Below are 72,089 nucleotides of genomic sequence, written 5' to 3' on the forward strand. Positions count from 1 at the left end.
TCGCACCGTAGGTGGAGATTTCAACTGTGTTCTCGAGCGCACAGACCAATACCCCTATTTCACCACATGTCCGGAACTTCGCTTCCTCGTCCACCGCTTTCGTCTCCTCGACACTTGAAGAGTCGTACATGGCGACCGCCCGGGGCATATACACATCACGAGCCACTCTGCCAGCCGACTTGATAGAATATACATCACTGACGCTCTAAAATCCGCTCTCCTAGAGGCGGAGCGTTGGCCGTCTGCCTTCTCGGATCATGACATCTACATCTGTACCATGAACTTACGTAGGCAATCTACATGGCGCAGTGCAGGACCTTGAAAACTCAACGTCATGTTACTGCGGGAGCCTGAATGTCGACAACAGGTCACCGACACGTGGCACACTTGTGTTCAACGCATCATGCGTTACGAGACCACACTGTAATGGTGGTTACTGTGCTCCAAACCGGCCCTCCGACGCACCTTGGCACACTATGGCAGAGCCAAAGCCAGGTGGAATCACCATACAACTGATTTCTACTATAGCGCTCTACGTGACCTCATGGATCCTCCTCCATCCCCGGATCGTCTAAAAGAAGCTCAACGCATCAAGGCAAAGATTTTAACCTTGACCAGATGCCGTCTAGAGGGACCCATTGTACGAACACGCAGTCAAGGTAGGATTAACGGTGAAGAACCTTCTATGCATCATATTGTTCAAAATGTTCGTCGACGTCGACAGGCCTTAATGACAACTTTAGACCTACCTGATGGATGACGGCGGACTTCGCAAGCTACTATTGCGGGTGCCTTCACAACGCGCTATAGACTTTTCTATCAAGAAGTACCTGCCGGTGCAGATGCCATTGCTGAAGTTGGCCAGGAGATACTTTCAACAACGCAGCTGCAATCATCCTGACTGCGGAAGTGACCACCGACGACGTCCATGGCGCTGTGGCCAAAGGACCACTGAATCGGTCTCCCGGCTCGGATGGTTTACCTCTCGAATTTTACAGTACCTTCCAAGATTTGATGTTGCCACGATGGAGAGACAGTACTGGGAGCTTTTGTCCGGCGCGGTGATCTCGCCACCAATGTTCACGGAAGGCTTACTCGTTCCAGTCCCGAAACCTTCAGGAGGAACACGACTCAACAGTTATCGGCCGATCACGTTACTCAGTTCTGACTTCAAGATTTTCACGTAACTTGTAGCAGTGCGACTCAAATCTGTCTTATGAGACATTGTTTCCCACGAACAAACATCCTTCGGCGGCGATCGTAATATACAGACAGCCCTCAGTGAATATCGAGATGTGACCGCTGTGGCAACACACTCGAGATTGCCAATCGCTTTAATCTCCATCACTTCAACAAACGTTTGACCGCATCAATCATGCATTCCTCAACGCAGTGATGGACCGAATGGCGATTCCCCCGACGTTCACGCAAGTGATTATGCGGCTCCTTCGAGGGGCAACGTCCAGGCTTCTCGTCAACGGCAGACTTGAACACCCAGTACGGCAGGGTTGCCCATTGTCGACGGTGCTTTATGCCATTGCGATGGAACCAGTTATCTGCGGATTACAGTAACGTTTGACAGGTATTCCACTCCGGGATCATATGTTCCGCTGCCGAGCTTACGCGGACGACTTGGCCCTCGTACTTTCAGCGGCCGACGTACAAGCTGCGATGCAGTGGATTACCCGTTACAGTGCAGGGCCAGTTAGCGCTATGAGCGTCGCAAAATCATGCGCCATGAAGATCGGCCGCGGCCTTCCCGCAGACAAAGTAGTCCCCTTTCAAGTGGTGGACACCCTTCGCTGTCTCGGGTTGGTGTACACGCGAGACATTCGCCGCACCTCGGCGATGAATTTTCGGGCGCTACTGCTACGCATCCGAGGCCAACATACAAAATCACATACTGCGGCCGTTGAATATGTGCCAGAGATTCGTCAATACACATCTGGCAGCCCGGATATCCCATATCGCGCAGATTCTGCCCATCACTGCGACAATGGCAGCCTGATAACAGGTGGCTTTCGGGTAATTAGTATGTACTGGACACATCTTCAGAATCCAGTATGAAGCTCTCATGTTACCGAAGCGGGTTGGTCGCCTCGATGTGGTTAATGTAAGAGGCCGGACTACGGCACTTTACACCAATACTATGCTCCGGTCGTGGAAAAGCCAAAATGCTCGTTTTACTGGGATGTTGACCACCGAGTTCGCACCTGTTTCGAGACGCCCACCGACTTCTTTGGCACACATCCCACCTCCGATGTCACATATCAGCCGTTTCTTTTTGGAGTACAGCTACATATGCACCGAGCTCCACAGGACCAGGAAGACGACCACCCACGACATCTAACGTCTTCTCCGAAGGTCCCCACCACGAAACCCCGTCGAAACACGCCACCCCCAGGTTTCATGGCCTACAGTTTGGAAAAAGATCCACCAACCATATCACGCCACTGACACCACCGCGACGTGGTACCTTCTCGTCAACGGCAAGTATACTACAAGACAATCTGCATCGCGTCGCGCTGGTGGACTCATCCCTGTGCCTCAAGTCCAATGTCAAAGATACAGATTTACATCGTTTTGAGTGTGGGCCAGCAGCAGATGTCTGGAACCTCGTACAGAAGATTGTGGCTTTCTACTTCCGAGTACCACCACATCACGTTTCTCCTACCATGATGATACATCCCCTATGGAAAAGGAGAATGAATGGCCATGGATAATTCTGTGGACGGACGTAGCCCATTTACATCTCCAAGGACGTGTCAGTACGTAGAATTGCAGAATACGTGCAACATAAAATCCGCACGCATATTAACCTGTACCATTTCATTCTGCAAAGTTGTCTGTGTCGTGCATGTTGACGGTGTCTTTTGTCGCAGGGTCAAAATTGTTTTCAAAATGAGTCCAGCGGGTCCTTTTAACTGTCTCGTCGCAGGTAAAGGCCATCAGAGTATTTTGCGCACCAACATCATTCCAACCCTTCGACAGCGTGGATGTGTGAGTAGGATCATTTTTGTGGAAGAGGGCGCTCTTTCGCACATTGCACAGCCAGTGAGGTGACTGCTGCAGAGGCTTTTCGGAAATGCCGTCTTTTTCCTACAGCCTTGCTGTATGGATCAACTGATCTTAATCCGTGTGACTTTTGACTTTGGGGTTATCTGAAAGATGTGATCAGTATTCCAGTAACGAACGTAGTCGAATTGAAGGCACGCATTGAACAAGGCGTTCTTAACGTGACCCCAAATGCACTCCGATGTGTTGTGCAAAACGCTGTTTCTTGATTTCATTTTGTGGCAGAAAATAGTAGACAGCATGTTGAACATGTCTTGCACCAGTCACGCGACAGATGGGAACCGATTTCATTTCGCATTTTATGCGGTTTTTGGCCCCAGGACAATTAAAAACCGACGTTATTTTGCTTGTTTTGCTATTTTTGACCCCAGGACAATTTAGAACCGATTTTTCCCATCCGATGTGGTACGACCTTGCAGTGACAGGTGGGTTTACGTAAGTAACAGTGCCACAATTGTTGACTGCCGAACTTGTGCGGTCATGCACTCTGAATAGTATGTGCAGCTCCAACCTTAGACGTCGTGTTGCGATTCATCTGTCATTGGTAGCCGATCCCATTTACGTTAAGACGCTTACGCACCGTCTATTGGTAAAATTTACGTTAAATTCTTTTTTTTTTTCGTTATGTTTCCACCTCTGTCAATAACAAGTTGTTTAAATTTGACGTCGTTCTGAGCAGTGATTTTCTTTCTAATGCGTTTTGAAACTTGAACTTCAGTCATGGACACCACGTACAAGATGGGAATTATACGGGGAACATTCGCGGGACCGTGTCTAGTAGAACAATGTGGTATCACAATTAAACCTGCGCTTGAGGACAGACATACTTTTCAGTTATGAATATAATTTTAATTCGGAATAATGTATTCCACTTACAAATTCTCAGTTGCAAAGGCCATCTAAGAAGTGCAGTAGCTCAAAAGAAAAACGTCATTTGCATGCTACAAATTAAGTTTTTTTGTTTAAATTGTGCAACCTGACACGTTCACCGTAGTTACAAGGCATCTTCAGTGTGTGTCCAGGCATATTAAAGGATTTTTTTATTTGCACATATAGGCTATAGTTTTCACATATAGGTGATAGATTTAAAACACTTCTTTGAAGTTTTTATAATGAAATGAGAAAGTACTTACAGATCAGCTTCTAGTTAAATAGAGAAGATATGTTTACAGTCGCTTAGATGAACAACTGCTCATAGCTCCTCAGGTAAGCGTTTTAGAGTCCATATTTACTGGACAGTCCTTGTTTTAATAAAAAAATGGTTCAAATGGCTCTAAGCACTATGGGACTTAACACTTGAGGTCATCAGTCCCCTAGAACTTAGAACAACTTAAACCTAACTAACCTAAGGACATCACACACAGGCCCGAGGCAGGATTCGAACCTGCGACCGTAGCGGTCGTGCGGTTCGAGACTGAAGCGCCTAGAACCGCTCGGTCACTGCTGCCGGCCTTGTTTTAATCCACACTCTCACCTCTGAAAGTTACTCACCCTACAATATTACTAACAACAGTAACAGTAAGTATATTCTACTGTCAGGCGTATCAGAACGATTTTCGCTTATAACTTTCAACTCGTTCGTTCACGTTACAGGGACCCTTACCTCAAAGTGATACATTTATCCTTCTCCATCACCCTACAGGGTGGTCCATTGATAGTGACCGGGCCAAATATTTCAAGAAATAAGCATAAAACGAAAACACTACAAAGAACGAAACTCATCTAGTTTGAAGGGGGAAACCAGATGGCGTTATGGTTGGCCCTCTAGATGGCGGTGCCATAGGTCAAACGGATGTCAACTGCATTTTTTAAAATAGGAATCCCCATTTTTATTACATATTCGTGTAGTACGTGAACAAATATGAATGTTTTAGTTGGAGCACTTTTTTCGCTTTGTGATAGATGGCGCTGTAATAGTCACAAACGTATAAGTACGTGGTATCACGTAACATTCCGCCAGTGCAGACGGTATTTGCTTCGTGATACATAACCCGTGTTAAAATGGACCGTTTACCAATCACGGAAAAGGTCGATATCGTGTTGATGTATGGCTATTGTGATCAAAATGCCCGACAGGCGTGCGCTACGTATGCTGCTCGGTATCCTGGACGACGTCATCCAAGTGTCCGGACCGTTCGCCGGATAGTTACGTTATTTAAGGGAACAGGAAGTGTTCAGCCACATGTGAAACGTCAACCTTGACCTGCAACAAATGATGATGCTCAGGCAGGTATTTTAGCTGCTGTCGCGCCTAATCCGCACATCAGTAGCAGATAAATTGGGCGAGAATCGGGAATCTGAAAAACGGCGGTGTTGAGAATGCTATATCAACATCGATTGCACCCGTACCATATTTCTATGCACCAGGAATTGCATGGCGACGACTTTGAACGTCATGTGCAGTTTTGCCATTGGACACAAGAGAAATTACGGGACGATGACAGATTTTTTGCACGCGTTCTGTTTAGCGACGAAGTGTCATTCACCAACAGCGGTAACGTAAACAGGCATAATATGCACTATTGGGCAACGGGAAATCCACGATGGCTGCGACAAGTGGAACATCAGCGACCTTGGCGGGTTAATGTATGGTGCGGCGTTATGGGAGGAAGGATAATTGGCCCCCATTTTATCGATGGCAATCTAAATGGTGCAATGTGTGCTGATTTCCTACGTAATGTTCTACCGACGTTACTACAAGATGTTTCACTGCATGACAGAATGGCGATGTACACTCCTGGAAATTGAAATAAGAACACCGTAAATTCATTGTCCCAGGAAGGGGAAACTTTATTGACACATTCCTGGGGTCAGATACATCACATGATCACACTGACAGAACCACAGGCACATAGACACAGGCAACAGAGCATGCACAATGTCGGCACTAGTACAGTGTATATCCACCTTTCGCAGCAATGCAGGCTGCTATTCTCCCATGGAAACGATCGTAGAGATGCTGGATGTAATCCTGTGGAACGGCTTGCCATGCCATTTCCACCTGGCGCTTCAGTTGGACCAGCGTTCGTGCTGGACGTGCAGACCGCGAGAGACGACGCTTCATCCAGTCCCAAACATGCTCAATGGGGGACAGATCCGGAGATCTTGGTGGCCAGGGTAGTTGACTTACACCTTCTAGAGCACGTTGGGTGGCACGGGATACATGCGGACGTGCATTGTCCTGTTGGAACAGCAAGTTCCCTTGCCGGTCTAGGAATGGTAGAACGATGGGTTCGATGACGGTTTGGACGTACCGTGCACTATTCAGTGTCCCCTCGACGATCACCAGAGGTGTACGGCCAGTGTAGAAGATCGCTCCCCACACCATGATGCCGGGTGTTGGCCCTGTGTGCCTCGGTCGTATGCAGTCCTGATTGTGGCGCTCACCTGCACGGCGCCAAACACGCATACGACCATCATTGGCACCAAGGCAGAAGCGACTCTCATCGCTGAAGACGACACGTCTCCATTCGTCCCTCCATTCACGCCTGTCGCGACACCACTGGAGGCGGGCTGCACGATGTTGGGGCGTGAGCGGAAGACGGCCTAACGGTGTGCGGGACCGTAGCCCAGCTTCATGGAGACGGTTGCGAATGGTCCTCGTCGATAGCCCAGGAGCAACAGTGTCCCTAATTTGCTGGGAAGTGGCGGTGCGGTCCCCTACGGCACTGCGTAGGATCCTACGGTCTTGGCGTGCATCCGTGCGTCGCTGCGGTCCGGTCCCAGGTCGACGGGCACGTGCACCTTCCGCCGACCACTGGCGACAACATCGATGTACTGTGGAGACCTCACGCCCCACGTGTTGAGCAATTCGGCGGTACGTCCACCCGGCCTCCCGCATGCCCACTATACGCCCTCGCTCAAAGTCCGTCAACTGCACATACGGTTCACGTCCACGCTGTCGCGGCATGCTACCAGTGTTAAAGCCTGCGATGGAGCTCCGTATGCCACGGCAAACTGGCTGACACAGACGGCGGCGGTGCACAAATGCTGCGCAGCTAGCGCCATTCGACGGCCAACACCGCGGTTCCTGGTGTGTCCGCTGTGCCGTGCGTGTGATCATTGCTTGTACAGCCCTCTCGCAGTGTCCGGAGCAAGTATGGTGGGTCTGACACACCGGTGTCAATGTGTTCTTTTTTCCATTTCCAGGAGTGTATTTCCAACATGATGGATGCCCGGCACATGGCTCGCGTGCGGTTGAAGCGGTATTGAATAGCATATTTGATGACAGGTCAATTGGTCGTCGAATCACCATATCATGGCCCGCACATTCACCGGATCTGACGTCCCCGGATTTCTTTCTGTGAGGAAAGTTGACGGATATTTGCTATCGTGATCCACCGACAACGGCTGAAAACATGAGTCAGCGCATTGTCAATGCATGTGCGAACATTACGGAAGGCGAAATACTCGCTGTTCATAGGAATGTCGTTACACCTATTGCCAAATTCATTGAGAGTGACGGACATAATTTTGAGCACTTATTGTATTAATGTGGTATTTACAGGTAATCACGCTGTAACAGCATGAGTTCTCAGAAATGATAAGTTCAGGGAGGTAAATGAATCACATTGGAACAACCGAAATAAAATTTTCAAACGCACCTACGTTCTGGAATTTAATTTAAAAAACCTACCTGTTACCATATGTTCGTCTAAAATTGTGAGCCATATGTTTGTAATTATTACAGCTCCATCTATCAAAAAGCGAGAAAGTGGTCCAGCTAAAACATTCATATTTCTTTACGTACTACACGAATATGTAATAAAACATGAGTGTTCCTATTTTAAAAACCGCAATTGATATCCGTTTGACCTATGGCAGCGCCATCTAGTGGGCCAACCATAGCGCCATCTGGTTTCCCCCTTCAAGCTAGACAAGTTTCGTTCTTTCTAGTTTTTTCGTTTGATCCTTATTTCGTGAGGTGTTTGGCGCGATCACGATCAATGGACCACCCTGTATGCAGTTTGTAACATCATCACGGAATTACTCTGTACATATAAAGAGTACATTTAAAGGCGCCGGCCTGTACATATAAAGAGTACATTTAAAGGCGCCGGCACCTATAACTGACGCTCTGCAGCGTCGTTGGATGACGTTGCCGGACATGGGTCCTTATGTAAAACTTGAGCTATTAAGTCCCCTCTACAATATCTAGAAGTGTGAGAGACACTCTGTATATACAGCTGCTCCGAAAATGACCAAGACCAGAAACTTGTTGAATGGAACAGTGTTTGAGACAGTTATTGTCGCTTCATTTCACAGCGAATGCTAAGTCGAAATAAATATTTATTTTGTTTCTGTAGAATAAATAGTACAGAAAATGGAAAATGGATTTGAGAAATAATATACAACAAGGAAAAGCCAGCTCTAAGGTTAATGGTGTTTTTCGAGTCGCCCTTTGCCAATATCGGTGCTTTCTCCTGGACAGTGACAGTTACCAGTGACTCCTACACGCGTCGAATTTGCAACGAATGAAAGTCCGAAAAGTGGAAGCTGATTTCCCTTAATTCATGCAAATTTCGTGTGTGACCATGTAAGCAAAATCCCTCCTACACTAAATTGGTTTCTAGGAGAAAGCACGCGTCACTCCACTGGTTCACCGCATCGTAGGAAGCGAAAGCGGGCACGCTCTGTTATGTTAATGGATATCTGCGTCGGCAGGGCGCCAGCGCCACCTTTCTCTCTGAGGAGAAGAGGAGAAAAGGGAAGGCATGTCGCCGACTCGCTGTTCACGACTTCCATTACGAGTCTTATAATTTGCCGGCCCGTTACCACGGGTCTTAATTAAACGTTGCGGCCGCGGCGTGGAGAGCAGGTTACGCAAAACGTAACGCCGCCTGCCGTTAGCTGGCGGCCCACGCCGCGGCCGGAGCGCCGTTTCCGTAGGGACAAAGCTACGTCCGTATTGTGGCCGGGGTCTAGATGCGTATCTGCGCTGCTAGCCTTGGAGAACTCTTGCGCAGTCCTACTTCCGTAAAGCTGCTGCCGTGGAACAATGGAGTTCCGAGTGGCTCGCCGGCACCAATCACGATAACCGGAGCCAATCCAGTTCCACAAGCTCCGCGGCATTCCCGGGAGGTGTTCCACTGTAAACTCTCACATTTTGCACATAAATGCACCTTACACCGAAATAAACTTGAAACATGAGGTCGCGTGCATATTATCGAAGCTAATAATAAATTTAACAACCTTCAACATCGCAGCGCGTCAGCAATCGTTGGTTAATATATTAAAAAACTAAAAACCTACCTCGATTGCGAAAAACCTCACTCGGTGTTTTTTTCGCAATCGAGGCGGGTTTCTAGTTTTTTAATATACTAATAATACATCTTTAAAAACGTAGCGACTGCCTGTCTTCGAACACGCTAGCTTCTAAAAGTACTTTACGAATTACCATGGGGTTTTCTCAGGTAAATTGAGCGACTTTTGTGGCACAGTACAACCTTTAGATCAAAATCGGATCACGGAAAAAAGACATTGCGACTTAAACTTTTAATAAAACCTTCTTGTCTGTTATGTGAACACACGTAAACTTTTTTTTTTTATTTTTACTTTATTAAGTTTCGATTTCCCCCAAAGGGGGCGGGCTGGTAGCATCTTAGTACGCCACTCTTCATCCTATAGAATTTGTTTTAAATACACTCCTGGAAATGGAAAAAAGAACACATTGACACCGGTGTGTCAGACCCACCATACTTGCTCCGGACACTGCGAGAGGGCTGTACAAGCAATGATCACACTCACGGCACAGCGGACACACCAGGAACCGCGGTGTTGGCCGTCGAATGGCGCTAGTTGCGCAGCATTTGTGCACCGCCGCCGTCAGTGTCAGCCAGTTTGCCGTGGCATACGGAGCTGAGCTCCATCGCAGTCTTTAACACTGGTAGCATGCCGCGACAGCGTGGACGTGAACCGTATGTGCAGTTGACGGACATAGAGTTGAGGAAGACAGAGGAGGGGAATGCACAAGGACTTGGGCGGGGGGGAGAAGGGAGGCAGGGAGAGGTTAAGTGGGGAAAAAAACAGGATGAAAGTGGGGGAAGAGGGAGCCTGGGGAAAGGACAGAGGAAAGGAGGGGGAGATGAGGATCAGAGTTGAGAGGAGGAATAAATTGAGGGAGAGGAGGCATCACCCAGGAGGGGGAGGTGACGGAAGCCACCTTGTGAAAGGAGATGAAGGGTGTAGAGATGGAGGGTACTGGCGACACAACAGAGAAGGCATGGCAGAGAGTGGGGGTTGAGAGGAGCAACTAGGGGATGAGGGGGATCAAGGGGGCAGGAGGTGTAGAGTATGCAGATATGTTCGAGGAATAGGAGCAGATGGGGGAAAGGAATCAGTTCGTTGAGGATCCGCGTGGGGAACGGGAGGCATATACGAAGGAGAGGCGGAGTGCATGACGTTCGAGGATCTGGAAGGACTTATAGAATTTGGAGGGGCGGGGGGGGGGGGGGGGGGGGCGGATATCCAGGCGGGTCTGGCGTAACAGAGGATGGGACAGATGAAAGATTTGTACACACGCAAATTCCATGTGACACCATATAAGCAAAATCTCCCCCTACACGAAGTTGGTTTCTAGGAGAAAGCAAGCGTCATTCGACTGGTTCACTGTATCCGAAAGAACAGACACTATACAGGTACATTCGTATAATCTGACGGGCCTAGTTGGGCAATGATAGCTGGGCAATGAATCCACCTTCTTCAGTTCGAATGGACAAACACGTCCGATCTCCTGTGGGAATCTCTGAAGAGTGAATATCGAGGAAATGGACAGGGGATGCGGATATGTGGCGCTCGGTGGGAGTGTGGATCGACCGTAAGCTGAGCGGAGATAGCCCCTTCAGTTGCGATTACACAGTGTCACGAATGGCGCATGGTTACACCTCCTGCCTAATAAGCAGGATATCCCGTGGTTATACCTCCTGCCTAATAAGCAGGAGATCCCGGGCTGCAATCACGGTCCAGTACACATTTTCACTCGTCGTCGCCGATTCCGCGTAATGCCCAAATGTAGCTGACAGCAGTGATCCCTCCCGTTCCCTTTCTTTTCTTCCCCTCCCCACCTTCAATTTACATGTAATTTCTTGTCTGTCGGACTGTCTGTCCATCTGCAGGAACACTTTAATCTCGAAATGTACTAGATGGATTTTTATAAGTTATCCACAGGTAACTTCAGCGTAGCTAGTAGCATCATACAGGCTATTTTTCATTGAAATCGGATGACAAAAAATATTCATACATATTTATTGTCGGACACCGTATAATATTCATGCTTCAGCCCCTATAATTTCATGAAGTTCCGATAAGTGGTGGCGCTATCGGTAGCCTTCAAACTGGCGTCTATAGTGGAGGTGCGTTCCAGGCAGAGAGCTGTCATTAAGTTTGTTTTCGTGGAAAATCAGAGCATCACATATTTTCACAGGCATTTGTAACAAATCTACGGAGACGCGGTAGTGAAAAAAATTTGGTGAGTCGTTGGGAGAGGTGCCTGTCATCATCGGAAAGACGTCGCGCAGACCTGTCCTGTCTCCCGCGTGCAGGCCGGCCGCACACAGCTGTGACTCCTGCAGGGTTGAAACGTGCGAACACTCTCACTAGAGGTGATTGACGGATCACTGTCAAACACTTCGCTGCACAACAGGACATCTCTGTTGGTAGTGCTGACACACACATCCACCAGCTCGAATACTCAAAAGGTATGCACAGTGGGTTTCTCCACACCAACAGAAGACGAGGAAGAGTGACGAAGGACCATCTGTGCGGAATTGCTTGCGTGTTACGATGCTCACCGAGACAACTTTTTGTTGAATATCGTCATAGGCGACGAACAATCGGTTTATAACTTCAAATTGTAAACAAAACGGCACTTCATAGAATGGCACCACACCCCCTCTCCTCTGAAGAAAGTTGAAAGCCACACCCTCAGCCGGTAACGTCATGGCGACCGTCTTCTGGGATTCTGGAGGGGTTATTCTGTTTGATGTCTTCCCTCATGGTGCAACGATCAGCGCAGACATTTGTTGTGCTACCCTAAGAAAATTGAGGAAACAACTTCAGTGGGCCACAAAAGCACAAATGACCTCCTTGTCCATGGCAACTCAAGGCCTCACACAAGTCTACACACCTAAGAGGCGATCATAAAACTTCATTGGACTGTTCCATCCACCACCCGGATCTCCCACCTTCCAAATTCCATCTTTTTGGCACAATGAAAGATCCATTCAGCGAAAAGCAGTACATCGATGATAGGGAGTTTATTGACGCAGGAAGACGTTGCCTATGACGTCAACCAGTAAAGAGGTACCATGCAGGCATACAGGCCTTCTCAGTAAGCAAGGATAAGGCCCTCGTAATGATTTTAGATTATATTGAAAAGTAGATTTTTATAGCCAAAACTGTGGGAATTAATGTACTCTATTGAAACCTCGAATAAATCCAATTTGATTTCAGAAAAAAAATGTAGTATCACTTAACTGATGCCCCTCGTATTTATATTCCACATCTCGTGCAAAACCTTTGGACCGATTTAAACACAGCATTCCGCAATTCCTTCACAGAAGTAGACGAAGTAAATATTCTAGAATTCGAATCAAGAACAGCTGCCAACATCAGTAACTTACAAGTACATATCCTCGGAGCAGGGAAGCAACTTAAATCACTTAATAAAAGCAAGTCTTCCGATCCAGACTGTGTACTAATGCTGATGAAATAGCTCGATACTTAATCATATACAACCGCTCGCTCGACGAAAGATCCATAAACAAATATTGGAAAGATGCGCAGGTCACACCCATATTCAACAAAGGTGGCAGGAGTAATCCACTTTTACAGGTCCATATCATTTACGTCGATATGCAGCAGGAGTTTGGAACATATATTGTGTTCGAATATTATGAATTAGCTCGAAGAGAACTGTCTATTAACACACAGTCAACATGAATTTAGAAAATAATGTTCTTGTGAAACGCGACTAGCTTTTTACGCACACGAAGTGTTGAGTGCTACTGACAAGGAGTTTCAAATTGATTCCGCGTTTTTAGATTTCCAGAAGGCTTTTGACACTGTGCCGCACAAACGGATTGTAGTGAAATTGCGTGTTTATCGTCTCAGTTATGTGAGACTCCTGTCAGAGAGGTCACAATTCGTAGTAATTGACGGAAAGTCGTCGAGTAAGACAGAAGTGATTTCTGCCGTTCCCTTAGGTAGTGCTGTAGGCCCTCTGCTATTTCTTATCTACATAAACGAGACAATCTGAGCGGCCGTTTTAGCTTGTATGTAGATAATGCTGTTTATCGTCTAGTAAAGTCATCAGAAGTTCAACATAAATTTCAAAAGATATATGTATGGTGCGAAAATTAGCAATTGACCCTAAATAATGAAAAGTGTGAGGTCATCTTCATGAGTGCTAAAAGAAACTTCCATCAAATCTAGAGGCCGTAAATTCAACGAAGTACCTAGGAATTACAATTACGAACAACTTAAGTTCGAAAGAACATACAGAAAATATTGTGGGAAAGGCAAAGCAAACACTGCGTTTTATTGGCAGAACATTTAGATAATGTAACTGAACTACTAAAGACACTGCATACGCTAGGCTTGTGCGTCCTCTGTTGGACTAATGCTGCGCGGTGTGGGATCCTTCCTCTTGCCGGAGGTTCGAGTCCTCCCTCGGACATGGATGTGTGTGTTGTTCTTAGCATATGTTAGTTTAAATAGTGCGTAAATCTAGGGACCGATGACCTTAGCAGTTTGGTCCCTTAGAAATTCACACACACACGCACACACACACACACACACACACACACTCACACATATGTGGGATCCTTACTAGACAGGATTAATGGAGGACGTCGAGAAAGTTCCAAGAAGGGCAACATGTTTTGTATTATCGCGACATAGGGGACAGCATATCCCCGACATGATACAGGATTTGAAGTGGACATCATTAAAACAAAAGCGTTTTCCGTTACTGCGGAATCTTCTCACGAAATATCAGTCACCAACTTTGTCCTCCGAATACGAAAATATTTGGTTGACGCCGACCTAAACGAGGAGAAACGATCATCGTAACAAAATAAGATTTACCACGGAAATATATAGGGGTTCGTTTTTTTCCGCGCGTTGTTCGAGACTGGAATAATAGAGAATCATTGTGAACATGATTCGATAAACCCTCTGCCAGACACTTAAGTGTGATTTGCGGAGTATCCGTGTGTAAGTAGATGTAGATGCCAAACTTAGTACACACATCACTTACAGTTAGAAAAAATCGCTGTGGCAATAAGTACCACCTACCTATCGTCGGAAGAAAGTGTGGAGGTGGAAAAAGAGTGTAGTTCACGACGCGCAAATACCCAGATTCTTGTCATCCCGTTTGTGGGAACCAGAGCACTAAGTGACTTGCAACAAACCTTAGAATAATTACGAAACCTTTTGCGCCAGCCCCCTGCACATAGAAAGCAGAAAGGAAAAAAAGTTTACGCTTACTACATTTTCGCTGTTCGTTCACGCATCAGGCATGATGTATCAATTTGTTACTTCTTTAATGCTAACTGAATTCGTGACATTTTTCGGACAGTGTTGACATATACCACTGAATGTACATGCAAACGTATTTGTGTGTACGACGCCTTATTCAAGATATGTGGCGTCATAAACAATGAGATTCGTGCATACAGCCGCAACACGCATGACGTTTAAATTTATTATTACTAGCACCCTAAACCGATTGCTATGAAATTTCGTGTGGGTATAGCCTGAACTCTGAGGAAGAACATAGGTTGCTTTAGGAAGTGTTTAACACAATTTACTGATTAATTTGAAGAATATTACGCGAATTGAGGAAATATATTTACTCTTTGAAAAAGCTATTTACTTTTGACTTTTGAACTTTATCATATTTGCGAAAAAGTTTTCCTTGTTAGAGATATGCTACATGATATAATTCAAAGCAATGAATACAATGCTTATATGATCTTCAATGTGTTTTTTGCGTACTTCGACACCGTTTGTTGCATATTGTACACATTACATCATATATAGCTACTGTGGGCACTATCCTGTGTTTGAGAACGAGACAACTTAGTGACTTGCAACAAACTTTACTCATAAGTTGAAATCTTGACGAACTTTTTCTCAGGCCCAACTTCCATAATATGACGAAAAGAAGAATGTTTATAACTAACTACATTTTCGCTGTTCATGCACTAAAGCCATGGCATCAGACATAACATCATGAAGTTAACATTTATTGATACTAACTCTATGCGCAACGCATTTAGCACACAGTATCCACATATGCTGCTGCATGTACCTACAAAATATTATCACTGTAAGACACTTAGTTCAGGAGATACTAGGGAAGGAAGAGATGTGCAGAGAGATGGGGAGGAGGAGATGGATAGAGAAAGGGAAGAAGAGGCGATGAACAGGGTGAGGAGGAAACCGGAGATGGAAATAGAAAGGAAAGAGGAGAAAATTGAGAGAGGAGCAGGATGAGTTGGACAGAGAGTAAGAGAGGAAGGGCTGTAGAGGAGATGGACAGAGAGATGAGTGAGAAGGAGATAGATGGGGGCAGAGGAGATGGACAGAGAGAGGGGGAGGAAGGAGATGAACTAATAGCACTGAAATAAACACACACCAAGAAATACTGGATCTGGACTTAAGTCTTTTCTAATGCTCTGTTTTATTACTTTTCCTTTTTTGATTCACTGCTTCGACTCTTCATTGTGAATCAACCTTTAAACATGGGGAGGAGTTATGTAGCAATCTATTAATTTCACAAGTGATACAATCACGAGACAAAGTAATAGTAGTTACCTTGTAAGAACACATTTGTCACTCTGAAGCACAGTAGATGAAGTGGAATTGGTACGAGGTAGCCATATAATCGTTCACTGCTGACGTAAGCTAAGGCAGTGAAATGATGTGCATGTAACAGTCTGCTGTAAGGTATCAGCGCATTACGAACAGTTGCCCGATTTGTTGGCGTATCAGCGCGGACTGTTCTACGTGTATACAATGAAAGGCATACAACTCGCAGCTATGAAAATATACGGCGTGAACGCGAAGCTGGATATAGCCGTCATAGCTGCATTTATGTAATTTAATTGTCTGTTTGACAGGAGCACTCAATATTGTATTGATTTCCTGAGGCGTTTTTCCCCTCTTTTGAAGACAAGCAGTTACTTCAGCACGCCAAGAAATTAATAAAATATTTGTAGTCTAGGCCCATGTACAGGGTAGATACGTACCCGTCCCCATGAAACCCCTGCTCAGTATCAAATGTTATTATCCAGCTTAGTAACTATATTACTTTTTATCTGTTGTTGGACTGAGTTGTTGGAATCAGTTGAATTCAGGAGCCCTTAGTAACAAGTGTGTGGGTGCACGAACGATAGCACATAGGGCAGACAATGAGAAAGATTATTGGAGCATTTCAGGAAAGCTTCTGGACTGGGAAAGAGGTGCTTTTGCTTTTGGCAGTGTCAAAGAGAGGCTGCGGAGTGGAAGAAAAAAGACAAGAAAATAAATGTGCAGGATTTTCTGCTTGCACTGAAAAACCACCTACGAAGTCGATATGTAAACATGCTTCGGAACTCGGTATACTGACGGCAACAATGCAACAGGACCTTGAGGTCAGACTTTTCGACCGACGTTCGTAAACGAGTTATCGGACAGAGACTGGAATAAGTGCGCTTTAGCATGCCGTGCTTTGTTAACTCTGTTTCCAAATGCACTGAACTTTATCACATTTATGTTTTCAGATGAATGTGCGTGTGACTAAGAACAAAGATCGGGAAATTGCATCTTCCAGGAGCCACGGGGTAAAGGGTACATCTCAAATTAATCCCTTGCGCATAATGACAGAATAGCACCCACACGACGCTCACAACTTGTTATTTCTTGGTTTTATGCCGTAAAGTTTACCAGGTGCCCATTTGGATGTGTCGATTTGATCAGGGTGGCACCTTATCACCTTATTTGCAACACAACACTTCCCCCAATACATAAAGATATCTGTATCTAAATAAAACAACTTTCGACCTCCAAAATGAGGTTAACTGAACACATAAAGACGACGGTGCATACATATCTATGTAAACAGGGTTCATGAACTGTGATGAAACCTGCGCCATATCCAGAGCCGGAAATGTTTTCTTGAAAATATGCAGTCTAGCCACACTAGTGTGACCACCGCCAATGATAGACATCAACGTGCAATAACTACTCACAGACGGCAGATAGCAGCAGTAGCCGTGAAGTGTGTATAAAGCATGTCGAGGGACGTGGAAAACAGAGCAATCGTTGTCTAAAGGAAGAGACGGAGCGATGTTTATGGCGTCCAAAACAGCGTGATCATGGGCTCGCGTGTCAAAAGTGGAAGAAATTCCACAATGGCTGAGTTTGTTAACTGTTTACATGCCGTCATGATTAAAGTTTCCTGTACACGGTAAATTGGTGCTAAACACAACAGCACCAAGGCAACTATGGTGCATCTCGTGCCATAGGTGACCGGGCTGAACGACAGCTGAACAGACGCATACGAGCGATGAACCAGATGAAGCAAACAGTGGCTCCTCAACGACCGTTCCGCGAAAATTGCTGTGTCTTGGCCTCCTTCACAGGCGCCTGGTTCGTGCATCCATTCTAACTGCTGTTCATCGGCGACAAAGGATAGAATTTTGACGCCAATACCGTAACTGGACAGGAAGCCTTTTCAAACGAATCACATTTTATGCTCCATCAGACAGATGGCCATTAGAGTGCATGGCGTGAAATGTCTGAAAGCAAACGTCCTGCAACAATCGTTGGAAAGGCCAAAGCCGGGTGACGGAGCATTGTGGTCTGGGGAATGTATTAGCGGGATTCCTGGGTAATCTCGTCATTTTGGTAGGCGCAGTGGATCAACACATCTATGCATTTACTTTTGGGGACCATGTCCACCCCTACATGACGCTTGTTTTATTCTCTGCATGATTCCATCTACTAGGAGAACAATGCAACCTGTCGCACTGCTCACAGTGTATGGATGTGGTTTGAAGAGCACCAGGACGGCTCTACCGTACTCTCCTGGCCCTTAGAGACCGCGGATTTAAACCAAATAGAGAATTTCTGGGACCAACTCCATTGGGCAGTTTGCATCATGAATCCTCAACTGAAAAATCAAACATAGCTGGCCACACACTAACCTGATCATTGCACAGACTGAAATCACCCAAAAGATCAACAACAAAATGAGATTATGAAAAAAAACCGGATATGTTGCAATTGGATTTTATAATTCAGGTTGCATGAACTGTATGCTGCACCGAGAAATTTATCAGTTAGATGGCAATGATCCATACACGGATTTTCATTGGTATTAGCTAATGGTAGCCCACAAATATAGCAGTTAACTGTCTTATCATACAATGACTGAACTTTATTCATAATAAGTAGAGGAATGTTGCTGTGATAAACCACATGAACGTTTCCTGCAAGTTCAAAGAGCTTAGTGAGCAATGTTGTTGCGTGATCTTCCTCCTCATATGATATAAAATAATTACAGCACGAGTTTCATGTATGCACAAGAAGAAATGCAGGTGCATGTGGTATGTGTTGTTCTGGAAGGGAGGTATTGTTATGCAGTTGGGACCCTCCTAGCCCGCCAAAGGAGTGAGAAGGCATTCAAAGTCACCATACACTACACTACTCGCTCCTTGTGGAGAAAATTCTTGAACTTTATGAACTTACTGTCCCAGGTAGGAATCTCTGCAAGTACTGAGTTCTATGCAGAGTAATTCATTACGGACTTTTAATTTATAGCGAGAATAAAATGGGTTCAGGTACCTCAAACAGACATGCCGTGCACCAAGGTATTGGGAGGAAATAAGGCAGGAGATGTTCTCAGTCCAGCAGTAATGGTATTTTGTAGCTTGAGAGATGAGCAGCAAATCTCCATGTTCCTCATGAGGACCAACGAACTGGGAAGAGTGAAGGGGAGCAACGACTCTATGCTCAGTCTTATTATTAGAGTTGACTTTGTCCAGGCCATATACATGAACAGATATATGTAGATTCTGCCTCTCAAATTTAGCGACATCCTGGAGTTTGACTGGCCTCTTGCAAGCCAGAGGTGACCACCCACTGCAAAAGTGTTAGGAATTTTGAACATTAATCGATTCCTTTGTATTTCCTACATCCTTTCAAAAGTGTTATGTAAAGAACCTACACATAATCATATGCATGTGAAAATGGCCATATACAGGATGCATCTAGAATTTTTTCCAGAATCTCTTTAATGGTATTCAGGTGATTGGGCCTGTATACAACATTCTACAGTTTTCTTGTACTGTTCTGCAGGTGAGTTACCCAATGATAACATAGCAGTGTCATCTCAGATATTTATGGAAGATGTGTAAATATCACAATGGGAACTGCAAACTTACAGCAATTCAATGCACTGCACTTAATGGCAGTAATAGCAGACTGTATATGATCTTGTCAGCTTTCTGTTCATAAACGGGCTTAGCTCCCACCAAGAGGTGTAAGACTGGTCAGAGTTGCATGATATATTAAGAGCAGAGACAAAATTTGTTTAACAGTATATTCTGCCTCTGAGATACAATATCTGTTTACATATAGCAGGTACAAGTAATAGAAATACCTATATAATGGCATACATATTGTGTTGTAGTGTAATACTAAACATTTATATCTATTAGGAAAATAAATCAGCTAACTAGCTTTTATAAACACTGGCATTACATTGATAGCAAATAAGAAAGAAGACATTATAAAGAGAGGGTCTATAGCTAGTTAAATACATACACTACTAACCCATTATGTCTATGTGCCATGAATGAGTCTTGTAAATTATAAGCTCCATAATGAATACCCTAGTATATGTTGCAAAACTGTTGACAATGCCCATTCTGGGAGTCTCCAACATAAGCTTATTAATACGCAAGTGCAGCTATCAAAATTGTTGTCAATGCACATTGCCAGGAGTCTGTAACATACTCTCTTAATCAAGTACAGGAAACACATAAACACAGAATTATAGTCTTAGACGTGTACTGGATATACATTGATACATACTTCACACTTATCAGTCATAAGCTGCTGTCAGTCCTAAACTACTATCACTTACAAAATAATTGCTCCTCCTCTACTTCATCATCAACATCAGAAGGTACAACAAGAAGGCTACCAAGCAAAGGAGCCTTCCCACATAATTGACTCCATCACTGATATTTGGAAATTATCATGGGAGCAAAGCACTGTGACTGTAATAAGTCACCTTCCTATTTGCAAGTACCCATCAGATATTGCGATCTGTGAAAGTGTCTCTATATATTTATAGTACTGGATTCCCAAACGGCATCATGGATCTTACTTGTGACTGATGCTGTGACTTTATGCAATGCTTCTTGAATGTAGAATTCATTGTACAGCAAATCGATGAAATGGGTAAGCAAAAGGGATATGATGCATGAGCATTCCACCCATCGATGTAGTTCAATATTTTAGGCACAATATTTTACTTACTCAATTATTAACTATAATTTGGGTGTTTAGATGATAGTAACTGTAACTTAATTGGAAGTTGAATCTCCATGTTTAAATCTATTACCTTGATATTTACTCACTAAATCTTGTTGAAAGAGCCCTGCTTTCTCCAACTCAAATTCATCATATATTGTGTCTAAAATTGCATTTACTCTGCAGTGAGACAGTATGCACAACAACTGCATAATAGATTGCATTCTTCCACAATTTCGATAAACAGTGCTGATGCATTCAATTTATATGAAAAATAAAGCGAACATTATAGATGTGAAAGGATTTTTCTAATATTATTCCAATATGGCAAGAGAATTTATATGTTTGCAGAAAGTATAGCAGTTTTAAAAAAATTATCCAGAGTTATTGACATGGATGGAATTCCAAAACTTACTTACATGTCCATAGTAATCTCGCAGTGCAAGAACCCTCTAAGAGACTTCCAATGCTTATATATCTGTAGAAAGTCTGTGTTGCGTCCATAATCGCCAGTTGCAGAAGATGGGGAGTAGAGAGATGTTATATCATGATTGGCTGGCGTGTTATATCAATAAATGGTGCCTCACTCCTCTGCACATCATTGATCTAATTATATACTTTCCTTTGTAGGTAATTTTTAGGAATGTGACAGTGGAAGGTTTGACTAATGACAGGTACTTGTGGACCACTGACTGTACGATTTATTACTGAATTTAATATTCGTTCCAAGTCAGTTGGAGCACACCCAGTTTTAGAAGCATCTCATATGCCACAACATAACATTAATAACTTTAAACTGAAACTTTAAGACTATAGGGACATGACACAAACTGTGCTGTAGTGTAACACTGATATGTTAGTGGAGCTGACCAACAACAATGGAAGACCCTAACCATCTATACACTACAACAGTGCTATGACAACTGCATGCATGAAGAAAGAACCACAATTTCCAAAAGTGCTGTTAGCGAGCAAAGATTACTCTCAAATGCTGGAGGTGTCTAACCAGCGGCAGCTGCAGTTATGTAAAAAGTACTCTGCAGTCAGGCTCAGCAACAAACTGTCACAAAATATAAGAAGTATATCAATGAGGAAGTGTACAGGATCTTCATAAATGCCCAGACCTCAAAAAATAAATTTCGACTGGAAATTTATGGTAACATGAAGTTTATTTACGACATTAACTAGAAAAGAGGATAATGTTTCTGCAAAAGCCTGGTTCATGATTTTCTTTCGTTAACGTTTGTACTTCCTTTCATATTAAGTTTGTATCAACCGGCTTCTGCAAATGTTTGTTTTCCTCATTGTTTCTTCCACTTGCTGTACTTTCGATTATAAACTGGAGCATTGTAGTTGTAAAACAGATACTACTTTGATGACAGAATTTTAATTTGTTCATTGTCTTGAACCCATGCATGCAATCAGGTTGTTGCATATCGAGTAATTCCCTGAATTCCTTTGTAAAATTACTGAACTCGCCCTGAATCTCATTACAAGTATCTGTTACTTTTAGATCCAACATTTTGTTCAAATCCATTCTCAATTTCTGATTACCTGTCTTCAAATCTGCACTCATTTTTTGGAAAAACTGCATTAACACACATTTCCTACTTTATCAGTATAATTATTGTCTTTTTCTGGCTCTTGTGATTTAATGTCAACACTCAGATTTTAATTTACATTTTCACTTGAGTGCATTTTATTTCTGCTAAATAATCGTGATTCATTAATAATATTCATGATGAAAGTATTCTGATTGATATTGTTGTCCTCATTAAGAATATCTCTACTGTCAGTTTGGCTACCCATAGTTATTCAAATATGTAAACTGTACACACAGTTTATAACGATTATAATAGTTTATCATCTGTATCTTTTTTTCCGTCTCACATTTCTTGAAAAATCGAGGCGACATTGAATATTTCACATTCAATCACTATACACTGCTGCTGGCAATTGGGATCTAGATTCGAAGATGGTTTCATAACATTTGATGTTTGTCAGTGGTGTCCATGCATAACATGACCAGCTGGTGTATCTTATCAACAGATTGTGGCTCACCTCTCTTCACCTTGAGGCTCATACTTGTTTTTCTGGTAATTTTTGGCAAGCATACAGTGAAAGGTTTGACTGATACCATTACTGGAAGATCATTCACTGTATGATTTATTACCGAATTTATGATTTTTTCCATAACAGTCTGAATTAGAGATGAGCGACCTACTCCTGAACTGATTCAAAGGGCAACATCCTTCCTAGGAGTGAGCAATCAGTGACTTGGAAAAAAGGAACAGTAGTTCGTCTAATCTGAAATGTCTCTCTGGTGATATTAGTTAGTAGAATGAAGATTATGTGGCGGACTGCTGCAGCTGCTGCAGTAGCGCCCCAAGTGACAAGCTGAAGGAAAAGCTCCCCAAAATGGAAAAGTGCTACAAACTTTATGCATATGTGGATTTACATATCTTACTAGCATACGCAGCTTTTCTCGAACACGGAAAGTGAGGAAAATGAAGATTGATCAGTTCTTTAGAACACTGCATAAATTCAGAAGACACTTTGCCATAATATACAGGATACAAACGACATCTCTTCTCTGTGTACCACATTGGTGCAGAGGAAGTCGGGACGAACCAGTTTGAATAGAACACTTGTGGTCCATGAAGTCTGGAGCCTCAAAAGCATGCACAGAAACTACAGACGGTACAGTAAATGTACACTGTGGTAGATTGTCTATATTGTCTCACTTCCTTTGTATAAACTATTAGTGCTAGAGAAAAAATGGAAAGGACCTTTCTTGAAGGATATTTAATGCAGTTTAATTTTGTGCTGGGATACATTTTAGTTAGAAGCCACATTTTCCGAGTTGTTCAAGAAAAACGTAAAAAAGTGACCTTCAATTGCACAATCGCCTCTACACTCCCCTCCACCAGTCAGGATTTCTACTGTGTTGTTCACAGCACTTCTGCCTACTGCTGTACAGAAATTTGCGACTGTATGAACTATTTCACATACTCGACCTTTTTTGGTCTTCATTGACTGGACTATTACGCTACAGTCTTAGTAATGTACTTTCAATTTGTAAAACTGATGTTTTTGTAAATTTTACCACATAGTTTTGTGAAATGTAGCAGCATCGATTTGTTTGTCTGACCTTCTTGCTATGTAACTACTGTGCTTCTGTGGGTTAAGTTTAGATCGAGGTGAAGACATAGTTTCTGCATAACGTTTTCAAACACAATAGCCAACCAGGCATGTGGTGTAATGGCCCAATCAATGAAGACAAAAAAAAATCGTGTAGACACATATTTTTGTATTGTGGTAGGAGAGAGTACCATGAACGACATACTAGGCATTCTGATTGGTGTGGGATGATCATGGGAGTAGGGGTACGTTTGAAGGTAACTTCTGTACATTTTCCTTGAAGAACTCTCACTACATAATTACTCAATACTCCTACCACACAGAAGAGTGTTTTTGGCAATTAAAACAGTAAAATGTAAATATTGTGTAATAAACGACATCTCCACCAGAAACGTATCTTACTACATTATTAAGCTGTAGTAAATTTCCAGCAAAAAAGGTTCTATTCATATTTTATTTTGGACTAATAGTATGCATGCAGAGAAGGAAAGAATAATGAAAATCTTACGTGATGTGCATGTACTGTAGCTTAGGGAGCTGGGGTAGGAAATTTTGAAGCAGTTTCTCGACTTGACAGACCACAAAGGTTTCATATCAAATTGTTTGTCTTGACATCCTCTACATTACTGTGGTTTGCTGTTGACTGATGTCGTTTACACCTAGGTCAGATATTTTTTGTAACTGATAATAGTGATATGTTGTTACACTGATTGTAAATGACGAGTGTAATACTTAAATTAACTACAGTAATGTTATAATTCTTATATTGTACTCTGTCTCTGATAAAAGTAGGAAAACATGAAAAGAACAGTCTTACTTTCAAAATTTTCCAACTTGTTAAAAATATTTCGGATTTTGTTGCAATGTTTTAAATTTATACAGCAGAAGAAACGTAGAACTTTTAAATCTCAATACTACTAGGGCTTTAAAATAAACTTATTACTTCTCTTTCTATATTATTTCAAACTACAACCAAAACAGATAAAAATATAAGCTTTCTGACCTGCAAATTCCCTTCCATTTATTTATTTTTGTGACTAAATCGTGAGGGGCGAGTGATGAAAAAGAATTAGCTTACTTCAGTAAATGTGCAATTCTGCTCCAATCTCTGAAAATAATGGTATTACTCATGTGCTCTCAGAATGATACACCAGATATATATATATATATATATATATATATATATATATATATATATATATATATATATATATATATATATATACAGTTTGCTGGAATAATTCGCGCTCATGCTGTCACAGGACTCGTTGATCTAGGGGTATGATTCCTACTTAGGGTGCAGGAGGTGCCGGGTTCAAATCCCGGACGAGCCCTAGCGTTTTGTGCAAACCGGTCGCACGTCGGTGGCTGAGTCAGCGCAAAAAGCTGCCCGTCAATGTAAAGTGAATTTCATATTTGCTCTAAGGAACTGACCCTCTGGTCAGACGTATGAAGGTGGTTACCAAGGTCTCGGTACAGATCGTAGCAAATGCTTGTCGGTATGTCTTGTTTATAGTAATGAAAAAGTGTTTCCGCCCGGGATCGAACCTGGGACCTTCTGCGTGTTAGGCAGACGTGATGACTGCTACACCACGGAAACTACTGCTTTCACACTTGCTTCACAGAGCACTTGTAACAAGGTTGCCATCGTAACTTAAAAATTCAATAAATGCGGCACTTGCATGACGAAGGTGCACGCAGCAGATCCACACATGACGTGGCGCACTGGAGTAGTATGCGACATAGGCAGGATAATACTTTACCCGCCCGGGATCGAACCGAGGACCTTCTGCGTGTGAAGCAGACGTGATAACCACTACACTATGGAAACGACGGACACGCCGAGTCCATCCTTGTACAGTCGAAGACGCCTCAGCCTTCCTCTCGTCGGCGCATGCACACACCATAGTTCTTTTCACAGCCCGAAACCCATCTCAGCCAAGAGCTCAACAAGTCTTCGGGGTGCTCGAGAGGGTGTCTGTCGTAGCATCCCGACCGAGATAGCGGCGTTTCGCGCAGTCGGTATTGCAAGTCACATTAACGAAAACAATCACGGTGAAACTAGTGCTACATTCAGTAATTTTGTGTATACTGTGGAGCAACACTAAGCATTAAACACATTAAAACGTCTCTAAATATAACAAATATAATAATGTGGGAGGTTACAGGATCCTCAAAAGACAGAGTAAATACATAACTTAATGGCAAGGAACATGAACGCTATTTTTTCTTAAAAAATCATTCATTCGTCATAGATTTTAAAGGTAAAGGTGTATTCTCAAATCCATACATAAATATATCATTTTTCTCCTTCAGTTGGTGTACAGCCAGGCAATTAAATTTTTCTAAATTTCTTACTGAGCTGTATTTGTAAATTTCTGCAATTCAGAATGCTTTTTTCACATGCTTTCACATAAATAATCATTTTTTACAGGGTTGATGGTCTCAAGCATTGCAAACATATCTGTATGTTGAATGCTGGGTTTCTTTCCAACGAGATTCATGATAATTACACGTTAAGGACATTGTAGTTTATTGTGTCTTGAAACATTTGACAAGACATATAAAGTTTTTTTGATGGCATATAGATGGGATTAAAGGCACTTCTTCCTTAAATTCTCTGACTTCGAATACAGCTGTTATCTTCAATATCTTCATAATATGCACTGGAATATCCTGAATCCATCTCAAACAGCAGACTATAAACTTTCTGCTCACAGTCCTGTTTAAATTGCCTTACAGATATAATTACAACTTAGGATATACTTATATTTTAGCATTCATCAATCTACAATAGTCAAACGGGCTACAATCAGTTATTGCATTTCGTTTCCAGCCAGTCTGCAGATCCAGTATTATGAAGCTTAGTATTTCAAGTTGAGTCTATATTTCACTGGTCGATGTCAGTTGAGTTAGGTAGTCAGTAGATGTTCCAACAACTCCCATGATCAAAAAGGGTAGTTGAATTCCACCATCAACTGTCTTTAACAACTTCAATTATTTCCTTGTTCCTTATTGTAATATGGGGCATTTTCTACACAACCTTGTTAATGACAATTGTGTTGAATTCACCATCAGTATTTGGTCCTCGAATGTATGAGTTCATGCCTGTCAGGCTTTGCACTAGGATTAGCTTGTGTTTCATATTTATTGAAACATGTTTCACGTGTTTGAAATAGCCCATTAACATATTTAGTGTACACATACATTTAAACACTTTCATTCAGGTCCAGGCTATTGCTGTGATTCATCCAGTATACACTAGTGTTTCCCAGAACTTTATGTCTCATTTCAATTTAGAAACATATGTTTTTAAGAGTTGATGCCGTCTCAATACTCTGTATAAAGTCTGTCTCCACACCCTTCAGTTCATATTTTACGTTTCATAACAGAAATGCTAATGCAAGAATTATTTTAGCCAAAACCTTGTACAGTACACTTGTGCTGTATCTTACGTGGCTTCTGTAGGTCAGTTTGAGGCTGTCTTCCAGCTTGACAGACTGATCTCTTCTTTATCTGTTTATCTTGACTTTCCCTGTGCACAGTGGTACATTAAAACAGTTATCGTTTATACCCTGTATAGTATTTGACAGTTCCCCTATTATTTTATGCCTGGGATCCCCTGCTAGAAAAAAAGGTAATTGTATAGATCTCTTTGAGGGATGCATTCTTTGCGAAACTGCTCACAGTGGTAATTGTTTTAATCGGTAATACGTCAGCTACCTAATCAAACACATAAAATTTATCATTTTGTGTCAGTTGTTGTCCATTTAAAGAAACATAAAACCTGTCCAAAATGAGCGTTCCTATCCTAAGCCAGTATTCTCTGTTGTTTTACTAATTTTTGTTTGACGCTTATTGAGATATGCACATAAATGAAACCATTGTATTAAGTGTTTTAAATATGTGTTTAGATCATCAGCATCATAATTGCCATAGTGTATTTGTATAGCATTACGACTTGCTAGATGTAGTTTACAGTTTGACATTCTATGGTACATGGTCAGTCTTGTCGAGATTTACTGCATGGTACTGTAATTTCAATTCCTGAATATTACCTTTCAATTGTGCTCCTAAATATGGCGAAAATAATAATTGACCAGAGCTTCCATGGGACCATGCCCCTTTCTTATTGTGTATTCACTAATTCTATTTGTTCCTCTGGCATTTACTTCCAGTTTTATGCAGTAATCATGCCAGGTACATTTGTGTAGTAGATCAAGAAATCTGTGAAATGTTTTCCAAATGTTTATTCTTGAATGTATACTACGTCATAATAGATGATCTGCCTGCCAAAAATAGCCTAAACTCCATGTCATAAATATCTATGTGGAATTTTTTTCCATTCAGGTTTATGAAATTCATGTACAACCATTTTCATTGTTTCAAAATGGGTCTTCATCGAAGCTCTGAACTAACATAAATGTTTTCGTTCATCAGACCGGTATTTCCAGTTGTTGCTGAAGCTGTAGATAGTCTTTGAAGGTCTATAGTCTCAGACATCATAAGAGATGTAATGTGCAGATAATTTATTCATTTTCTTATCCTGAATGTTGGTAACAGTTCCACCACACACAACAACTACGATAGTTACCAATCCAGTACGGATTTAATAATCTTCACACACCCATTCATTTTGCTTCTCTGCTCTAATAATATTCCTAAGCTTTCTACATTGTACTGACTTTGGCCATCAGTATATACATGCCAACATCATGTTGTTTAAGATTATTCATTACTTCAGTTCCAGTTCGTTGGAGTGGACATATTGTGTTACCATATTTATCCATGGTTATCTGTTCAATGACAAACTTATATCATATCTTTTAAGAAATCCATGAAAATTTCTTGTGTGTCTGTTCATTCATCTTCTTGTTTTATCAGTAAGTAAAACCCATACTTACCATGAACTTAGCAGTCTGTCCAAACGCTGCTAAAGTCGTTGAAAGACAGATCTTTACCTAAGTGAACTTCATAAGCATGTTTTAGCTTTTTGTTATCCTGTTTGAAAGTGATAATCAGTTGTTCATTATCATATGCCAACTGTTTATATTTGATAAATATAGAATACATAAGTAGCATTGTGTCTACCAAAACAAAAGTAGTTCTGATTTGTTCCTATTTCTGATAAATGATACCATCAAAATTGTAAACCGATTCAGCTTTATCTTATTGAGTGGCGATACAGACATGTTAACACTGTATTGGTTATATGTTAAACCTGCACTGCCTGACAGTACCTCTTCCAGTAGTTGACATTTAGGCTGCAATTGTGTTTTTGATAGTATGTATACATATCCTAAGTGTAGTCCGTATGGACGAATTAATAGTCTCATTATAAAATGTGTTTTCGCAACAAGCTAAAGACTTTACTGTGTAAGGCTTTACTATGTAAGGAATTTCTGAGAAATGGAAGAAAGAAAAAAACATGACCTATACTATCGCTTTTCTAAGTCTTTTGCATACAATAGGACAGATCAACTGTTTTAAAAGAGATATCCATTCTGTTTCTGTGTCCAATATGTTGGTTTTTATGAAACACAGCATTTGTCATATTATCTGATTACATATTCTTACATTGGCTGAAATTCACAGTATAGAAGCTCTGTCACATTTAACATTAATGTTTGCACTTGTTGTCCACATACAGCTGCCACCTGTGTCTTTGGTCAATAGCTGTTTGAATAGCATAACTAGAATACATTAACATTATAAATGTTTTCTCTTGTATATATGTGCTTTAATTATTATTATAAAATTTTACAGTCTGCAGGAAGTTGCCACCACACACTGCATGGTATTCATGTTTTAATAACAGACTTTGGATATTCAACTAAACATAGCTTCAGTTCTCAGTGAAATTTCACACGAATGGTACCACTCATAGCTTGTTAATGTCTCTTTGATTTTACAATATCTAGGGTTTTCAAACATTATAACCAGATTAAAGCTTCTACAATAACACATATTGAGTAATTATTATTATTGAAACTGTAGGTTGCAGCACAGACAATGCTGGATCAGCCATTTTCATCAGTGGGTGTTATAAGATCTCACCTGCTAGAACAATAACGATTATGAATTACTATTTCACAGTCACATTCATCTTAGCTGACTATGTATCATTGCACTATTTATAGGTTGGTTATCTCAGATAGCATGAGCTTGACATGCACCATTTCATGTTGAGGTGCAGCACTTTCTCTGCAACAGCACAATTTTTTTACAGTTACTGTTGATAATTATTATCATGTTGCAGTGTGTGCTATCTATAGGGAAAATTCTAGTTACACAAAGATACACATGTTCAAGAACATTTCAGCTTGGGAAGATACCAGTCATTAGCATAACTTTCACTTTCAGATGCGTGTTACCTCATAGCATCTGCCATGAAAACGAACACCAGCAGAAAATGTTTCGGGAGTGCACATGTGGTGTCACCGCCAGACACCACACTTGCTAGGTGGTAGCCTTTAAATCGTCCGCAGTCCGGTAGTATACGTCAGATCCGCATGTCGCCAGTATCAGTGACTGCAGACCGAGCACCGCCACACGGCAGGTCTACAGAGACTTCCTAGCACTCGCCCCAGTTGTACAGCCGACTTTGCTAGCGATGGTTCACTGACTAATTACGCTCTCAATTGCCGAGACGATAGTTAGCATAGCCTTCAGCTACCTTATTTGCTACGACCTAGTAAGGCGCCAGTATCCGTACTATTGATATTGTGAATCATGTACCATCAAGAGCGACGTTCTCTATGAATGGATGAAAGTTAAGTATTCCACCAGCTACGTCCGTTTTTCTCAATTCTAATTCCCTTGTCATGTTCCAGACCTCACGCCAGTCTGCGTGAGCTAGAACGCGTGCATTTCGGCCTCCTTTAGAAAAACACAGTTGGCTCTCCTGCCAACCACAACAGCACTTGTGTGAGGCAGGACCTTGGGTAAAAGATAGCGGCACCAGGGTATAGCAACTGTTATTTTACAATTTACTATGTGTTGCTGCGAAATTTTTGATGAACTGTAATGAAAAACCGTTACTGGCGTCGAACCCAGAGTCTTCTGGTTTCATCACTAGGACAACTGGAATATTAAGTGTATCAATACTTGGGTTGAGCAAAGAAACTGCCAGCTCCAAAGCTGCTGACAGTTTGGCTGTTTATTAATATATGAACTTCGACTGCAGTAGAATAATGTTAAAGTGGGTCAGTTGGGGTGGGGCTGTAATTAAGTTATGACCGTGGACTGAATCATTTTGCACATTTCCCCACTATTTTTTTTGGAACAATGGTTTTTATGTGCCTTCACAGGAAGAGGAAGTCAGAAAATTCAGGTGAATTTTTTATTATCAACATCAAGGCAATGGATAGTTGTAAATGAGCGAGGTATGCTAGCTGTGTACAGGTGATACATGGATGGGGACTGGCCTGTTTGGGGGACTCCTGCATTGATTATTGTTTAGTGTGACAAACGGAAGAAAATTATTTGGAAAGCAAACTGTGGGGCATCAGAATTTATCAGAAGTTTCAAAAGGAGTCTGGAATGCAGTACTCTGTGGAAGAGAAAGACAGTGAATTTTTGTTTTATAATTTTTAATGGTGGAAGGCAAGTGAATTAAAGTAGTATCTGAAAGCAAAGTCACAGGAGGTGCTGTGAAGTTGTAGATGTTATTCCAAATGTTTGAGGTTCTTCTGAAGTAAAGTAGTTTTTAGAGATGGGAGTAGCACCAATGGGGCACATAGGAGAAGGAATTACTGCACTAATTATTAAATTCGAGGAACACTATGTCTCTGATGGGTAATATCGTATTATTAAGCTTGAATAGCGGTTTTAAGAAGGTAAGGGATCGTTTTGTATTATATGGGGAATTCAAATGATACCCGGTCACTTGTGTAAAGAAACAGTACCGATTTCCTTAACCAAAAAATGTAGTTATACACAGTACACACACTCAAAATTAGTCCCCACATTGGCACATGTATCCCATTGTGACACTAGCTGGTCGATTCCATCCTTGAATAAGGTAGTAGGCTTCGGTCGGATCCAAGCTAGGACCTAGTCACACACTTCGTCATCCATTGAGAATCAATGTCTGTGAATATTTTGCTTTAGAGGTCCAAGAAGTAGAGAGAAGAGAGTTCTGGCACAAAATCATTTTCAGTGTCTAATTTCGAGTTCATAAACCCAGAATTCGATTTCGGTTTTCCCCCACAACCAATCTCATTTACCTATATCGAAAAAACAAAAAACAATTTATATATATAAATATGAATGGGAAAAATGACGAACAAAGCACAGCTGTCTCAGAGCTTAGAAAATCAAAGTAAATAAAATTTTAATTTAATTCAAGGAAAAATCAAACAATTTTCTAAATTTAATGACATGAAATAAATAATTTTTTACTTCTTTACTTTGATAAACGAAATGAAAATTTATAAGTTTTTCAAATTTTTCATCATTTTTAAAGGTTTTAGTATACCAATCTGTAAGCTAATTTTATATTTTTCATATGAAACTAATAAAACTTTATCTCCAAATTTAGTCAACAATATTTCTGCCTCTGAAGTTTCATATGGTTATTTCTTTTCAGACCCAATAATTTTGTAAAAACGTCTGAACAACCATTACTATAATTTGTTCTGATAACAGATCTTGAGTGCTTCTACTCATCGACATTTTTATTTATTTAGAAAAGACTTAAAAATAAAAAAATACAAAATTACAAAAATTAAGAATGAAAGACTTTAAAATGTTTCCAAACGTTTGCAAACATTTGGAGAACATTTAATTTTTGAAGAACTCAGGTTTTCCGTTTAAAAATTTTCAGCAAGTATTCTATGTTGTGAATCATAACTCAAAATATTTTTGTCATATATAATAACATATGGAATTGTATCATTCGAAATGTTTTCATTAAAGAATGCATATAATTTCATCGATGTTTTTTGAGTAGTTACAACATTCCTTTGTCTAGTCATATCAATTACGTAAATCAGATAATTTTGAATAAAATCGAAAGGAGTCACATTTAAATCGTTGTTTAAATGTGTTATTCTTTTAAAATCTCTAAAAGCATGGTAAGCTTTTAAGAACTTATTTGGTGGTTCAAGATACCAAGATTCTTGTGGAAAAACTTCATTTCTTCCATTTATAACATAGATATTTTGTAATTTACTGTGATCGAAAAAAGAAGTATCAATTGTTGATTATTTTTCGATTAGTTTGAAAAACAACGAAAATAAAGTCAACATGTCAAATTAAACAGAATTGTAATAATTAGTAATATCTAGTTCAAAATTTCGTTTTCTCTGTAAACAAGCAGATTCAGTTGTTTGGAGATCAAAGAAAAAATTGGAATTTTTAGATTTTTAAGTCTTTCACATTCTAATTCAAGAGAAAATTCTGCTTCTTCTTTAACAACAATAACATTAATTTCAATACTTTTAACAATTTTCCCTTCTTTTGGACAAAAACAAGGAACATCAGTACCATCATTATTTTTACCAAACAATCAAAGAATTGAATTTTTACACTTGAACTCTGTTTCAAAATTATAGTTAAATCACCTTCAAATATAATTTCTTTGTAACATTTCAAAATCAACCAATTAATTATACTGGATAAAGAAATTTATTTTGTTTATTTTTAATTTTTCCATTTCTGAAAATATGATCTTGTATAGCCAATTCATTTGAAAGACACTACTTAAGCGAATAAGAGTTGAAGAATATTGCTTCCATCAAAAATTTCATGATCTAATTATCAACCAGTTTAATATATGACTTTCCATTATATGCAGAAAAATCTGTTCTATCTGTGTGAATAATATCAAAAGTTGTATATAGTTGCTAGCAATTAGGATGAACCCAACCATCCCCCATATTCCTTGTTAGGAAGATTTCGATCATTTTTTTGTCTTCTCATTAACAGGAAACAAGTAAAATTGATAATTTTCTATTCGATTCATGGTTTATGAAGAGAAAAATTCATTACTTAATTTTTAAAACCAATGTTACACAAGCACCACTGAAGTTTATCAAATTATCATTTTCATCTGTTATTGTTATGTCTAAAATATGAACAGTATCAAAAATTGGAATTTTTAATAGGACGATTTGGTTAATAATTGTACCTCCAAATTCTGCATTTCATTGAATGAAGTATCCCATCATCCAAAATAAAATTAATAATTATTAACTCAAATGGAGAAATTTTAGGAATGTCTTTATTAACAGATTTTTGATTTGGTTCAATAATTTGGTCATTAAAACCCAAAGCTGGACTAACACATTGTTCTTTATCAATGTATATTTTATTATCACTTTAGATAGCAATTCCATTTAAAATTTCATCTGCTTCAGTATAAATATTTAGGTTTTTCGATTGAAAAATTTTTCTACATTTTTAAACTATATAGACCACTAGGAATTTCTATCGTTCCTTCTTCACAATAAAGTTTATTATTGTTCGATGTGATGTGATCTTTGGAGTTAAAAGAATTGAGTAAAAGCAGACCAGTGAAACAATTTTAAAATTTCTGATTGGAAATGTTAATCGTTTCTTCAGAATGGAATAATTAACACTCTATTGAAATTCTGCAAATAAGTGAGACATTGGGAACCAGAAGTAAGAAGGCCTGAAAAGAAATCAAAATACAAACATGGTAAACGCTTACCAATTTCAATCTCATGTGCAATAATTGTACCAACCAGATATGGAGAAACAACATTCATGACTGATAATTATTTTATAGCGCCTGAATAGTTGAACTGGAATAACATTAATCATTTTTAGGTTATTCAAAAAGTTTAGATCAACCAGAATATCAAGAATTGATAAAAAGATGTGAAAATGAAGAAAAATCATTGAAAAATATGTCAGTTTTAATGCAAATGATGATGAACTTATTCCATTGGATGAGTGTGAAGTTAATTCAGTTGTTATTTTTTATGATTTCAGTCTCATAAATGAAGATATATTGGCAGAATATATTAATAGGTGAAGACATAAAGGAATCGATAGTTTTTACTTGAGTCAAACATATTCAAAAATACCAAAACAATTAGTTAGAGATAAGTTAAATTTTTAAATATTTTTGGACAAGATGACACAAAGTTAAATCATATTTATTGTAAGTTTGTTGGAGGCAATTTAACATTTGATGCTTTTAAAGAATTATATAGAAAGTGTTGGAATATAGATAAATTTGGTTTTGTCACAATCAATGTGTAAAAAAATTTAATAAAGGTAAAAACAGAGAAAAAATTAAGAATTTTTCGAATGTCGATCATGAACATAATCATGAACAACGAAGATAAGCATTGACCACAAACATTGAATGTAATCAATGAATGTGAAGGTTCAATATAAACAATAATGACAAATGATAAACATAAACTTTGAACATCGAACATAAACAATTAATGTTGAACATAAACAATGAATGAAAAATAAAAATGATTAGCATCCCTTTTTATTTTTAATAAGTGTTTAGAAAATACAATTCAGAGATTGTTAAAAAGGCAAATGAAATAGAAGAGTAAAAGAATAATTAAACTAAAACTTTAAGAAATGGAAAAAACAACTAATAATAGTGGACAATATTTCAAAAAGGAAGATCAACCAGTTATCGATACAACTGAAAAAATTAAAGAAGGAATCGATGGTTTAGATGACAAAGTATTAAAAGAATTGAAGAAAATAGAGAAATTGAAAATAATGATTCATTATTTTCATCACTGTTTTGATGAATTTAATGATATTCTGACAATTTAACACTATGAAGATAACAAAAGAGATTTCAGAATCAGAAATCAGAAGTAAATAATTTGTTACAAGATTACGAAGAACATAGAAATAAATTAAAAGACTAAGATGTTAAAAACTAAAGTGAGTGAAAGAATGTTAAGATTTATTATAGTAAAGATAATGTTTTTAGATTAAGACCAGCTGACACATTTAAATAACTTGGAAATATACCAATAGAATTAAATGATAATAAATGAAAAATTGATAATAAAGAATATAATGGAGCTGGTGGATTAATGAATCTTTTAACTAAAAAACAAGTAACTTAGGTCACTTTAGGTAACAAATTTAATTCTGTCAATTTACAGAATAATGCTATAATTTTATTTGACTTAAATGCTGTATTTAATGAAGATTAAAGTAAAGGAAAGATTATATTAATTTGATTAAAGCAACTGGTGAAAAATATTTTCCCAGTTTTTCAGAAAGAAGTCTTAATGATTCATTTGAAAAAGTTGACGAAAGTTTAATTAAAAAATATGCACAAAAACCAATTGAATATATATCAATGAACGATGTTTGACAATTAACTGACAGAATAGCAGATATACATCATGAAGAATTAGCAGGAAATAATTATAATCCTAATGAAAAAGTTGGAATAACTCGAACATTAATGAATAACTATACTGATTTCATCATCAACAACCCAGAAGGAATCCCATATCTAATTAGATTTTTGAATGCTTTTCCTCACACATTTTGAAAGAGTGACAAATATGGAAAAGGATAAGTCAATTGGGGTTTAAATAATTTACCAATGCCAAAAATTCATTTGCCTGGATATTTGTACTATGAACCTTTTAGTAAACAACAGGAAAGATTAGCAAGAGGAGATAAAGGAACTAATCCATTATATGAAAGAAGTAAACAACATGATATTGTCTACTGAGATAATAAAGATTTCGAAAAAAAGGCATGAAGGAGATAAGGATCTTTAATTATTTGTCAGAGAAAAAATCCATCTAAGCAATGCTTCTTTAGATGAAAAAATTGAAGCACCTGCATTTGGAAGAATTATGTATGGAAAACTAAAATTAGGAATGGATTTAGATACTGATGACAACTAATGGGCTTTATAATTCGTCAGTTTTCTTGTCTATAGAAATGAATAACTTTTCGATCGATTACACATTGCTTCCAAGTAACAAAACTGAACCAAAGTCAATTACACTTAAACTCAATAATGAACGATTAAATGTGATTGACCCATTTTTGACTGGACCTCAAAAAAAGAAAGAAATAGAAAAAATGGTGTAAATTTACATATCACATTAGGTATTCCTGATGCAAAAAAATTACTGAACACCTATCAAAAATGAAGGAAGCCGCTGGACTAAATCAACACGAAGTTAGTTTTATTTCCTTACTTTTAGCACCTTAGCAATATCTTTCAACAGTTGGTAAGCTGGCTCGCAGTGCTGCAACAATTGCAAATACAATCATGAACAAGGAAAAGCTAAATAAGAATTGGAAGAACAAAAAAGAAATAATTTGGAAATGGAAGAAAAAGAAAAGAAGTAAAAGAATTTCGAAGGAAATGTGAAAAATGTTTAACAGTCCTTTATCTAATTTCGATAAAAATAGTTAAACAATTAAAAATTAAACAGTTTCAAGCCGTTTTTATGATTGATGAATTTACAGTGCAGAATAGTAAATTTAGATACATCTGATTGTGTTGGAACACAATGGATTTGCCAATATTTTCATCTTTCATTTTTCCTGAATGTTTCTTGTTTACTTGTGGAATTACATAAATATTCTCTTTTGCTTAATCGCTTGTATCAAATTCATCTAACATTGATTTCATATCTTTATAGAAATCTTCAGTTCTTATATATTAAATGAACAAGTCAGTATCCATATGTCATAGATCGATAATTTCACCATATTTTGCTTCATAACATTCTAATGGAATACACACAATTTGTATTTTCGAAATATCTAGAATGCTCATTCTAACATAAATTGTTTTATTTAACATAATTATTATTTTTTTATATGAACTGCTACTAAATTTTCTGAATAAATGGTAGTATGCTCATAATTTTTTCTTGAAATACATTTTGTACATTTTTCTGGGTCTGTTATTATTTTAATATTTTGCCTATTTCTTATGTTTTCCATTTCCTTCAAAGCCTGACTTGTTCATCAATTTGTAGAAATCTTTTTCAAAGTTGTTTGCTGCCTTTTTTCTCATTTCTGTGTTAAAATAAATGTATTTTTTCAACCATTGTGACTATTCAAAGGACAAGTCTATATGAATTTTGTTTAATTTTATTCCGAGATTTCAATATTGATTTCTATAGTGAAGCACATACTTCTATTTATCATTCAGTGTCGTCAACAATTTATTTAATCCTTCTGGTGCCAAAAGCAAATCTCTATGTAAAATATGTAACTTTCTTGGATATTCTAGATCGACTTCGAAAATATAACTATATTTGTAATGGTCTGGAATTTCAAGGATTTTTCCTGCACTAAAACATTTTGGTTCTATCCAACTGAAATCTTTAAATGGTAAAAATTGAGACATCACCAACGCATACAAATTATTTGCATTTAAGTATGCAATACAATCTTACTGTGTTTTTTCGCTCAAAAATTTTTATATATTTGCTATTTGCTTTTGCACATCTTTTCATGCTTTGAGAAATTCCACCTCTAATTCATTTCTCAAGAAACAAAATCATGTCATAATCATGTTTACAAGATATATTGCACGTATCTCTGAAAATTTACGAAGATGTGTGCTGAAATTATAATATCCGATTTATTATATAATCTAGTATATTCATCTAAATTTTTGATGTTGCACTTCTTCCAAACTGTTATTGCTCTTTTGTATTCATCAGAAATGTTATCTTTATTCAGTTTCGAACAAAAGCATTCTTTTTTTGTTAGTTTCTCCCTTTCAATTTTTCTTTTGAGTCATAAGGATAAACACACTTCAGGATCATTTAAAATACTGGTTCACCTTCAAAATATTTTGCTGTTTTTCTAAATTGTCTTTTGTGAGGTTAGAAGATAATTTTGAAGCTATAAATTTAAAAGTGTTCAAAATTCTTAGCCTTAATCCATCTTCAGAATATTTACTAAATGTAATATATATTTTTGTCCATTATTTGGAATTGCATCGATTTCTTTCTTATCTGTTGCTAATTTTTTGATAAACAGGTGATCATCACAATTTGTTAAATTGTAAATATAAACTGGAAAAAAATTGGATTTTTGAAATTAATATTGCAATCTGCATGTGCATCTCGTTGATATTTTCCAGTTAAATGGTTATAATCATTAACTCTTTTCCTCAAAATTCAAATTCTTTTTCACAAATATGGCCAGTTTCTGAATTTTTCAAATAAAGTACATCTTCCTTAGTCGATTTCATTTGAACATTTCGTTTACATATTCTAGCAACTTCTCTTAATTTTTTATTAACCTTTCAACGAATTTTTCTGCTGCATCTTCATCAACATACATAATCGGATTTTTATGGCGTCCATTCGAATGTTTGACATAATAACTGAATCAAATTGAGAAATGTTTTTTAAAGTTGCTAGTATAAGATTTTTCAGGATTTGGTTGACAAGTTAGAATATCATTTAATAAACACTCGAAATCTGTATAAATGACAAAATGAATTATTATAATTTTCAAATCCAGTTTTTTGGCCATTATGGGGCATATCTCTTTTTACTTCTTTGTGTTCTTTGCAATCGGTTTCATGAATATCTATTTTTTTATTGCGACTGAAACTACCTTCAATGTCAGTTACAAAGATAAACTGTTCCATTGCATTTCCTTCTTTGTGTACTAATTAACCATGCTAGGTTTTACATCCAACTGTAATGTGAATTGTTTTCATCATTAATTAAAAGACGATTTACATGTTTTTCTTGTTTATTTTGTGTATGGTAAAGAGAATATATAACAACTTTTTCTCCTTCTTAAACACTTCTTTCATACACATAAAAATTTACTGAAATGTTTGATTTCTTCTCAGATTTTAGAATATCTGTTAACTGAATTGGAAAATTAATTTTCTCTTTCTTAAAAATTTCATATGATTGTAGACCAAATTTTTGTATTTATTAACTCTTTATGAATCACATTCTAGAGGATGTAATGCAAATTCTATACCCCCAAGAAAATATTTTTGATCTGTGTGCTTTACATTAATAACTCCTTTTATTATCTTCAATTAGTTTTACTAAGTCGATATAATAAGAACCAGAAATGGTTTATGTCTATTATCATCTAACTCTAAATTGTATATAAAAAACTGAGACCAATCAGATTTTTTCTATACATTTCTTCCATTTCTGTTGTTAGTTTATTCACTGAATTTTGATAATAATCTTCTAGATCTGTTGTGCTGAATAAAATGTGATTCAATGTTATAAAATTAAATTCTTGGATTTATTCTAGTCTTTTAAAATTACAGTAAAATTTTCTATTAACTGTAATTGTTCTTCTTTGCCTTAAAGTATTCTCCAATTTGGTGATTATTACTTCTGTAGTTTGTCTAAAAAATTCTTGTGGTTCCACAATATTATCTATATTTTCAAATGCTTGACACAAAATCAGAAGCTTTTCTATAAATTCATCTAGGTGATTTTAAAAAAAATCTTCATCATCTAGAAAATTGAAACTTGGTGAATTTTTCTGATAATTTTTCCATTTAATTGTTTGGTATTTATCTACTAGAAGTTTTTGAAAGTAATTCTCACTGCCATTATTAATAATTTTGCCCTTATATCTATTTATAAGGCATATTAATTGTTGTTTTTTAAGTTTAGAATAACTTTTTAAATTTTTAGTTTTGCAAAATTGATTAAGTTCACTTGAAGAATTTTTACTGAAATCGTCATCATTGCTAATTTCAACTTCAGTTGCTTTGATAAGATCAGTTAATTGTTGTTTATTAATTTTTGGAATAATTTTTTTTAATTTTTCATTTTGAAAATTTAATGAAGTTCACTTAAATGTTTTTTACTCATATTATCATTGTCATCATTCCAGAATGGGAACACTTGCCCATGAAATGCGTAGGTCCCGAGTTCAAGTCTTGGTCTGGTACACACTTTTAATCTTCCAGGAAGTTTGATATCAGTGCACACTCCGCTGCAGAGTGAAAATCTCGTTCTGGAAACATCCCCCAGGCTGTGGCTAAGCCATGTCTCCACAATATTCTTTCTTCCAGGAGTGCTAGTTCTCCGAGGTTCACAGAAGAGCTTCTGTGAAGTTTGGAAAGTAGGAGATGAAGTACTGGCAGAATTGAAGCTATGAGGATGGCTCGTGTGTCATGCTTGGGTACCTCAGATGGTAGAACACTTGCCCGCAAAAAGTAAAGGTTCCAAGTTCGAGGTGCAGTCTGGCATCCAGTTTTAATCTGCCAGGAAGTTTCATTGTCATCATTGTTTTTATTATCAGCTTGGCTTACAATAAGATCAATCAGTCCTGCTTTCTAAGCTTTAAATAATTCTTCAATTTTTGTGTTTTAGTGATTGATCAAAGTTCTTTTACAGTGTTAAATTCTAGTTCTTCCTGCTTCATATTTTTCTTCATTTCTTTCCTATTTAGACACTCTATAAACTCCCACATATAATTTCTAGTTACATTTGAGTAGCCGTTTTCTTACAGTTATTTTCTAAATCTTTTAAATCCAATACATGCATTCCTTTACGACAATTTTCTACAGTCTCTAACATCTCAGCTTTGTTTGGAGTTTTTTTCCATTGTATTTAGAGAGGAGTGAGTTTGATTTTTTAAGTTTAAACTTCTACTGTTAGAATGTGTCTTTGAGATTTGAAGTTTGTTTATAGAGAATAAAATTTAATAATTTTACAATTTTTAATATGTTAAAATTGGCTTTTTAGGTAGGCAAATGAGTTTTGGCACCTCTGAATTATAGAGAACAAAATTTAACAGTTTTAAAATTTTTTGATGTGGTAAAACTGAATTTGTTTCTTTCAAGGTGGGCATATGTGGTTTGCCAGCTCAGTTTTGTTCATCATTCTTTTTTCCATTATATTTAGATAGAAAATGATTTTTATTTTTTTGAGAAAGGCAAATGGGATTTTTTGGGTGGGGGAGATCCCAAAATCGAATTATGGGTTTGTGAACTTGAAATTTGACCCTGAAAATGCTTTTGCGCCAGAACTCTCTTCTCTCTACTACTGGTCAAAACACATGCAAGTCACACTGTGGAAGGTCAGAACTGAACGGTGAATGTTCCAGCTTTCCCCACTGAAACCGCTGTAATGTCTTCACTGCATTGGCCGTGTGTGGGTGGGCATTACTAAGCAGGAAGACAACGCCATTGGACAATATGCCTCGACATTTCGATTTGATGACTCATCTAAGGTTTTGCAAAGTGCCTTGATAACGCTGGGCATTCATGGTTGTTCCCCATTCCAGGAACTCGACAAGCAGTGGGACCTCATGGTCAAAAAAGAAAGACATTATGACCTTACCAGAACTGGTGCGCAGAGCCTTTGATTACTCTGGAGGTGGTGAAGTCACATGTTTCCACTGTTTGCTCCATAGCTTGCTTTCCGATTCAAAATGGTGACACCATGTTTCGTCACCTGTGACAATACGCGACAGAAAGCCGTATTCCCCCTCATGATAACGTTGCAGGTGACTCAAAGACAGCACCATTCGAGTATTGCGCTGTTCGGCTGTCCTTTGGTGGGGAATCCACTGCGCACAGATTTTTCGTAAGTTCACGTGTTGATGCATTATGGTGTGAGCGGTGACCACGCTAATACCCAGTAACCGATGGAGCTCGTCCATGGTGATTCTGCGCTTGTCCAAGACTAAAGCATTCACTTCCTCGACCATTTCCGGTGTGATGGCACGATGAGCCTGTCCAGGACGAGCTTCGTCTTCCAGTGACTCGTGCCCCTCAAGGAATCGTTTGCCCCATTCTACAACACTTGAACTGCCCACCGTAACAGCCTTCGTCCGTCCATACATTTCACGGCCTCCAACTCCCTCCGTTGCCAAAATTCGAATCGGTCTTCGTTGTTTCTGCTGACTCGTCTGTATGTTCGGTAGTGGATGATAACTTGTGTGACCACCTCTTCGGCGTGAAACCATACTGGGGCTATGCAACGTCAGACGGTGTGCATGCGTCAATCTCTCTGCCAATAGATGGCGCCACCATACCCGCCGCTACGTCGTGCCACCTTACGTGTAAGGCAAAGGATGACGCACTGACTAGGTTTCATTTGAATGGACCTCGTATAAATACGGGTTGTACCGCTTAGAAGTCGTCAGGCGCATTTTCTCTGTGTTTCGGCAGATATCTGCAATAGGGTTTTTGCAACTTGTAGCTGGAATCAGCCCAAACTAATACTGGTCATGCGTCTTTCACGTGACGCCTAGTGTCGACGAAAAGCGTCGACTTGTTTCCCTTCACAAACAAAACGATTTTCAAAGCGGAATTTTACGCTCCCATTCCATAGGGGGATCCCATATTATTCTAGTGTGATATTCGTTTTATCGATATGTGTTAACAGGGGAAGTAAAATATGAAGAAGAACCTGTGCTCCAGAGGCAACAGCATCAACCTGGCCGGAGCTGACTGCCACCGCCAAGGGCTGCTCAGTCGCTGAGTACTGAATTGATCGAGACTAGGCTCAGCGCTATCATGATATTTTGTAACATTCGTAGCGTTCTTCCATCGTCCCCAGATCTTAATGATATAAGTGTTTAAGGAGTTTCACATACGCACCAGGAAACTAAATCACCAAAAAAACGGGGCATCAAGGAGTTTCTTTCCCTATTCACATCAGTTACGCCTCAGTAAAGTGAATCCTACGGAAGCCTGCGGAAACGAATATTATCGAGCGGTATCATAATTCGTTGGTTTCGCCAGCTGACTGCTCATTACTCTCACCTTTTCATTTTCATAATACAGTTGTAACGCAATGACAGCATAAAATTTATTTTTTTCCTAAAATCTTCATTTGGTTGAAAATCGATGTCCTTTAATCGATAGTAAACAGACGAGAACGATTGTAAGACTGTTAACTGAAATATCTAAACATTTTAATTATATAATGGATTATTAATTGTAAGGCAATGTAAAGTAAAATGTAATCTTTTCATTTAACTGTAAATGATTAACGTACTCCCAAGGGAATTATGTTACGTTGAATTCGTATTTGTAGCAGCTATTCAAGTGAGCCTCGGAACCACTGTGTTTTTTTTTTTTTCCTTTGCACGGTTTTCAGCTTACAATGACGCGGGCAGAGCCGAACAGACGCTCTTGAAGGCAGTGAAGAAGTGCAATTGATGTTTTGGAGTGCACAGTTATAAATGTTCATTAAAGCGCTAGTAAATTTTATTAATACCGCGCATACAAGATTTTACAGAAATAAATTGTGACAAAGCGATAGCGCCTCTGTTACGTAAAAAACAATGACCTCATTGCGAGCATAGTTGTCTGTATTAAGAGAGATGAGAATAAGTTGTGTTATCTTGTTCGTGGCTATATTCAGTACTGATTATCTACCACAAGGCAAAAAGCTCTCTCGCATGTTGAACTGTATGGGGAATAACAGTCATACACTATGTGATCAAAAGTATCCGGACACCTCCAAAAACATACGTTTTTCATATTTGGTGCATTGTGCTGCAACCTGCTGCCAGGTACTCCATATCAGCGATCTCGGTAGTCATTAGACAGCGTGAGAGAGCAGAATGGGGCGCTCTGCCGAACTCAGAGACTTAGAACGTGGTCAAGTGATTGGGTGTCACTTGTGTCATACGTCTGTAAGCCATATTTCCACACTACTAAACTAGGTCCATTGTTTCCGATGTAATAGTGAAGTGGAAAGGTGAAAGCACACGCACAGAACAAAACCGTACAGGCCGACCTCGTCTGTTGACTGAGAGAGACTGCCGACATCTGAAGAGGGTGGTAATGTGTAATAAGTAGACATCTATCCTGACTATCACACACGAATCCCAAACTGCATCAGAATCCACTGCAAATACTATGACAGTTAGGCGGGAGGTGATAAAACTTGGATTTCATGACCGAGCGGCAGTTCATAAGCCACACATCACACCGGTAAATGCCAAACGACGCCTCGCTTGGTGTAAGGAGCGAAAACATGGAACCATTGAACAGTGGAAAAACGTTGTGTAGAGCGACGAATCACAGTCCGCAATGTGGCGATCCGATGGCAGGGTGTGGGTATGGCGAATGCCCGGAGAACGTCAACTGTCAGCGTGTGTAGCGCCAATAGTAAAATTCGGAGGCGTTGGTGTTGTTTTCTGTTGCACTATCACAGCACAGGTCTACATTGATGTTTTAAGCACCTTCTTGCTTCCCGCTATTGAAGAGCAATTCGGGGATGGCGACTGCATCTTTCAACACGATCGAGCACCTGTTCATGATGCACGGCCTGTGGCGGAGTGGTTACACGACAATAACATCCTTGTAACGGAGTGGCCTGCACAGAGTCCTCACCTGAATCCTATAGAACACCTTTGGGAAGTTTTGGAACGTCGACTTCGTGCCAGGTCTCACCGACCGACATCGATACCTCTCCTCAGTGCAGCACTCCGTGAAGAATGGGCTGCCCTTCGCCAACGAACCTTCCAACACCTGATTGAACGCATGCCAGTGAGAGTAGTAGCTGTCATCAAGGCTAAGGGTGGGCCAACAATATACTGAATTCCAGTATTACCGAAGGAGGGTGCCACGAACTTGTAAGTCATTTTCAGCCAGGTGTCCGGAAACATTAGTTCACATAGTTTATCTTAGACCGTATTTAATATTTAAACATCGCTGTTTTGGAACAATGCAGTTTGTTAATTAGAGGTAGTTCCATTTTTAAAATTCTCGTTTTACCCACGACCATTTGTCATTTTAAACAGAACTGGTTTATTGATGAGCTGCAATGTCAGTAAATGTAATTATCTGAAACGACAATGTTAACATGTTGTTTACTCAACAAAGGGAATGTTTAAGTTACCACCAAAGTTTTGAGACTGACATGATTAATTTTACTTTGAATTCAGTTCTTTAAGGTTCAAAGTAAATGATCTTAGATAAGTATTCCAGATCATTTTTTGTCACAGATAGTATAGCTAAAGATCTTACTTACAGCCATTTTGTTCTCAAGTAAATATCTTATACCAAGAGAAAATCTTTCAGTAATATTTTTCAGTGAATTATAAAAGAAGAGCACAGTCTTTGTCCGTTCAGGACTGGTGATCGTTATATTCTCAGTATTTATCTGAAACTGAAGGAGTAATGGCAGTTTAGTTGCTGCTCTCATCCTAGCACTGAATATAGTCACTGTTATTCGAAGGATATAACAAAGTTATCAAAACGATAACACTGGTAGGAAGTGTAGTGAAGTGTTTGTATTTTTTATGGAAAGAACCAAACACGCACCCAAACAACGCTTCCTATCTTATACCATAGCGTTTTACAGTAGTTCAGATATACGTCAAAACTTGGTTATAGCTTGTCAAAATCGTTGTTGGTGACGTCCATTTGTAATGTAATAGCAACTTCTGCATAAGAACAGTCTGACTTTAAATTCACGACTTGTTTTAGAGTGTGAAAGCTATGATACGTGCGAAGGTTAAGGTGGCGCAATTAAGTCATGTGAACTGGCGTGCCGTGTCACTCGAAACGAAACAGTTAAAAGATTGGGGTGCGTTACAATTTTTTTACAACATAGTAATAAAAAGTATGTAAGGTTACACAGCGTTCCAGTACATAATTTTTTTTATTATACAGTGCCTGTTGAGGAAATTTAACCATCTCTTTCGGTTAGGTTGCAGCGCTTGTAATATTTTCCGCTTCTTTGTAGTGGTGTTTACCACGAAGGCCGCCACTGAAGCGGACTATCTACTAAACCCAGTACATGTGGATAAGGGTTCCCTTGTCATTTTGAATAGACCACGACAGACCTCGCTGCCCTATCCTCATATAACGGAGCAAGTGCTCAGCCTCTGATGACCCAACAGTCGACGGGAGGTTAGTCTCTAGTACGCCTCTAAATTTTAATCAAAATTTGCAAGTGCTACTTCCACAAACATCATTATAATGTAGGAGAGTAGTGTTTCTTTCCTGCTCATGCATTGAAGTCTCCAACTGATATTGTTTTCAAACCTTGGAAGGCGGCTCTATCTTGCACGAAAGTATGCTCAAATTCTCAGAATAAGATCACAAAATTCCGGAAAATGTGTTTTGCAGAATGCATTATCTCGGTGTCACTCCCAGTCTTTATGTTAAAAATGATTTTGCTGTGAGAGAGACGACGTATAGGACGTTGAGTACTGCTCGAGTGTCTGGGGTCCTTACTGGATAGAATTACAGGAAGACATCGAACCAATTGAGAGGCGGGATGCTAGACGTGCTACCAGTAGGTTCGAACACCACGCAAGTGTTACGAATCTGTTTCGGAAACTAAAAATGGGTATCCTTGGAGGGAAGGCAACGTTCTTTTCGAGGAACACTAATGAGAAAATTTTGAGAACCGATATCCGAAGCTGGCTGCAGAACGATTCTACTGCAGCCAACAAACATTTCATGTAAGGGCCACGAAGATACGCGAAATTAGGGGTCATGCGGAGGCATAAAACTCTTGTTTTTCTCTCTCTGTATATTCGAGTGAGACAGAAAAGGAGATGTACGGAGAATGTATGTAGATGTGGATGTAAATATAGATGTGTGGTTATATAACAAAATGCTCGCCTCTCCTGGGGGGGGGAGGTGGGGGGGGGGAGGAGACGGGCGGGCTGGGTTCCATTCCCAGCCAATGAAATTTCCTAAAGAACGGTATATCTTCAACGATCATTTCAGTGAAGCATAAAATACACAAAGTTGGAAAAGAAACAATCATTAACACTCGAGACAGGGAATCGCTGGACCGATGTTTCGAATCTCATTTCCGACTTTTTTCCGTTCAGTTCGAATACCTGCGTCATTTAAATACAAAATTCATCAAATACGTGCTAATTAACACTTATCTAATTGTCACTTCTATATAAGTGCATGTCTTCTTATTTCTAATTACATATTGTACACAAAAATCTAGTTTTCATTGCAAATACAAATTCTTAATTGCCGATTTTATACAAAATATTATTGGTACAGATTAATTAACTTAAAAAATTAGAACTTTTTTTCATTTTTATATATTTTACGCTTCACCTAAATATTCTTGGAACAATCACCTTTGTTTAAAAATTTACCATGGCTTGAAATCGCACCTACGTGAACAGCGAGCATTTTACCACAGATCGACAAGGCCCATCAAAAAATGACCTTGTTTTAGGGTATTAAAGACCCTCAGAAAATTTCAAAGCCAATTTCCTCCAGAATTTTTGAGAGTTGCATCGACTTGCGCCGGATGACTGATGTTTGAGTTCTGAACTTCGGGTACTAAGGTGGTGGTATTCGGCAGCTATCGATAAAGAAATACTGCTAAATAATGATTTTATGGTTGTATTGTTGAAAGATTTGTGGATAGGTGTTTACGGCTGAGCTGCTAAAAGCAGGCTTCACACAATAAAGCTGGGATCATAAGTCATAGTGTAAAAACTCGCACCATCACAGTCCTTTTAGGACTGTGCTACATGTCGCTCAAAAGTACAGCTGTCATGACTCCGATGTAGGACTGCTGATATTTTTAAAAATATTCAGAATTCGATACATCAATATTTAAAAAAATATCATTATTGGTTCTCTATATATCGGAAGAGTGTATCGTATATACATATATCGACAGAGAAAATATCGATGTACCGATCTACAGAAATGTTGGCTGCACATTGTAAATATACTGCCGTTTTTAGAGCCGTATGTTTAAGTGTAGATTTATTATTAGATATTCTGTACATCTAAGAGCTGGCAGCATGCCTACTCCTCTTAGAGCAAGATTAACCACTTTGCTAACAGCGGTAACCGCATATAAGTGGCACAATAAAAGATGTCCGATGGGTCTGTCGATCAGTTTCGTGACATAGCGGATTTGTCCGGATCACGTCAAGTCGACTTACCTGTTTTGTTTTTCATTTCTGCCAGCACCAGCGACCTAGCAGTTGTAGTGTCAAAAATTCGCAGTGAAGCTAAACGTTGCGGTTTCTTTTGGTAGCGTCGGTGGCGGGGGATCGGGGAGAGAGAGGGGGGGGGGGGGGCACGAACACAGCTGTTTCTGACAGTTTTTCCTGCTGTTATTTCCAGTCTTAGGGTGACGCTGGTATGTGATGAAGCTAGGCTCATTTCCTACATTCAGGATTACTTCCGTCCGACTAATCGATTTCACGAGCTCCAAAGAGCGCCATTAATTTGTTTTGTGCTATAAACTTTCCAATTAATCACCCTCAGGAACAAAAGTTCAGGCAGTTCAATTTGTCATTATCTGCTCCCACTAACAGTACTCCTGTGGGAAGTGCTATTCCTCCCAGGAATTTTTACATATTTGTTTCCAGCAGCTGCTGGAAAAGACGTACCATTGTGGAAAGTCAGTAAACCTTAAGAAAATTAGTCAAAGCGAGGCTTACACTCTGCCTATAAAACCTCTCATTCCATGTACTGTTACTTTTACTTACGTTGACAAAGCCTTAGAAACCCTGCGTAACTCCATGTAACATGATCACCCTAGACTGTCTGGCTGAAAGGAATGAATATTACAAACATTTTCTCTAACTTCTTTGACCTCATGGCCCGGGGAATCGGCCAAAAGCCTTCCTGGATGTAGGAGTCAAGTTGGATGCATTCTGTGAAGGATGTGATGTACAAGAGTGTCTTCCACAATTCCGTATTAGTTTTATCATTACTTACAGATTACTTACTAGGCACATGCAGTAGGTTCTACGATGATTCTTGCTATCTCTACGTTTTCATAAATAGAAAGTCTGATTATGACCACTGACTGGTCAAAATTGTAACAACGTTTTCAAATTATTTGTGATTTTTTTTTTTTTTTTGCTCTTAAGCTGGCATAGTTGGCTCTGACTACAAACCACTTCACACGGGTTATTGAAAGATAACCCATCAGCTCCAGCTTCCTACCACTGGGTGTCGTGATCCTTCTGAGAGGAGCCTAACAGCCAAGAATGCGACCCCATGGACAAGGTACCAACTCTTTATTCTCACGAAGTAATGTGTGTTATCGACAGGTAATGCCAAAACGATTCCATATTTTCAGATTGGCAGAAGGTCCCTCACAAGCGACTTCTAATCAGAGTACGTGCTCAAGGAGTATCGTCTCAATTGTGCGTCTGGATTCGTGCTTTTCTCTCCGAGAGGTCGTAGTTCTTAGTAACCGATGTAAAGTCCTGAAGTAAAACAGGAGTAATATCTGGCGTTCCCAAAGGAAATGTTATAGGCTCCATGCTGTTCCTGATCTATGTAAACGATTTAGGAGACTATCTGAGCAAACCACTAATATTGTTTGCAGATGATGCTGTCATTTACCGTCGATAAAGTCATCAAATGACCAAAACCAATTGCAAAATTATTTAGATAATGTGTATGGTACGGAAAGTGGCAGTTGACTCTGAATAGTGACAAGTGTGAAGCCATCCACATGAGTGCTAAAAGAATCTGTTACACGATAAATCACACAAATTTAAATGCTGTGAATTACAGTAACAAATAGCATGCGATTCGATGAACAGTCTACCACGCACTTAATTATTTATTGCAGAGTAGTAATTTAGATGTACGAGGGTCATTAATTAATTAAAGAGACAAATTCTTCTGGAGAAAAAATGTCTATTTTTACAAAACAATACTTAGTCTACTTTTCAACGTAGTACACTTGAACTTTGTGCACTTGTTCCAACGGGCTACAAGCTGTTTTATTCTGGCGGAGAAGAACTCTTTATCTTGATGTTTGAACCAATTTCCCACAAACATTTTTAACGTCTTCCTGGTCCTGGAATCTCTTCCCATCTAATGCCCCCTTCAGTGCACCAAACAAATGGAAATCACTAGGTGCTAAATCAGAACTGTAAGGGGGATGAGGCAGTACTTCCCAGCCCATTTTGTGGATGGTTTCACGGGTTAGTTGAGCAATATGACGACGTGCGTTGTCTTGCTGGAAAATCACACCTCTCCTCTGAGATTCACGACTCTCATGGCTGGCTTCGCCTTGTTTAAAAGCAAATACAAGTAGTAATTGCTGTTCATTGTACGCTGCTCTTCAAGATAATCACAAAAAACTGGACCTTCAGCGTCCCAAAGCACCGTCAATATGACTTTTATTGCTGGTGGTTAGGTTTTGAATTTTTTCTTGACAAGTGAGTTGGTGTGCTTCCACTTCGTGCTCTGTTTTTTTGATTCTGGCTCATAAAGTGAGCCCATGTTTCATCACAAGTTAAAATTTTGTTGAGGAAGTGTTCACCTTCTCTTTCATAACGTTCCTTTAGCTCTGTCCTCATTCTCAACCTTGTTTCCTTGTGAAGCCGCGTCAACTCCTTTTGGACCCATCTTGCACATGTTTTGTAGTACTTCAGCTTGTTACAGATAACGTTATGAAATGTACCAGTACTAATTTGAACTTTATCAACTATCATTTCCACAGTCGCACGGCTGTCGGCACGAATAACGTCATCAATTCGACTTTCAAGTGAGAGAGTTGAAACTGCAACTGGTCGGCCAGAACGGTGTTCGTCAGTCACTAAGTTGCGGCCATTTTCGAACTGCACGATCCATTTGTAAAAATTTGCCCGATTTATACAACCTTTACCATTAACTTTCGACATTCTGTCGCGTCCCGGCACAGCCTCACCATACCAGAATGAAGTAAGTGCAAACTGCGTAGCGCAATCAGGACGTTAACGACAATGGGTTAGTTATAAATTGCTGTCAACCTTTATATCGGAGGTGAGAGGGACAGAATCTCCTTGGTTTGAAGCAAATAAGTTTTCTGAAAATAGGTTACAGAATTGCAATATGCAGAAGAGATTGGTTAGTTTCTATCAAGTTTATTCTCACATATTCTTATGTAAGGTGTTGGACCATAAACCTCTTAGTAAAATTCAGTCTTTGTTTGGACTTGCTACTTCAAAGCTAATTGCCAGTACATATTAGAAACAAGTACAATTCAATCACTTGTTCTTGGTTAGCACTGAAATCTCTCTAAGTAATTGAGACAAAGACTGACAGCCCCTGTTCAACACTGTTCCAATGAAACTCTAAAAATCCTACTTGACCTGCAGTTCCTGAGTGTCCATCAGAGTCTATCGCCGTCTTCTCATAGTGGAAGTCTTTATCAGCTGTATCAGCTGCTATGGGCCTAGTCGGCCCCGCCGGCGTCTCTCTATGGAATCTCCAAATTGCCGGCACTGACTCTGAATCTGCATCTCAATCTCTGCTTCTAGCTATTCCGCTGCTTGGCCTTTTATTTCGTTTCTCAAATACTTGGGTGCACACGAGTTAATTTGTTTCACACGACCCTTTCATTTCTAAGTGATCGGATTGCACGAGAATGCCTATGGTTCCACACAACACTCTCGTTTCTAATTGGTCGGGTTGCGCAAGAATGCCTTCGGTTGCACACGACACTTTCGTTTCTAGCTGCACACAACTTAATTTGGTTCCACACGAGTCTTTTTTGCACATGACTGAGACACTCTCTTGCTGTATTATCGCCCTGGTGTTTGCGTATTCCACTGCACAAGTTTGATTCATGCTGCTTCCTCTGGCAGGAAGCAAACACTAAGTTATTTGCTCAACAAGCCATACTTGGCAGCCTCCGCCGCTTATCTTGTCCCTATGTTCTGGTGGACTATTTCTTAATGTCAGCTGGCTGTTTTCCTATGGAGCCTGGACTCTTATTATGGTCACAAAAGCAAGAATGAAAATTAAAATTGTCTACGGTCACAACAATTCTACAGTATATATTTACTAGTTTCTCGCCTTCAGTAACTAATGTGGACGTTTCAAGGAGGACTAGTCATCTTGAAAAGTATTTTTGAGGTTATAAACAAAATAATGTTGATACATTAGCTGATCAGGGCTCATTCCAGTGGTGCTAACTTAAAGCCATAAAAGTACCAAACTTGCTCCACTAACAGTTTTTCCACAGTCCAATTTATCTCTTTTTATTATTGAATGACCCTCGTAAATGTATGGGGCCAGGAATGATCTGTTACAAATGAAATACCTGGATTAAAAATGAAAATTCAGGTTGTGACGGTCTATGGCGTTGCACATCACAAGAATCAAAAGTGTGGTTACTTGCAGCTTTCCAGGTTCTCCAGAGGTTACGTATCACCGTCCGCACGGTCTTCTTAAAATATGTTCGACGTCTACATGTGTTCTGTTACAGCGTTCTGCTTTGATTTGAGATACGAGTGTAAATGTTATACCTCGGTTATCCCGAGCCCCGAGAGCAAATGGGACACGCGTGCTCGGGAAGCAGGACAGATTCCCCGCCGTCGGAGCGTGACGCCGGCGGCGTGCCCCCGGCCGGCGGAATGAATAATGCCGGCAGCGCAGGGCTTATCGCTTATTGCGGCCAGTGACGTTCAGGCTCAGTGGTCAGCAGCAGCAGCAGCACAGCGAGCAAAGGCGAGCGAGCCGGGATGGAGCTGCGCGCGCACCGCCAAGGGTGAAGGAACGCGGCGTGGTGGGGGGGCACCGTGGCTGGGAGGGGGGGAGGGGAGGGGTCGCGCCGGCCCGCCGCCGCCGCGCAGAGGTCAGTAGACGGCCAGACAGTGCGTGGGGAGCGTGTGCAAGTGCGGAGAGTCGGCTGTGCGCCCGTTCCCAGCCGCGACCGCCCGTGGACAGACAGGTGTGCGGACGACCCGGGCGCCATGGCGGCGCGTCCCTCGCCGCGGCCTTCTGCGCAGCTGCCAGCAGCGACACTGCCTCCAGCGTCCTCAACCACCGGCACCCTTCGCGCCAGCCGCCGCAGGTTAGTCACCGTCGCTGCGTGTGCACGGGCCCCTAGATCGGCCTCCATCTTCCTGTCATGTAAACACCCCAACAACAACCCTGCGAATGCGGGTTTCGCTACCGCTTTTCAACTCCACCACATTTGAGCCGCGATTGCTTTGACTTCCCTTCTTAAAATGGTGCCTACTGTGAATGAAGTGATTCTGTATGCAGTGAAGTTACAGAATCGATACTGGATTGACCAAAAAATTGTTCGTTCCCTTTATTTAATAGACGATAAATCCATATCTCTATGATATGGAAAGATATTCTGCCTAAATTACCAAAACTGAACTTGCAACAACTCTTCGCAGCTGGATAATGTGTAGATTGCTATACCCGCTCTCGCGTTTGGTGGCAAGTGTTCTCTCAGCCAGTCAGTGGCTGGTAATGAAAACATTCACTGATTACGCACACAGGAATAGGAACTTCCCATACTATTCCGAGTCTCCAAAATGCTGAACACTTGCACTTTTTTCCATAATGTGAGTGTAATAAAACAGCTTCATATGTCCTGACTGACGTGAACAACACCTGCTCTTCTACAACCCCCTCCTCAGTAACAATCGACGGACAACCATAACGAAATCGTAGTGAGTTTTTCTTTAAAAAAAATTGAAGGCTGATATTACATCATTTCGCCGAAGCTCACTGTATCTGAACAGCTGATTTATATGCAGCATTCGTGTAAAACTACAGACACTCGCAAAACCGGTATTCGATCAGGCGTGCAAAACTCAGGCCTTAACGTGTGAACACATCAAAAATATCCGTGTCTTAAACTTCGATCGTCGTCCTCCGGAAGCCGTGTGGAGCGTTAAGCGTGGCGAGTGCGTCCTCCGGGCTGACCTGCTGCTCGCCAGCCGCCGCCGGTAACCCAAATAACTGAGGCGTTGACCTCCGGACACGGGAAACGGCCGCAGCAGCCGCCGCCGCCGTCTCCCCCCCCCCCCCCCCCCCCCCTTCCTCTGATTTGCCGCTCGACAAGACTTCGAACGCACGCCTTTCGACGGCAGCCGTCGCCGTTCGTGTTCTAGTCCTAACAAGTGTTCACCTGAAAACTGGAAAGCCGGTGCTCGGATACCGGTTAAGGTCGCCTCGGCTCTGAATGAATGGGGACCCGTCAAGCTGTGACGCTGTTCTTACATCAGGGTTGCCACGACACAGTGCCACACGATGGACCAGCGGAAATTATTCTGCATACGTTTCTTGCCAGAGTAATTTTCAGTACATCATGGAGAAACGTGTTCCTTTCCAAAAGCAACTCATATTCGACTCGAATGTGCTTATTACTGACTGTTCGCCATCTACAAATAAATATGTGCAGCGGAAGTGTGTCAGAACCCCACCTGCTTCATCGAGTAGATAGTTTCTCTCGTAATGTCGCCCAAGACGTCTTACACTTCTAATTCCATAATATCGACGTTTTATGTACACATGTGGAGCAGCCGTGTTTTCTGTCGGTCACACGATCTTCAAACACCCACGTTTAGCTGCTGTTACTTGGTACTCAGCAGACGAAGTTTTTCCACCTTGTCTGCTGTTCGTTTGTAGGTAACTGTCTGTTTTTGGAACATAGCAGCTGTAGGGTAGAACATGGTTAAAAGTAAAACTGTTGCATGATAAGTTATATTACTAATCAGCCCTGTTACTTTTAGCCGCACGATCAGTGTAATTTCGAACGAAAGGCAGCACAGAATATGAAAGTAGACAACACAGAATATAGACACTTATATTGGTTTTCCAGTGCAAGTTTTACTTTCGCCAATGTTTTTATTATTTATGACTCTAAAATCTTCCGAAATATGGTTAATAAGTATTAAATAGAAAGCATCTGCTAACGTTCTGCGAAATTATATTTATTTCCTCACGAACCGCTTTTCGGCATCTTAGGTCATCTTCAGGTGACAACTCAATTTCGAAAACGCAAATGAATGACGTGCGTCTTTCAAGGATATTATTTACCCAGAAGATAACAGACATTTTCACATGTGGAGTTTTAAATAGGGAAGTATTACATCTTTTAGTCATGCAGAAATTGCTATATTAACTAAAAAAGCAAAAAATCTTTTTTGTGTGTAGAGACACTCAACAGCTGATGGCAAAATAATGTTGAATCTACAATTTCAATCTAGTATTAATAACTAAAACTTAATTTAACGGAGCGCAAAACTGAAACTGAGCTCGGTCATTCAATACTAAGCTGACACTCTGTTATATGTTTGTTGGTTTCCAGTATTTTAGTCATCTTATGTGAAAATAATATCTGTGCAAGTAGTCCATCTTTTTATATGTGTGTTTTCGAGATTCACTTGTTGTTTGAAGATACCCTAAGAAGCCGTATGCCTGTATTTTGCAGAATATCAGCAGACTTTTTCTATTTAATATTATATCGATTTCTGCCAAGCATAGTCGGAAATTCAGTTACTGTTATAGTTCATAAGGTCGCTTGGTTGTGGCTGGACCCCGTATATCATTCTTAACAAACAAGTTATGGTGTCATGAAGATTGGGCTGAAATTACAGGTGTTACATTCTTATTACACTTACTGTATTAGGGTGACAGAAGTGATCAACTGTGTTGGAAGGACTTTATTCAAAACATGACGGTCTTGGGCATTTTCTATTCATCTTTAATTGGTTTGCATTAAGTGTGTATGCATCATGCTATTTGTATATAAACTATTAACACGAAGAACTGCGTAAGGAAATCGTAATGTAATTGAGATGACAACATCGCATGCTACTTTCAGTATTAACAGGGTAACATACCGAAGTGAGTACTCACATTGATTGTAAGCCGTCTGTTCTCATCCTGGAACTTGTATTTCAGTTCAGTTGCGTGACTACAGTGTCCACTACCAACAGTATATTGAAATGTGCTTCTAAAATGACCTTATTTCTACCCCGCTAACTCGTGCTCATGTGGTGCATTTGTCATTGCTATTAGACCACACATTATCCAGAACTGATGACATGTTTTTTTAACAATCAAAGGAGAGGCATTCTCAAGAGAGCAATTCGAGTGAATTCTTGCTACATCAGCTCTTGAAATTTGTTACTCAACATCGTTTACTCGAATACGTCCCTATGTCTACTAATTATATACTGAAAGGAATATCGTTCGCATATTTACCACACAACAGTGGACGCAAGACGATGCCCAGAGGTCACATCCTCAATGACTTCTCCCCAGCCTGGAACTTTGTTCTGTGGGTGGCTTAACGGGACTCCCTGCAGTACCATAAGAAAGCACGCCATGAACAGACGTGGAAAATTTTCCTCCTATAAGCGTACCTTCATTGATAAAGGTCGACCTGAACTGACTCTGGATTTTGATTGATGCTGCTGTATTGTCACACAAAATACTTCTTTATTAACTGGAATTGGAAGTGCAGAACTCCAAGACTATTTTTGGCTTAGAAAAAAATCCGTGGGATCGATAAATAATCTCTCACTTAGAAATAGGATAATTATTTCCTTTTTCGCGTGAGATATATTTCACTGTTGACGGTGCCATCTCTGACACAATATTCCCTGTTGATCTTGCGTTGTAGTCCGAAAGATATCATAAACACAAGTGATACGGCAGTGTTACCACAGCGATTGGCTTGTAGTAACAAAAAAAAAGAAGCTTTTTGTGTATCAAGAGCAACGTGTGCAACGACAAATTCATCTTTAAGTTAGAGTTCTCAACAAGCGCGTTAATTTAAACAACTGCAAGTCGAAAACTGAATATCTTGAGACAGTTATCTGGAAGATGTCTCCCAGAAGTTTCGGGGTGGTATCTCCTTTTCACATGATACGAAATATGCGCAGTTTCCAAATTATGAAAGGCAAGGTGCAGTATCTGACCAGAAATATTGATTATTAATTATGTGGATAACTCATAACATCGAATAATTCTGGATTTATTTGGAAAATTGGTGACTTTCTCCAAATAACCTGCTGACTGGTGACTCTGAAAAGAACTAGGATGTTAGCTAATTGCATGTTTCACGAATCATCGTTATTATATCCCACACTGGGACACACGATGATGAAAATTTATATTACGTTATTATTTATTTTTATGTGGAAAACTAGAATCAAAATAAAAATTTGAACAGAAGGAGGCTTAATCCATTGCTATGTGCAATAGCATCAATTCTGCTCCTGTACCCAGCAAACTCCTGAACTTTACTTATATATGTCTAAGCATGTTAGTGGAGGAAGGGGTAGACGCTTTTTGTACCGAGGCACAATTTTCGCCTTCTGACTTGGAAGCAACATATCTTGCCAGTATTTTCATGTACCTCAGTTTTTTCTCGGAGCAGTGCGCGCCTGTGGAACGAAGACGTATAAGCACGGTAAAACCAATCTACAAGGCACTATAGCCGTTTTGTTTGTTTGCTGCTGGTTTCGGAGAGAACAATTATGTATCATTAAAGATAAGAAACAGGGTTGTTAAGCTTGTGCATGGAACATATGCTAAACAGTCTTTAAATGCACAGAAGTAAACGAGGGAGCGAAATGCGGGACAGAAAAACTGGAAACAAAAACAGTGTCTCTGAAACGAATTGTGATAAACAATAAGACATGAAAATGACTGGTTACGTATCTAATTTTGTTCGTAACGTATTTTTGTACACTTTACGAGGTTCGCAGATGTTCAGACCGAAGATGTAAACTCTGGCTGGCAATAAGATGTATATCGTTTCTACATCTAATGTAACTGTTGTAAGATGGTTGTAATATAAGAGCAACACAAATTATCGAGACTGGTTTGTTTCACGTCTGTTCTGAACCAGGCAATAGATGGGGGCTTAACTTCAGGCAACAGGTGGAAGCTTCACATCGATTGACCGTGTAACTCGTATCGATCTAGTGATGTATGGAAAGTGTTAAGTCACGTCTGATAGCATGTGCTTTTTTCACTAGAAACAAGCCTTTCATTTTCCCTCATTTTTTAATTGATAGGCACGCTGTGCCACGAGAACTGCATCTCGTCGTTAACTGCCAGGACCGTATACTTGGTAGCGTCAAATTAGCGACGCATATTTGCAAAAGACGCTCTCAGTTCACATTACGGTTTCCGAAGAAAAGACCGCAGTTTCATTTTCATATAAAGACATAAAACTCTGAGATTATGCCCGTATTTTAATTACAACATATTAAAATCCGACCGAGCACAAACTAAGGAGTACTGTCTTTTGTAGATTACAGACGTCCGAAAATGGACGAGTATTGCGAACATCATTTGCAACATGGTATGTGTTTACTGCTTCAAGTACCATAGATGTTTTAATCTGTGTTTATTCTCAGATATAATTTATATTTGAACGATCTGAACTCAAATGTTCTAACGTGCTTGAAAACAATTATTCAGTGATAAATTTTATTTCAGCGTTGCAATACTTTCTTACGTCGAAATTATATTTTCAGCCTTTCCAGAAATACCATCGTGGTTTTTAGCTCTAGTGTCCTGTACGTTATGATCTCGTTTGTGCGGATTTATCGTGTGCATGAGTCGGTTTGTGGGTCACCAGGGTTTTAGCATCACTTGGGTATTAACACCGCCACGATATTGTCGCCTTTCTATAACATTCGCAGACGGCTCTTAGGAAGAGTGTATAGACACTCCTCTGTGTAAGATCGAAGTTATATAATAATTCCTTCACCATCGTGAGCGAGAAGGATTTTGGAGGAAATAATATGTTCATAGACTCATTTTGGAACCCGGATTTTCTGAATTTTATGTGTAACGTTCTCTGCACAATGACTTTGTTGTAGCGTTCTCGCTGCGATTCCTTAATCATTTCTATGACACTCCCACACTGACTAAACGAAGCTGTGACGAGGCTCACGAATAATCTTTAAATCGTTTCTGCTTCATACTGTCCTTCATTTCCTCTGTTCCTCCTTCCCTCTGACCTTCATTCCCTCGGTTCCTCCTTCCCTTTGTCCCTCCTTCTCTCTCCGTGCCCCGTAAACCTAACTTAATAAGTTGCTACAAAATACGCCGAATTAGCATTTTGTATGCATCCTCTTCCGTATGAGAATTACACATTCTTAGGCTTCTTTCCGTAAATCTAAGTCTTTCCATCTGTATTCTTCAAGGCTGGACTTACATGTATGTTTCACCTTGCTCGTGAAACGCGTCGACAGCTGTACCAGAATGTGGCTAAGTTGTCAGAGATTAAGATAAATGGTTCAAATGGCTCTGAGCACTATGGGACTTAACATCTATGGTCATCAGTCCCTTAGAACTTAGAACTACTTAAACCTAACTAACCTAAGGACATCACACAACACCCAGACATCACGAGGCAGAGAAGATCCCTGACCCCGCCAGGAATCGAACCCGGGAAACCTTGCGTGGGAAGAGATTAAGATAACGTTGATTTAACGGAAGACGTGAAGAGAAGCGAGAGACACTGTGAATGATTTATGTCCGTTTTTCTTTGCGGGATAGTGGCAAAGTAATCTTTAAAAATTGGAATTGATGGGTATATAAGCTTGAGCTGCTCAGTGCCTGCAGCATGGATTTTCAATCTAAGCGATTTGGGCGGCATCCACTTCAAGTATCTGCACTGTAATTGTTTTCTTGTAGCTGGCCGTAATGAGTGTCGTGCTTGTGTTACTGATGATGATAATGATGAGAGGAGGAGGATGAAACTTGATGTCCGCACATAACCTGCTCGTCTCGAGTAGCTCTGGGCTTAACGTCCCCATCTGACGGACCGGTCACCATCAACAGAGTCAACTTCACCCTTATACACTGTGGAGAGGTTTGTAATGTAACTCAGCTACCTCCCCTAGCCAGCCAAATACTGTCGACCAAATTTTTGTTAACTGCTGCAATCCGAACAGGCTATTCCAGACTCGAACGCCACCGCACTAGTGTGCAAACTCGGGTTCAGACACTGGCGAATTGACCGGGGCCCTCTCAATAAGATAACTGTTTCACCAAGAATTTCTGTCAAGCTATGAATATTCTGCAGCTGTTTATGCAAAGTGTGTGCGCGCATGAAGCTCTCTAACGAAAGTAAGAGTAACGACTTATCATTATACGTATCTTACTTCTCAGAAATATGTAACCCTGTTTGGAGGACGAAGCTAACGAGCTCGTCTTCGGTGTAGGCAACAGCGTTGTATTCAGGTGAAACAACTTCACTCCACACACGTATTGGCGTCTTGCGAGAGGAGAGGTTCTGCGAGACACTAACGCATAAAGTATGCTAAAGAAGTTGGTTTGTTTCTTGATTAAGACTAGCACAGCACATTGTTGAGTCAACTCGAGCACCTCACAGACGCGAATTCTACAGTGGAAGAATGCAGATGTAGCGGTAAGAGCTACCGAAGGCTCTAGGAATTTGTCTGTACCTACATCAGTCATTATTGCCATAGTGTATGGAGGAAGGTACCTGAATTGCGAAATGGAGTTTAAGGACGAGGGACGCAATATTTGTGAACTAATGAAATTCTTAACTACTGTATTGTGAGTGAAGTAACGAAACCAGATTATGGAAACTATAGAAGTTGTTGCGGAACACCTAACCTGCTCGCTGGCTCCTCCAAATAAGTGGAGCCGAAGGAAAGAGAATCCGTTCTCTGTAGCCCCGAAATCATTGTACTCGATCCGCCTTACAGGCTTCAATCCAGTAGTAAGTTGTTGCGTCGATTAAATGTTGTTACAGAGATACAGATGAACCTGAAGGGTCACTCCACGAACATCGTGAAGAACCACAATTTGACTCGACGACATATCACACCAAATATATACATCTACTCCACCAAAACAAAGATTTTACTTTGACAACAAAGGAAAGGAATTCTTTAGTATTGAACATACTGAACATCAGGTTTCACCGATTAACAAGTAAACAATTGTAGAAAAGTATTTGTAGAAGTGGCTGTGGGATTAAGGAAGGAACTGTGAACAATGAGAAGAGAGAACCCGTAGTCGGCATTATGTCTACGTGTAGCTGAAGATCACGAGACCTCGGTCCACCTTTCCATGACGTACATTTTGTAGCCAATTGACATCTTACTACTTATCTGAGTGCGAGAGTTCTCAGTACGAAACCCTCGGCAATATGGTGCTTAGTACGAGGCCCATTCAGGTGGACGCTCAATATCAAAGGCGGACGTCATGTGTTGGCTGACAGAAGTGACTCAGCCGGGCACTATTTAGACACTTTACTGTAAGAAAACAGTATAACATCTAGATTGGCTCTATTATCTATTTTCACTGTAAATGGACTGTCTTGAAGAGGTAGATTACTTTTAGAAGCGTGTTTTGAGGGATTTCTACAGACGTTAGTTTGTCGTCATCTCGCTGTCTTCAATTATCATGTGTGTGCAAAATCGTAGTTGGCGCTGGGCGCCAGTTAACTTAGTTGTGCCACAGGCCATAAGAATATGAACACGAAGAAGCTTAGCATACAGTGTAAAGTGAAGAACTCACACAGATATAAGCAAGGGAATGTTGAGAACTGTAACACTGTGCCTCGCACCAATACTCCGTCCTCGTTTCTCTTGTAATACAGTTAGATTATTGAACGATGCAGTTTCACGGATGGTTCAGTGCAAATAACTTGTATGAAATAATTAAGAAGGAGCGAAATATGTAAATATAATCACTGTTTATTAGACATAAGTTCAATCCTAACAACGTTCAGTCCACAGTCGCACTGGTCACTAGTTGCACAACACTTTTTCCAACCAGGTAGCTGCCATTCTGGAAATTTCTTATTAAAATTACTAAAGCTGAAGTGAAACATTATTTAGGACGATCAATGTTTCACATCATTCACACGCTATCATTAACCTTAAATGCTTGAGCCACTTTAAACTCGAACGCAACTTCATTCCCACATCTTCCTCTGAATCCTCCAGATAATATTCTTCCTCTTCTTCCATTTCCATTGCTTACCTATCATCGACATTTATTTAACGTCTCATATTCACTAACATTCGTCACTGTCGCACTCAAGATTCTGCCTACCTCCACTCCCTGCTACGGTCGCAGGTTCGAATTCTGCCTCGGGCATGGATGTGTGTGATGTCCTTAGGTTAGTTAGGTTTAATTAGTTCTAAGTTCTGTGGGACTGATGACCTCAAATGTTAAGCCTCATAGTGCCCCGATCCATTTGAACCATTTTGAACCTCCACTCGCGACGAGACTCACTAATTCGCTTTACTCACACCTGATCACTAGCTAGAACTCACGTGTGCCAAAATCGTAAAACACTCTTTGTTAGCACGACAGTGCCGAACGAATGTCCGCCTCTTGGAGGTATGATACGCTTGTTACATACAGAGCTATGTAGACAGCGATTTTTTATCTCTAGGCCATACGCGAATGGATGGCGACAGAGGGATGGCATCCTCAAAATATATAATAGGTTGCCGAGTGGATACGTAGGTGTAGTCAGTATCAACTCGTGTAGCTGCTATGTTTGCTGCCGACAGGTAGTCACTAGTAGTGTGACGGTAGGTCGTATACGATGCTGTACAGGATATGATTAATCTCCTCTTACAGAGGTAGACGGCATGTATCGGGGACCAAGGCGGTTGGTTTTAGCGTAGGAACTCATATCCAGCAACGAACCGTTCTCCCGCCACACGCGAAGTACCACAACACACGTTCAGATCTTCCGGATTTTCGGTGCCACTGACCAGAGTCTTACATACGTCGTTCACCTATCATCTGATGTCCCATGCCCACTACAGATTTGTTTGCATGCCCTTCTGTTAATTTTGTGATATGTCCAGAGAGGATTATATATGATATTGTGCTTGTGGTCTGTTTCATACTGTACTACTGTCCCCGCCCAGAGAGATTTGTATCTGCTGTTGCCCTTGTGATCTTTGCTCGTACTGTAAAGCTGTACAGTAGTACTCATTTGTTACGTTATACCAGCGGGCCTCGGGAACGGGTATTTTTACCAGCATCAGGACCGAGTGGGATGCTCCAAGGTGGTGCTGAAGAGGCTGTATTCCAAGCGGTGGAAGAGGAAGCGACGCTGATTACCAGAAACGTAGCAGGGAGACTGGATGTGGACCACCAAACTGTTTAGCGTATTTTGCATGAGCAGGAGCTACATCTGAACCAATCACAGAAGATACAGGCAATGCAGACTCAGGATTTTGAGTCACGTGTCCTCTTCTGAAAGTGTTTCCTACACCGTTGTCTGGAAGAGCTCGACTTCCCATAGTGGACCCTTTCTATGGTTCAAATGGCTCTAAGCACTATGGGACTTAACATCTGAGGTCATCAGTCCCCTAGTCTTAGAACTACTTAAATATAACTATCCTAAGGACATCACATACATCCATACCTGAGGCAGGATTCGAACCTGCGACCGTAGCAACCGCGTGGTTCCGGACTGAAGCGCCTAGAACCGCTCGGCCACAGCGGCCGGTGGACCCTTTCTAAGAATGAAGCTAACTAGGAAAGGTGTTCTCAATTCCAACAACAGCCATGTGTAGGGCTAATGAGAACGCCCATGTATATGCTATGAACATTTGGGCAAGATTTCTGGATGCATTTGTGACTGGGTCGTGCCTTGTTGCACCACATCTCATGGGTGTCATGTACTTACGATTCCTTGACGGCGTACTGCATAGAATTTTGGATGATGTACCACTGCATATGCCTCAAGACATGTGGCCCAAAAACCTTATTTGTCAGGTGCTGCCCGAGATCGTTTGGAGTAACGCTTTGGCCAAGAGTTGGTAGGTCGTGATGGCCCGACTGCTTGGCCTCCAAATTCTCCCAGTTTGAACTGGCCACACTACTATCTGTGAGGTCACATAAAAATTTGGATTTACGAGACCCCTGTGGCATCCGACGAAGAGCCACTGGTGCGAGTTATGGCTGCGGCAGATGCTGGAGGACCAGGGATTGGTTATCGTGTGTACCAGAACTTGGTAGGCTACGTAGGTTCTGTATCTGTGCTGGTGTCGTGGTGTCGGTGATACATCGAGCCCCATTTGTAAGTGGACCCAGAAGACAAGTAGTGGGAGTTAGAGAGAAATGGGTGTTTATGGTGGTTTGCGTGCAGCGGAGAAACAGTACGTTTGCCGATAGGAGTTTCTACGCTACATTTAATCGTCTCGGTCGCCACTCCCAAGCGCTCAGAGTCTGTAAAGGGAATTTAGTTTCACGCTGTGTAGAGCGGATTGGGCAGGCTTGGCGACCCCACGTCCTTCGCGGCGGTGCTGTCGCGGGCGGACAGGACGAGCCGTCGCTCGCCAAGGACAGGCAGCGGCAGGGCGGGGGGCGGGGTGCCTCCTGCCGCCAGCGGACAATACGTGCTTTTGTCCCGGCGCGGCGCGTCTGGCCTGCGCCCGCGGTCTGGCTGGACGCTGAGGCTGGCCTGCCGGGGCGAGATGCCCGCGCGCAGATGCCGCCTCGCGCATAATGCGCCACACGCCGCATGACGGGCGGCCTTGCTGCGAAATTAATTCCGTCTCCTCTATTTATTCAGCCGTTCCTACATATGTATGCGCGGGGCATTTTATCGCTCAGCGACATTCTCGGCGCATTCTGCTGCATCGATGTGTACTCGAAAATCTCTTAGAGGTATTTATGGTCATACTAGGGAACAGAAATTGTTCTTCTTGTAGCTCTTGGATCACAAAAACTCCACGAACTAATCTTTCTCTTTTCTAGGAGTGGCCGAGCGGTTCCAGGCGCTGCAGTCTGGAACCGAGCGACCGCTACGATGGCAGGTTCGAATCCTGTCTCGGGCATGGATGTGCGTGATGTCCTTAGGTTAGTTAGGTTTAAGTAGTTCTAAGTTCTAGGCGACTGATGACTTCAAAAGTTAAGTCACATAGTGTTCTGAGCCATTTGAATTTTTTCCTTTTCTAGGATGTCGTCGTCAGCCATCTATCTTCCGGTGCTATCTTAGGCTTTTCCTACGTTGCAACCTTCATCTATATTACTCCATGCTACAACCGCGCATATTCTAACTTCATTTACTCATCTTCTGCCTTCTTCTTCTCTTGTCCGCAAGTCACTTGGCGTTGTGGTAGCACTATGTGATCCTCTTTCCTTTTCTAACAACCCTACCACAACGAAGGTCAAAATTTTAATAACGATTGTGGTGTTGCTCACGCTGCTAAATACTGCATTTTCGGGCAACAAAAGTCATATGTGGCAGGTGTCATTAGAGTACAGTTAATAGTCATTTCATGTAATAATGAAAAAAACTAGGCACTCATCTTTTTGTGTTTCCCACGCTGGTCTCGTATTATCATGGCTCAATTGTCGAAAATCTAGGTGATTATGATTCCAAGCTCAGATGCAAAGAGGCCTAGGTTTTCTTCTGCTATATTCAAAAGTTTTGTAGATGCGCTTCTCAAACCATTCTTGGAGATTACACTTTTGCTGGACAATGGTGATGTAAAAAAATAATCAGCACTCCGAAATTAAGTTACACTTCCTTTTAATTGCTTTTATTGCAATATCACACGACACACTAAACATAACTTCACAATACAAAACATACTTGAAAACATCTTCTTCACAGTCACTGTTAAAGTTCACATTTTATAAGCTGACGACAATATTCGTCTTTCCAACATGACGTCCACGACTTGACTTTCTCAACGTCCGACTCTCTAACAAGTTAACAACTAACTAACTATCGCTTACGCGCCCAAAAATCAGAGCCACAAGTACGCCAAAGATCATACTGACAAAAGAAAGAATACACATAAGAATAATATCATTGCAATATAAACATATCGATGTTACACAAATGAAATCAAATCTGCATGTTGTCTCAGAAATATGTAAAATACTTTACAGAAACACAGAAGAATATTACTGGTACCGAGATGTTCAGATGAGGTACCATAATGGTTACGTAATTCAAGTACCATTACACGTTCCACGATCCATTCACGAATAGCGCATAGGGGAGAATGATTGTCGGTAAGCATCTGTATGAGCTATAATTTCTAAATATTTTTCGTTGTGGTCATCTCACGAGTCGTGGGTGAGATGATGTAATATGTTGTCTGACTCTTCGTGTAAAGATATCTCGCGGAATTTAAAAGTAAATCTAGTCATTCACAATGCCTCTCTTGCAGCGTCTGCAACTGGAGTTCGAAGAGCGTCCTTGTAACGCTCCCGCGTCAACTAAACGACTGTGTGACGAAACGCACTGCCCTTCGTTGGATCTTTTATTTTAGTCCCACCTGTAACTGTCCTAGAGTGATGTGCGATACCCAAAAATCCTTCGAACAAGTGTTTTATAGACTAGTTCTTTCGTGGATGACTTATTTCCTTAGGATTCTTCCTGTAAGTCTCAGTCTAGCATCTGGTTTTCGAACTATTTTCTTTATGTGCTCATTCCACTGGAGATAGCTTCGTACGGTTACTCCTATACATTTTACGGTAGATAGTGTTTCCAGCAATTAGTCATCAACGGTATAGTTGTGATCTAATACGAATGAGTAATGTGCTACATTTATTTGGATTTAAATCCTTGTATACATGTCCAGGCCACCTGCATTTGATTTTTAACAGACATAAAGAGCTCATTATGTCAACTGTATGGAGATTGGCAAGTTGTCGTATTTTGGGAGAGTTCGACTCATGTCTGGTGGACCTATCAAGATGACAACATACAGAACGCTTGTGCAACGCCGTTTCCAGTACTTCTCAAGTTATTTGAATCGTACCAGGTCAGATTAAAGCAAAAAGAAATTCAGGTTCGTGATGCTGGGTTTATTACCGATCGCTTCGATTAATACGAGAGCCTAACGGAAATGCCGCATATACGTAGATGAAAATCCTTAAATATTCTAATTATTAAAGAGTATTTATACTTTTCTGTTATTACTTTTGTCGTACCTAATACATCACGTAACTAATGAGGAGGTATTGAATAGGATTGGGAGAAGTTTGTGGCACAACTTGACTAGAAGAAGGGATCGGTTGGTAGGACATGTTTTATGAGGCATCAAGGGATCACAAATTTAGCATTGGAGGGCAGCATGGAGGGTAAAAATCGTAGAGGGAGACCAAGAGATGAATACACTAAGCAGATTCAGAAGGATGTAGTTTGCAGTAGGTACTGGGAGATGAAGAAGCTTACACAGGACAGAGTAGCATGGAGAGCTGCATCAAACCAGTTTCAGGACTGAAGACCACAACAATAGCCTCTGTACCTGAAGACAGTCATTCTGTCCGTTTTCTATATACATTATTTACCATACTATACTGATTGCATCTGGAATGAATGTAGAAAATGAGAGGGCTGGTAGAGTGGGCCATAACAGCCATATTTCACACAGCAACCCATGTGCGCAACCCTTAGCGTACGGCGCGAGGCGTCGTTGCACAGCGTCGCGCGCCGTGAAGAGGGTAAGCATAGAACATGCCAACCGAGCCGTCATGGTATCAGGTCTGCAGCGCGACCATTTCTCTGTATTTGTGATACCAATGTAAAAGAGTACGACCTTTATCTGCAAACAGTTACAAAAAGTGCTCGAAATTATATCCTGCTTCAATGCACGCTGTGCAACGACGCTGGAGTGACTTTCGCACTCATGGCAAAATGAACATAATATCGGAGGCTGCCATAATGCGCGCTATGAGCTCTTCATCATTCTCAATGGATGTTTCGCAAACAACAGATTTCAGGTGGCTCCAGAAGAAAAGTATCAACGTTAGTCAAGTCGGGAGAACGGGCAGGTCATGCCAGCGGCCATCCCATCCTATCCGTTTCTCACCAGAGGATTCATTGAAATGCGCAGGTGCACCAGTGTGTTGGTACCACATTCGCTGTCGCACGTTGTGTGAAACAGGTTTCAACGACTCTGGCCGTCGCGTTCAGTCGTCGGGGTTGCATGTGTGGACCGACCAAATTATCGACCACCAAGCGGGCCCAAATGTTGTCAGCACAGCGATCTTTCTGATCACGAACAAAGGGGGCGTGCGGATTCTTCCTTTCCCACACGTGTTGATTGTGGTTATTGATGCCTCATCCGTGAAAAGAACACGGTTCGGAAAGTCCGGCTGTGTGACATACCTTTGCTAAAAACACTGGCAGAATTCAATTCGACGTAGCAAATCGTCGGGGTTAAGGGCGTGAACCTTCAGAAGGCTGCGGGGGTTCAACACATCTTGTGCCACGTATGCCAAATTGTGGAATGGCTGGCAGCCATTTACCGTGCAGCAGGCCGCGAACTTGTCGAGTGCGTGTTTTCCAGCATTGTTAATGCCTCGCCTTCCAGCCCTGGTATACGCTCTGTGCGTTGACGACCACGCCCGTCGGGCGTTCGCACCTATAACGCAAAATGAATACACCGGTTTTCGAAGTAGGTCTTAAATGCGCTTGTGCCATTACGAGAACATGCCAGTGGAGAACGTATCTCACATGAACCTCTCTCTCGTAGGGACGTGTGCATGGCAGCCCATGTGCATGGATCTGGCACGCGACGATTCGGCAACCACCGAACGTGCAAACCTTAGACAGCGTGAACATTTCCTTCAGCTGCCCTGTAAGCATTTTGCACGTCTGCCTTTTCCTCCCAAGAAAGCGCTCCATTTCCTATCCGATCTACACAGTAATAAACACAACAGTGCCCGGTTTGATGACAAACTGACGCTGGGCAGTGTTTTATTTTCAACGACGCCTTGCGCCGTACGCTGAGAGAGACGGACGTGGGTTGCTATGTGAAACATGCTTGCTATGACCCACTCAACTAGCCCTCTCATTTTGTCCATTAATTTCAGATACACCCGGTATATTCAATGAAAACTAGATTTGCTGCTACTTCTCAATTTAGGAGCCATGTGCTATTTGTATCTTAGCGCTTCATTATTCCTGTACAGTCTGTGCTTCTTATTCTGTGTAAAACGCACATGAAAGGTACTACTTCGCATAATTTCCCTCGTGTATATTACCTGGCGTGTTTACGCTATGGCTAAGACAATAGAAGAAAGAGCAGTTGATAAAATCCTCGTTTTGCTGTACAGAGTTACCCTTGGCTTGTTTTTTTTACAGTCAAAAAGCGGAAACAGTAAATTTAAATACATAGCTCTTATAACCATCATTGTCTAATTGAACAAATGCTCAGTCTCGTATGACCACGTTGTCGGCGCGACGGTGAACTATAAAAGTCTTCCATTTGTAAGATATAATTTCATACTCATCATTATGCGGAGAGAATGGGAGTTGCTTTCCTGTTCAGCTATTGAAGTCTCCAGACTCGAAGGTTTGAAGGTGGAAGCTGTCATGCTCGAATTGATTCTGTAACATATGCTTTAAGATACAACTAGCCATTAATTAAAATATAGCAAAGCCACAGCTTGTGTCTAGGCTAATGTGCTAAGGCGCGGTTTTTAGCAAAATGCTACCAGTGTACAATAGTTACCAGGCTGAAGCTCCACTATTTGTCATAGATGTAACGCACAGCACCGGCGATGTGCAACAGATGAAAAAATAGTAATGGATGCCATGTTTTTCACCTTTGGTTTAAATTGAGCTTATAATGCTTTATCTCTGATATTTGTCCCAAGGCACTGATCTCGAAAGATGCGATTCTTCAGCCTGGAATCTCACTGAATGGAGTAAAATTGCCTCCAGTAATGCGTCCCGTTTCGAAGTGAGAACCAATGACCAGCGACGATGACCAGTGAAAACTTGTCCAGAGACGCACTGGACAGCGGTGGACCGGCCGCTGTGGCTTAGCGTTTCTAGGCGCTTCAGTCCGCAACCGTGCTGCTGCTAAGGTCGCAGGTTCGAATCCTGCCTCGGGCATGCGTGTGTGTGATGTCCTTAGATTAGTTAGGTATAAGTACTTCTAAGTCTAGGGGACTGATGACCTCAGATGTTAAGTCCCATAGTGCCTAGAGCCATTTGAACCAGTTTGACAGCGGTGGGATACCAATCTGGCTGTCGCCCGCCATAAAGCCAGACGATCAGGAGTGACAGCCTAGGGTGCTTTTTTTTCTTTTGATAGCAGAACCCCTTTGGTTGTCATTCGCAGCACCCTTACAGCACAGCGGTAAGTCGAAGATATTCTGCACCCCGATTTGTTGCCTTTCATGGCAAGCTATCCAGAACTTACATTTCAGCAAGACAATGCTCACCCGCACACAGCCAGAGTTTCCACTGTTTGTCTTCGTGCCTGCCAAACCCTACGTTGACCAGCAAGGTCCTCGGATTTCCCCCATTTGAGAACGCTTGCAGCATTCCGGGTAGGGTCCTCCAACCACCGCTGGATCGCGACGATCTAACTCGCCAATTGAACAGAATTTGGCACGATATCTTTCACGGGGACATCCAGAAACTCTTGTCAATGAGTGTCAAGCCGAATAACTGCTTGCATAAGGGACCTATGCGTTATTAACTTGTCCATGTTGTCAAGCTATTTCTCTTGAACAAATCATCCATTTTTTCTGAAACTGTAATAATTTATTTGTCTGTACATATGAATCACATCTACCGATTTCCATCACATTCGAATAATTCCTTCGTGGTGAGTTTTTTTTAATTTATTGGAATGTATTTACTACTGCTCCGGCGACACCGTTTATTTAGAATGAGGCTTTGAATTCTGCGGGAGTCGTTCTCTCACCCACCTTAAACGTTCAAACTATCAGGTAAACATTAAAGCCAGCAGATAAATGGAATTATCTTACGTGCATTAGGTTGCCCCCGAGTCAGCAAAGAAGTAAAATCTCTCTCATGGATGACTTCCGTGCGACGGCTAAATATGGAAATTGCTCTCGTGCTAATTTCTGTTGACTTCGTTACTCAATTCCCCCTATCTCATAAATAATTTACGCATCGGCCAGCTGTGTCAGTTTGTATTTCCGGCAGGGTGGCTGCGGCTGCGTGAGGCAGCAATCACTCTTCCCGCGGTCGTGAATCCTCGAGCCCTAACTGTCTGTTGTGCGCCGCGCTGAGTTATTACGTTTTCTTCCCGGCTGTGCCTCTTTCATTAGCTCAGAATGAAAATTTCGTAATAATCCGTTTGGCGGCCTCGCCCTGGATACGTGCTGTTTTTGTTAACAGCCGTCCCGCCCTGCCCTCCGGCCGGCGTGTCTTTCCTCCTGCATTGCCACCTCAAAGTTTCTGTCCTCGCAACCTACCCCCGCCGTTTTTCCGATTACTTTATTTCTTCGCTGTCTGTCGTCGCTGCTACTTTCGGGATGTTACACTTTCGAAACAATTGAACAGCTGGACTTAATAATGGGTTAAACGCCGAGAGCCTGTTTGGGAAACGCGCGGGGTAGCCACGCGGTCCAAGACGCCTTGCCTCGATTCACGCGGCTCCCTCCATCGGAGGTGTGTGTGTTGCCGTTAGCTTAAGTTAGGTTAAGTAGTGTGTAAGCCTAGGGACCGAAGATCTTAGCTGTTTGGTCCCATCAGAGCGTAATACAGGTTTCCAAATTTTCCAGTTTGTGAGAAAACAGACAAGAAGTTACGTCTTAGCAAAGGCTGGAATAGAAGGATTTTTTCGAGAACAAAAGGCATTATTTTAAAAACTGTATGCGATCAGTTTTAGAAATATTAGGAACTGGTTTCGGCTGACAGTGAATTTTATGCACCACCCGGTCAAACAGCAAGCCTAATAACACCAATATAAACAAATTA

The 72,089-nt window shown here is 40.7% G+C and overlaps 2 non-coding genes across 2 annotated transcripts; both read right to left on the reverse strand.

Moving 5' to 3' along the window:
* Positions 1-25,269: 25,269 nt before the first annotated feature.
* Positions 25,270-25,342, reverse strand: Trnav-aac (transfer RNA valine (anticodon AAC)). Its single transcript has one exon. It is a non-coding gene; the product is annotated as a tRNA-Val (tRNA).
* A 158-nt stretch (positions 25,343-25,500) lies between these two features.
* Positions 25,501-25,572, reverse strand: Trnav-cac (transfer RNA valine (anticodon CAC)). Its single transcript has one exon. It is a non-coding gene; the product is annotated as a tRNA-Val (tRNA).
* Between the last annotated feature and the right edge of the window lie 46,517 nt (positions 25,573-72,089).

Source organism: Schistocerca gregaria, chromosome 4 (genome assembly GCF_023897955.1).
Source record: "Schistocerca gregaria isolate iqSchGreg1 chromosome 4, iqSchGreg1.2, whole genome shotgun sequence".
Lineage (NCBI taxonomy): Eukaryota > Metazoa > Arthropoda > Insecta > Orthoptera > Acrididae > Schistocerca > Schistocerca gregaria.